Genomic DNA, 72,089 nt, shown 5'->3' on the forward strand with positions numbered 1-72,089 from the left:
TCCCCCTCTGAGTTAGATTTCTCAAACAAACGATGTGGAGCGCCTAGTGCTAAGATTTGTTAGTGTTAGTGTTAGTCGTGATTTTAGCCCATTATGCCCATCCTAGAGAGGCTTATCACCACCGTTAGTGTCCATATTGTGTCCTAGGTGTGAAACTTTCTCAGGTGACCCAATATTGTGTTTAGTGAATCAGAGATTTTGCAAGAATGTTGACTGTGAAATCACAGTGATGTCCTCGAAGATGTCAGTATCAGACCCTATGGCATGCAAAAGGAACAATGATTACCATACAGACATCCTTACTGTGAGGACATATTTTTTTTATTTTTTTTAAACGTAATAATAAATCACCAGAACATATTCCCCTAAATTCTATGAATTATGTTTTCATCAATGAGATCCGTGGCACATTCTTCCAAACTTACTTTCTTATTTGTTGAAACTAAAAATATGGCACCCTTCATTTACATATCCATATGAAAAAAAACTTAAAATGAATGGTAAAATTAGCAATTTTGGGATTATGAGCAAGCTTGATTCTTATACACCAACATTGCTCCACTAACAGCAACACATTTTCTTTTTCTTACAATGAATTTGATAAATGCAACACTAGAGGTCTCCCTAATCTTTCACTACATTTCTATATTATTTTCTTCCCTTATATGAACGTCTTCTGCCTTTTGTTGGCTTTTTTTGTGGATTGAAAGCATTGGAGTGATTCTGAGGAGTTAAGTAGCCATAAATTAAGTAAGTATATATATATATATATATATATATATATATGTTTTTTTGGGAGGGGGTCTTTTTATCATGTAGGATGATTTTGTGGTAAGTAAGATGAGAACCAACAAAACTCACTAGTTCAAAGACAAGGTTATTTAAAATAAAGTCGCTAGACACTGATAACTGTTGACAACTGGAAGGTACAAATATTCTGCAAAAAGTAGGTAAAAAATATATACTACACTTGAGCAAATTGACCAAAAACTATTCCATTTGGTGTCTGGTCCATTTGTTTTCAGACAATGAATTTGGAGGGCTTTTCCCATTCGGATATGAAATTCGTTGTCACTAACCCTCATTCAACCTCTTACACTCTCTTAATGTCTACCTACCTTCTCTGCCAACCACTTCTGTGTAACCGTCTCCTTTTCCACAGCTCCGCTTCTTGTCTTGCCTCATCTTGTTCTTCAGTCTTCTTTCTTTTGTCTTCTTTCTTGGTCCGCTCCATTGCCATACCTTCAGTGCATTCATGGCATGTTTAGTAGTTTGAGGCTTACCTCATGTGGGTTTGAATCCACGCGGTATTGTACTGATGCCTTTAGTATTATTATTATTATTTACTGTTTTATATAGCGCCATCAAATTCCGTAGCGCTGTACAATATAAATAATTGTCACACTCACGCATCATACACCATTCTATAAAACCAATAAAACGCCCTTAGCTTACTTCTGAATGACTGCAGTCCCCATGAGTGTAAAGAAGCCAGGTTTGATGACGCCAATTAATGAAAAGTGCACCACCACAAGAAATACACAACACCTGACACAATGTAACACCAGGAGAAGGCCAGGGGTAGGTGGCAAAGAAAATTTGGATAGCAATACAAATCATGTTTTGCTGATTCCTGAATAACAAAAGAAAAGCATGCATGTGAGAGAAGTTTTATAGCGTTTTGCACATCTATATGTCAACACTGTATGTGACTTTAAGAAAAGCATTTAATCTGTAAACTACATCTTTGAAACCAGAAGAGTTAAAAAAAAAAAAAAAAAATGTCATATGCAATTCATTTTTCCATAGTTACGGCTGAGAAAATGGAAAATACTTTTCTAGTTTTTATTGTATCCATGTTTTGTACTTCTTAGAAAGTACATAAATATTTAGAATGGGGAAAAAAAGGGCAGCGAGTTATTTATTTCCATTGAAATTGTTTATTGCCATTTTGTCTCCATTACTCCTACCACTGGTGAGTGATGGGTTGTGCGTGTCAGCCACGGGCTCCAGTGATGTTGATATATAGATGACTCCCATATTAATACAAATCCTCTGGGTTTTTTTTTAAAACTAAACCTATCTGTATTTGTACACATATCAGTAACTTAGAAAAGACCAAACATAAAATAAAATGCTCGTTGTAATCTTTGAGTTCAATACAGGAGGTCCAACTTTTGACCCCGGGTGCGCTAAGATTGATAGGCTTGGATCCTATTAAAACAATGATGAAAATTGATAATGATTATTGTGTTATGAGGCAAGATGAGGGTAACAGAAAATCACCTTCTAGAGTTTTAAATTGTGGGTCATCACTTTAGATGCCTTTGCCACAGAAATAGCAGTCAGGTGACAAATCAGAAATTTAACTCTTACAAGGGTTATTATACATTTTACATTCTCAATAAACCTATACGATAATTTTTACAGATTAAAATAGCCTGTACATGGATTCAGTATATGCAGTGCCTTGAAAAAGTATTTGTCACATTTAAATGCTTCAGAGCATCCAACTAATTTTAATATGACAGATACAACGAGAATTCATTTCATTTATTCAGCGGCGTACCTAAAGCATAACTGTTATCATTATATACTGAGGCACGCACTGACGGTGGTACAGCATAACACCTATCACTATACATTGAGCCATACATTGACATTAATGCAGCATAACCCCTATCACTATATACTAAGCCAAACATTGATGTGGTGTAGGCTTACCACTTCAGTGACTGGCTTAGTATGTAGTAGACATGCACCGAAATGAAAATTCTGGACCAAAACTGAAAATTCAGCATTCACTTGGCCAAAACCAAAAATGACCCCTCACACCTTTAAAAACACAAAAAACACTTCTATTAAAAGTAAGTAGCACACCAAAATTAGACAAAAAAACCCCAATTTATATATATATATATATATATATATATATATATAAATTGGGGGTATATACACAATTACATAAGTTATGGTGGGTAAAGGTGATGGAAAACCCTTCCACTTAAAATTAAGGGAGTAGTAGAAGCATATTTAAAACATCTACAGACACCAGACAAGCCAGAATGCTTGTTTTTCCATCAGAAATCTCTTGGTTCTGTCACAACCACAAGGGATTCTGGGTAGGCGCATGCAAATAAGGTAAACAATAATCACCTTTTGCCTCTATATCAACTTTATACGTCTGGCTCAATGTATAGGGATAGGGATTATGCTGTACCACCATCAATATGTGTCTCAGTATATAGTGATAGGTGTTATGCTGTACCCCTGTCAATGTTTGCCTCAGTATATAGTGATAGGTGTGTATATATATATATATATATATATATATATACTTACACCCGTAAGTGGAAATGCCCAAATTGGGCCCAATTAGTCATTTCCCTTCCCCCAGTGTCGTGTGACTCGTTAGTGTTACAAGGTCTCAGGTGTGAATGGGGAGCAGGTGTGTTCAATTTGGTGTTATCGCTCTCGCACTCTCTCATACTGATCACTGGAAGTTCAATGTGGCACCTCATGGCAAAGAACTCCCCGAGGATCTGAAAAAAAGAATTGTTGCTCTACATAAGGATGGCCGAGGCTATGTAAAGATTACCAAGACCCTGAAGCTGAGCTGCAGCACGGTGGACAAGACCATACAGCGGTTTCACAGGACAGGTTCCACTCAGAACAGGCCTCGCCATGGTCGACCAAAGAACTTGAATGCACGTGATCAGCGTCATATCCAGAGGTTGTCTTTGGGAAATAGACGTATGAGTGCTGCCAGCATTGAAGCGGTGGGGGGTCAGCCTGTCAGTACTCAGACCATACGCCGCGCACTGCATAAAATTGGTCTGCATGGCTGTCGCCCCAGAAGGACCCCAAACACACCTCCAAGACGACCACTCCCTTGGTAAAGAAGCTGAGGGTAAAGGTGATGGACTGGCCAAGCATGTCTCCAGACCTCAACCGTATTGAGCATCTATCAAATGGAACGTGGGGGAGCGCAAGGTCGTCAGGTCGTCATGGAGGAGTGGAAGAGGACTCCAGTGGCAACCTCTGAAGATCTGGTGAACTCCATGCCGAAGAGGGTTAAGGCAGTGCTGGAAAATAACGGTGGCCACACAAAATATTGACACTTTGAGCCCAATTTGGACATTTCCACTTAGGGGTGTACTCACTTGTTGCCAAGGTTTAGATATTAATGGCTGTGTGTTGAGTTATTTTGATGGGAAGACCAAATTTACACTGTTATACAGGCTGTACACTCACTACTTTACATTGTAGCAGAGTGTCATTTCTTCAGTGTTGTCACACGAAAGGTTATAATAAACTATTTATAAAAAAGTGAGGGGTGTACTTTGTTTTGCCTATTTGTATTTTTAGAGATAAAGTAGCATGTCTGTCAGATAAAGAGTTAATGGAACATGTAGAGCAAACAGTATTGAAGTGTCAATAATCATTTAGTGTTTGGATGGGATCCACTCAGAGGAGCATTCTATTTTCCTGCTTGGAAGGTCATCACACAGCCTTAATTGTAACAGTTTCTTTGGACCATTCAACATCAATAAATATAAATACACTTTTGCAATGAAAATGGAAAAAAAGGATTTGATGTTTTAGAACAAAACAGAAAATCATTTAATGTGTGAGCAGCTTTTCAACTCTTCCACATCCATCATTTGTCTCTTCTCAGTCTCTTGGTTTAAATGATGTGAAACATAAAACATAAGAAAAGCAATAACATTACTTAAGAAAAAGGCAGTGAACCCATTAATCTTAAAGTCAAAGAAAGGAAATGAAATATAATGCATTCAAGGAAAATGTAACTTTTACACTCAATTTAAAAGATCAGTAACATTGACCTGGAGTTTTTTTTTCCCCCCGAATCCCCCAATATGTAATTGGCCTCTTTCTCGCCCCGCAGTTCCCTGGCTTGTAGGAGATTAGCCAGCTAAGCCCTAAGAGAGCATGCCCGGAAAGTTCTCCCATTCATTTTTGTGAAACGGTGTTTTTATTTTTCCTCTTTCAGCTTCCTATTCGGATACATATTGAAATGTTTACAAAGAATGGCACACTGGACTGTCCCTTTAACATGATTATACTGCAGTATTGTTTAACGTTATTAATAAAAGTAAAAATGTTATTAAAATCCCAGCACTTTGAAAGGTAACTTTTAATGTCTACTATTTTTGTTTCAATTTTATTTTTGGACATCATCTATTCTTATGAGAAAAGTCATGAATTGTACCCAGTACTGTACCGAGCAGAGGAACACATTAAAAGTTCATTATCTCAAATTTCAATGTTGCCATGGTTTTTCAAGGTTCAATGGTAAGTGAACTAAATCCATCTGGCAGCTGCTACTTATATTCCAAACAGCAGAATTTCATTTTTCAGTTTACTGAAAAAGAGGAGTAAGGAGTTAATTGACATGTATTAAACAGAATGGCGGCGCTGCGGCTAGCCGGAGATTAGCTACACAGTGCTAATATTATAATGAAAAATACAATAAATTGTCATAGCTGACCACCCCAGTCATCAGACAGAACTAATGTTAAGGTGAAAAACACCAACTGAGTTTATTACAGCACAGCTATTCATACACACAAAGATAATTAGATCAGGATCATAATCCCATTATTGCCAGACAGCCTGGCGCCTCCATACAGTTCTATGGCCAACAGTGCCCACCCGCCCCCACTATTTTGGGGTGATCCAGAGCGAGCGGCTTCAATCCCGGGGTACCAATGGAGAAAACAATGGAGGATGTTGTTCCAGGTACTTGATCCGACGTTGGGACTCTGAGCGGCAGCATCGGAAATGTGTCCGAGTTCCACAGCCATGGTCCTAAAGATGGTTAATAAAACCAGGGTTCCCAAAATGAGCTCCCTCTCCGTAACTGCCTCCAAGTGTTGCCCACCACAAGCATAGCGTTACCCCGGTTCCATAGATTTGCGGTTAGGTCCCGCTCAGGTGCATAGAGCGTTTCAGTAACAGAATAGAGTTAAAGGCTTTTTTAACGCGATATTGTTGTGTCAAGCGGTTCGGCTGGCTTAGCAGCTTAACTAGCAAATTATTTATTAAGCAGTTCCAGAGTAATACCAGCACATATAACTTCATATCACTGCTGTTGCCCAAAAGTATTTCCAGGACATCTGTATTTAATGAACAAACACCATTTTCCCATTTGGCACAACAAATATCTATCACAATAAAAAAGCCTCTATTTGGCACCATTTCTGGTTCTATTCAATTGCTTGTAAGCCTCCCAGCAAAACGTGTCAGGTTTTCTTTCACTGTAGAAGCACTGTCTCGCAAGAATCATCCTACACTTTTTATACATAACCAGTTGTATTTATTACATTTTATTGTATTTCATTATGAATTATTTTCAGCGCGGACACCACTCATACCACATTCTATAGTCTTTTACTTAGCCAACCCCCGTGTTGTACCCACCCTATACACCCTGATGGTCGCAAAAAAAACTTTTTCTTCTCTTATAAAATTGTCCGTAGGTAGACACCATGCACGCCAAAAGAACAGACTTTGCTCACATAATAAGTATAGGAGCATCACAATTAGCCAATTTCCAAATCTGGTCATTCTGCCCCATGTGCTATTTCGGGTATCTTTGAAGCAATTTACCCCATCAAACCATATATTTTAGAAAACTAGACACCCCAAGGTATTGCAAACACTGGTATTTTAACCCTTTCCATACATTAATTCTACCACCAGTCTTCGGTTTCTATTACAACAGCCTATCAATACCTGCCTTTGTGTCACATGACCAGTGTTCAAAAATCCTGAACGTGACAATATTTTACATTTTGAAAGAATTAAGCGTTTAGACATTCAGTAGTACCGGGAATGATCTCCTAATGCCACATTTATTTAAAAAAAATTATTAACTTTTATTTACCCCTTTTGTCCAGAGAACACCATTTTTGCATGTTTTTTGCTGTAAAAGATTAGTGGGTCCCTATCATGGAAATTACTAGGATGAATTTAGGATGAGAAATGATCATCCAGCCAAGACAGTTTACAGCTTATGCATTAACCTGCATACAATAGAGCTTTTCTAGATTTTTGGGAAAGTGGTTATAGTATACAATATATACATATGAGGAAGTCAGGAACAGAGACAGTTTTAAAAAATGAACGTGTGATTTATTATATAGGAGGTTCCATTAATCCATATAGCATAAATATGGTTGGTCACAATTCCAGTTAATATATGTAAATTTTTACATTATTCATTACACAGTAAAAAGGACTACAAACATTTCAGCGATACACTAGAAAACTCAAACTTCCCAGTGCAAGAATAAATTCTGCAGCACCTTCCAAAACATTAGTCTAAAAGCCTAGCCGCAGGAGTAAAAGGTATTACTAGTAAAAACAAAACAAAGACAAAACTAGACAAACAACATTAAAGATTTGATGCAGGATTAAAATACTAATATATTTAAGTGTCCTGGTTTAAAAATTAATAAATACAAAAAAAATAAACAATATAAAAATATACACCACGTGAGAGACAGACGAACAATGCTGGACGAGTTAAAACTCGTCCTCGTATGTATGCAGATATGTCTTTAATGAAAGGATCTCTGTGTAGCTGCGGTTGGTCTTCCGATAGAAATCCAGGCCAGTAAGCTGTTCAATGTCACGGACACGTGCTGTGTGCATCTTTAAAAGATTTTCCACCCACTTGGCCTCATCATCTGAACTCTACAAAGAGGGGAAAAAAATGGTGTGTGAGTTCAGAGCCAGATGGTGAACATGTGGGAAAGCAATGTTTCTGCAACGTAGAAGCGTACAGTAAACTAGAACAAGTCTAATGGAACATCTTATTTACATGAAAATCTCCAAACAGAATACTTTTTGAGATTAAGATCTAAGCATGGCTTGTAGGGGTCTTCATCTGTATAAATGACTGTTTTGGGTACGGGTGTAGAATCTACGTGGACACAGTATTGCCAGCTCGGTTCTGAATGCATCGCAGTATAATAAAGGATGGTTATAATGGTCTCATCCATCAGAATCCCACTTAATTCTCTTCTTTAACATACGTAATAATGACCCACAAAGAGCTTGCTCAAATGAATTGTAAATAAAACTAGGTTTAACTTATTGTGAGTTTGGTCTAAGGCTCTCTCATTCACTCGGGGTGGGCACGATTCTTTCATCACTTGAATAAACCACCTACAGTAAAAATATCTGCTCAATCACTAACCTTGATCTATATATTGATACTTTTATAAAAAAGTACAAGATTAAAAGGACTGGGGGGGTATGAAATATCAATCGCCATAGCAACCAATGGAGTTGCACAATTAGAACCTTTTTTCGCTATCGTGATTAGACCACTTTTCCAACTTTTTGCTTAACAGCCATTATTTTTCTAACAAGTATGCTTTTTAAAGCAGGTAATTACACTACGAGAAGCTGAATGGACTCTCTCTTAAAGAGGACATCCACATTTTCATATCATGCTTTTGTAATCAATGTGGTTTATTCACTAAAAAGTTTTGTTTCATCTCCTTCACTTCGTTATACAATATATGAAGGTCCGACCCCTGGTCAGATCTACGTAATGTACAGTTAAACCAGCACAGTTTCCTTTCACATTGAATTATGCCTTACGCAGGGCCAGCTCAGTCCTTCACACTGTTCGCCCTAAACCCTAATATCTGTATAACAAGTTTTACTCGCTACGCCAGATATGGTGTTAAATCTACATTTTCCTGTTACGGTACTAATAATATATTGCTTTCACATTATGTAGGCCACGTAATACCTATTAACACCTTGCATGACTAGGGAACGTCAAATATTGGCAATATGCTGGTGAAAATGCGCTCGTCCCCATATTAAACATGATCTAACCATCAGGGATTAGTTGCTATGGTGATAAAACCACTTTCTACCTCAGAACTATTTTGATATTTTCTTATTCTATATGGGAATAAGAAAATATTAATCCTATGTTTAATCAGAAATTATATAAAATGTGGCAGAGAACCAAAATTGTAAGGTAATTGGCGTGTGTTGCGTGTTCAGTTTAGGTGCAGAAGTTTTAGACACAAAAAGACAAAAACAGAGGACACCGTAGGAAAACACAAAAAGTGGGACTAAAAACATTGAACAGTATAAACAAATGGAAGTCTCTGAAAGGTTCCCATGAGAGCATTACATGCGGCACATCTGGTCAATATCAGAAGGGTGAATGTTAAAACACAGAACACGAAACAGAGGACCCCAACCAGTGCTGTAGGCTTTGATTACTGAGCATACAACAAGACCTTTATCTTAATTATTTGCAGTTTCAAAATATCAGATAAAAGCAAGGGCAACCAAACTGCAGCTTCCCAGCTGTGTAGCAATCCCGGCTGGCTCGGGAATGGATTTTTTTTTCTTTTTTCTTTTAGAACAGCTGGAAACCACAAGATGACCAGCCCTGACCCGAAGATTAACTAAAGACAATGTTCATGGATAGCAATAAAGAGGAGTTAATATACTGACCATCCCCTTTGACCTGACTTTAGAGGAGCTCTGGGGCCCGTGCCTGGGAGACTATAAAGAAAACAAAAAAGCACACAGTTTTCTACTTGCCATTTTGTCCTCGCATTGGAAGGTACACATGGAGCATGCAAACCGCGCAGCCGGGTCGGAATATTATTACAAGCCATCGCTTTGTGTTTGGCCATTGTGAATACAGGGGCGACACCTCTAGGAATATCGCTGATGAAGCTTTAGCAGGTATTGACTTTGCGGAGACAAGGTTTGCAATTTGATATGCAAAAAGGAAGTAAATTTCGTATCTACCATGGCCATGTCATTTAATACATTTTATAATTATCTCTATTTTTTCCTACTATGTTGAGGCTACTTGTCTCGTCTTTTTTACCAAGTGGCTCATTCATGCGAATGAATGAAAAATAGAAAAGGCAGTCATGTTAGACAGCACACATGATATAAAATAGGTATAAAGGCTTATGAGTTTAATTTCCTTTTATATCTACAGCAAAGTCAGAAAGCCAGTCCATAAGGTGCCAAAATATTCACGACCAGGCAGCGCAGAGATATTTAGATCGGAATTTAGTGCCTCCTCTGTAATGTGATAAAACAATTGACCTGGACAAGCAGGATATTGGTTTTTCGGTAACATATTCCCCAAAGCAAGCATTAAATAATGCAAAGTGCCAGATTACAGCTTGCTTTATCATATGACCGAGGAGGGACCTAATGACAAAACCGTGAACAAGAGACTACAGCTCTGGTCTATCAATCCTGGACAACAAAGGGTTAATTGCTGAAGACTAGCTATGGCTGTGCTTCAGTTGACACATTATACATTTAACACAGAGAGACAAGAACTTTGCGAGTGTGTACTTTAGCACAAAGGAATACAAAAACACGACAAAGGAGAGGAACAGAAAAAAGCATGAAACACAGAGAAAGTGTGTGCATTTGCTCGGTTTTGTACCGATGGACGTTATATGTAAGTTACTGAATTAGTCGGAATAGGTCTTTTTAGGACATGCAGCATTAGTAAATTCACATACTATTGGTAAAACAGCAAATTAGGTGCCAAGGAAACCGGTGAATGACCAAATCTAAGAACTTCTAAATCCCCCAACCCCGAGACTCTTTACATATCAACCCTTTAATAGATTTTCACATATATCCTCATTGCAGTGACTCACTAATGGTGGCAACTAATGGTTCCATTAGCATTCATCATAAAAACTATAACCAGTCGAAGAGGTAAAGTGATCTATTCACTAAAGGGATAGTTGTGGTTTCAACTTCTTGTCACTACGAATGACTAAGGTCTACCTCAATAAGCTTCTGCTGCAGGGAGAGCTTCACTGGCCCTGTATAATGTATATTTAAGTCAGTGAGAGTTCTTCAAAAGTACCCTTACACATTAAACTATGCATTACACGGGGCCAGCTGAGACCTTCTTGCTGAAGAAGCTTGACATTGTTGACCCTTCATAATGAATAGTGTAGCTAGATTTTTATATGAAACTAAAATCACACTTACATATGGGAGAATCTGTGTGATCGTGCACATTAACCCATGAGACTGCACTAAGAAAACACTAAGACTATAGGTCAATGTCTAATCCCATGGATGCGGGAACTTGTTTCTTTAGACAGAAGCTAATCACTGTATTTACAAAGAAATCTTTGCGTCAAAAAAAAAAAAAAACCCAAAACAAAAAACAACCCATCCCTAGTCCGAGAACTGCTGATGAGCTTTTCATGGATAAGTTAAAGCGTTTGGACATGCTTAGTCATGACTTCATTAGATCTAAAATCTCAATCTTAGAAAACGATCACAGAGCAGCAATGCCACAAGTATGCCATTAAGTGTGGTAAGCAGTTTCTTAACCCCAAAATGCTTGATAATGTTTATTACTAATTTAATTATTTTAGGAGAGGTCAAGTCAACTCCTGACCAAAATGTGCAGTCAACGCAAAACGTTTGATCTTACAGCATGTATATGAATATCTTATTCTTACTATAGGCAGATATATCAATAATAAAAGTTTCTTAACTCAGTGGCATTTTGTCTGTCAATTATAAATCACCTAAATGCCTGTTTACTTATAAATTACATAACTAATTTATAATATATTTATTGTTTTAAATATTCTTGCATCTCTATTACAATGTTGCAATAGAATGTACCTATAGAATAACCAGATTGTATATACTTATCAACAAGAACATATATATATTCACATAGTGGGTTAGGTAGTCTTATCATCAAATCAATAAATGGAATGTTTCTGCCAATTAGACTTTTCCTTGGGCGCTCCAGCCATAAGTCCAATTTTTATATTATATATAAAACACATAATTTTACTCTATGGTGCAATTGCGATCTGAAATTAATTATTAAAAACAAAAAACGATCCAAAGTTTACTATACATGCAGCACGTTAGAAATGTGTGTACGCAAACCTGCCTGTATTATATCAGTCTCCGTTTGTGTGCAAAGTTTAACAATGTTTTAATATACAGCAGAGGGAAGCCATGCGGGCATCAGGTAATGTATATGTTAATTTATTACTGGCGCACAAGGCGTGAGCATTCGCTGAAGGTGGTTATTATCAGATGCATCGAAATCTTATATAAAATTGTTAGTTGTTGATAAGACTCCAGATACATTAAGTTGCGAAAATACTGACTGCAAACCAAGAAACGGTTTTAAATAAAACCCGCTAACCTTAAAATCAAGGTTTTGTATATTATGTAAAGTTGATCTTACTTATGTGTTGGACATAAGACACACTGTGACCAAAAGTATGTGGACACCTGACCATCAAACCTGTATGAGCTTGCTGGACATCGTATTCCAAAACCATGGGCATTAATACGGAAGCCATAACTCCATTGCGGCTACAACAGCTTCCACTCTTCCGGAAAGCCTACCTACATGATGTTTCTGCGGGAATTTGTGCCCATTCAGACAGACAAAAGAGCATTTGTGAGGTCAGGCACTGATGTTGGACGAGAAGGCCCGGCTCGCAAACAGTATTCAATTCCCAAAGGTGTTTAAAGTCCCAAAGCGGGATTTACGTCAGGGCTCTGTGCAGGTCACTTAAGTTCCTCCACGCCAAACTCATAAAACTCATGTCTTTATGGACCTTGCTTTGTGCACAGGGATACAGTCATGCTGGCACAGAAAATGGCCTTCCTCTAATTGGTGCCACAATGTCAGACGCACACAATGGTCTAAAGCGTCTTTGTATGCTGTAGCGTTAACTAAGGGGTCAAACCATGGAAAACAGTCCCACGCCATTATCCCTCCACCAGCAAAAACTTTACAGGAGGCAATACGCATTCTGGTAGGTAGCATTCCCCTGACATTTGCCAAATCCAGATTCGTCCATCAGTCTTTCACCGTGATTCACTTTCCACTGCTCCAGATTCCAGTGGCAGTGTGCTTTACACCGCACCCGCCTTCACTTGGCACTGTGCACAGCGATGTTCGGCTTGTGTGCCACGGACACCTCATTTCATGAAGCACAGTGCTTGTGATAATGTTGCCTCCAGAGGTAGTTTGGAACTCTGCAGTGATGCTACAGGAGGACCACATACCTTTGGTCATGTGGTGTAATATAAATAGAATGATTTCCTGGTGGATTTCAAAACTATCTTTATAGACACCATTACTAACTGAACATGAAATCACTGATTAAATGCAATTTTAGAGGTTTAAACTTACGTTGCAGCTTTCATCGTTATCTGGCCTGTGTGGAATTATAAAGGACAGTACAGAAAGTTGGCCATCACACTTGTCAGCTGGCTGAGTAAAATCAAGACAGCTGGTTATGATACAGTAGTAATGAGTCGGGACTGGTATAGATCCGTCAACAAAGCTGAAACGACAAAAATTTATATATAAATATTAGGGCAAGTAATGTGTTACTAAAAAAAAGTGAGTATTTAAACCTACAAGGGTTAGGCATATCCTGAATCGAAGACAAGGCCAAGGACTAATTAAGAACTGATCAGGAAAAATCGTATAAGAACCAACTGTGATAACGGACGGACTTGACGAAATTATTTTAGATCCTGTACAAATAAATGTCTACAAAACAGATTACAAATGAAGAGGAAGAAGAATGAGACAGACCAAACTGTTGCTATACATTGTGTAACCTATAGTAGGAATAGTGGCATAATCTGGCCTAGGGTACAAGGTTTGGGGGAGTTGGCGGTTTGCCAATATACACTTTTTTCCCCCTAAACAGATGCACATAAGTATGTGTTCCGGGTCACTAAAAATAAAAAGAGTTTTTGCCTTCATTTGGATCATTGGATCAACATCAGCGATATAATAGATAGGAAGAACACGATTTAATTATGCCGTTATAGAACATACTATATTCGTAAAATACTAAGGTAACAGATGTCTAAGGGAGGATAACTATGAATAAAAAAATATGACATTTAGATTAAAACGACTGCCATTTGAAACAGACCAGGCCACATTAGACTTTTACACATGGAATAAAACATGTCTCACATTTTAATTTTTTCTGGGGAGTCATATAAACCATCGTAGTCGTAGTCAAAGATAGGCCCACACATCACATTGACTCTATTTCTCTCGGAAGCAAGTCGTTTCACCAGGACTCTCTGGAAATAGTTCCATATCCCTGTAAAAAGAAACGCAGCGTCACCTTTAACTTGTATACATACTGTACAACAAAAGCACAGAAAGAAAAATACTATTCTAAACAAAGCAGGTATCTTACTAACAAGACAAAATACGAATGAGCCAAAGCCTAAACGAGTTTTATTTTAATTAGAAAGACTTTGTAATCAGCAGGCCTGCGGCGCACAGAACAGCTTGTAACGTATACGAGGCCCTTTGAGGGATCTTTGGCCCTCCAGCTCCAGCGAAGTGCAGTATAATGTAAATACCCAACACCATTTTATCCGTGTATTCTCTAGCTGCACATATACAGACATGTTAGCGTATGTACGCTAGTGCTCTTCTCTCATACTCACTTTTAAATGCCGGGTACACTGGAATGACGTTTGTTATGAGAAATGCATCATATTTGGCTTCAGCAGAAGAACTTAGTTCTAAAAAGAGAATAAAAAGCAGAAGGGGGGGGGACGACAAAAAATGTTTTAGGTCTCGAAAATAAAATTCCATTACCGACTACAGAATAAATTACTGTTTACTTCATATATCTTTGTACTTTATTTAGAAACATTACAGGCCAATATATGGTATTCCTAAACAAGGGTAATATAATATGACTGGGTCAGTAAGGCTGGCACTCGATTCACGCTAACGTCTATTCCTTCGTAGCTCACAACAACACAAGCACTCCTTGCTGAATTAGCCCGAATCACTGTGATGCCAGAAGTATCAGGTCAGTCTTTATTACTGAAGCACTCCTTATAAGTGTATTTGACTTAGGTGAATTATTACTATTCTGGTATATGAATTCACACTACATCAAAATAGTATGACTGCCCCAATAACAGATCTAAGCGCTAGAGTAGTAAAAGGAAGTCAATGTGACATGCAAGTCTTTTTACATTTTAGAATGTTTTTGTCCTACATTTTCTTATTTTAAATTCCGATTTTTTAAAAAATGTATTTATTTTTTTAAGTAGACCGACTTAGCTGCATATTTTAACGAATGGGCAAAAACAAGAAAAAAAAAAAGATTCAAGAGACTTCAAATTTTCTTCTCATCACATTTGCTTAATGCTTATCACAGCACATCCCAAACATAAAGCAGATTTTGTATTTTCCTATCACAAACTTTTTGACTTTTGCACAATATTATTTAATCTGTAGCCTTTTACATAGAACTTAGAAAGAGATAACTTCCAAGGTTAAAGTTTGCACTGTACAGACTGTGACCAGACAGACGCCAAGGGGGAAACAAGTGTGAATCGCAATTTCGGGACTTGCCAATGCAATGTGGAAAACATCAAAACAAAAGCCACGTGGACAAGGTCTTGAAGACAAGGTTTTAAACTCACGTGGGGGGAAAAGGAATCCGTAGGACATCTGCTTATCTGCTTTGTAGGCTGCGCAGCTCTGACAATTTCCCGGAGAAACGCGTGGGTCAAGTCTTACACAATTAACCAAGTGCTCCGGGATGCCAGATAGATCTGCCTGTTTTCCAAATAATAATAATAAAAAATAATGCAATCAGGCATCAAACATCCAAACGATACAATGACAATGTGTCCTAAATGATATGCACTTCATTGATAGTGAATAATACTTTTCTTTTCTGGTTTCATGCTTAATAGTTCAATTACTTGTTACATCAGAAAACGTATTTCATTGTGTCAATGCTACGTAAGGCTTAACAATACTATTTTAAATATTGCAATCCCATTCAGTTTAGGCATATAGCTGGGGGTAGATGAAAAGGGGCAAATGTATATGGGTGACCCAGCAGCAGCCCCTTCCCCATGCATGCGCAAAGTATGGAAGTGCATATGATGGATGGAGGGTGCTTTAAAGACACGAGTCACACAAAAAATAAAGAAAAAAAGTTCATACCTGCTTTGAAACTGTGTAAGAAGTCCAGAGGGGCATTAAAAATACTTCACTGTAACCACTTTCAAAATCACTGTGATGCAAAACGCTGTACTTTGTCTTGTACAACACTGCAGGTCTTCCATACAAGAGATTTTTATCTGCAGGGGCACCATAAAATCTACATTCAGTAACGTGTTACATACTCTTGTGTGATCCAAATTATAAAGCATAAGCAGCAACGGGTACAGTGGTTAAAGGGTATTAGATTATGCAATAGACATACAAGTGGAGGTCATGTTAGAAGCCCAGGCCATGATCTGAAGGGGAACCTCATTCCAGATTTCCCAAATACTTATTCTCTCATATTAATCACGTCTAAAAACAACCGAGAACTCAATGCAGAGAATCCGCTTCATATAAGGACATCTAGAATGTAACTTTCTTCACATTGTTACACGGGCTCTCATTTGGACAGTCTAGTTCCTTTACGTGCAGCTTCAGTCATAGCATGGGGTGGAATCGCGTAAAATGGTGCGATCCATCTACATACAGGGGTTTCAATCCCGCTAGATCAGAGCAGGACAGCATCAGGACGGAGGCAGCTCAGATTAATCAGAATAGCAGCTAGCGATAACGCAACACAGAAAGCGGTACCGAGGAAAGCGGATGTAAGACAAAGTCCTATTATTCCTTTCACAAAAATTAATATATATTGAAACATGAGGTTTAAAGTAGCAGACTGTTAATGATTACAGAATTTGAAGACAATGTGTCCAGTTGAATGAGAAGTCATGCATTCATTTTGCATTTTATAGGGGCCGTTTAAAACAAAATGGAAGTGTCATGTAAACGATACATTAATATCCAGCAGACTGCGCTGATGCTGTTAACGGGAAGTGTTGCATTCTGTACATACATATATTGCTCAGTGATATGATTTAACCCTGTGATTTATCTACACTCCCTGAATGAGTTAGTGAAATGTGTCGGTCATAAACAAACTTGTTATATGTGAACAGGTTATTTTTTAAATGTACTATATGGCAGAACCTAACATTTTCTTTTCAATAAAAATTGGCTCTTACTAGCACAGGGGAACTACTATAGTACTAGGGTCCTAATGATCAGCTACATATTAGGGGCCCTGGGTATTCGCTTAGGATTTTACATCCCTCTATTCCACTTGAATTCATTGTGTGCGAGCAATGCTAGAAGAGAGATCCACCAGCAAAACTCTCATGTAAGCAAATGAGGTTCAGGCAGGGATAGTAAACAGATATACGCCATGACTATTGCGCAAGCATCTGGCTTCCCTACTCTCTATGTACAAAGTTACTATACTGCCCAAAGCCTGACTCACAATCAAGCAGCATTACAGGCACATGGACGGCAACCCTAAAACAGAACATGTATTCACATACTGTACATGACAGTAAGACCGTCCCAGAGGAGCACATTAGAAAACTGGTCAAGACAAATCAGACATACATATAACAGACACATATAACACAGATCAGATTGTAATGCAAGTACACTTCAATAAAGGGTTAATTAGTGGTGCATCATTAATCCTTAAAAGATTGAATTAGAGAGCGAGAGAAAAAAAAAAAAAAATCGACATTGGGTTAACTATTTGACGATCAGTTTGCACTTTTGCCTAAACTGCCTCGCCTCTGTTTAGATTTTAGTCACAAATTAATTTCAGCTATTTGAAGGTGCTGCTCTACCTACCTTGCAGAATTTAGCACTTTTGTATCTAATTGAAGCATTAGTTCTGTTGACCGAACATACATTTTGAAATGAATTATTTAACCATAGAAATTTTGACAGAAATTTTGAGTGTTCTTATTTTTCATGACACAAAAGCAGGGACTAAAAGGCTGTGGCAACACAAACTGAAAGGGCTTCTTTTTATGCAATTAGAAAAATTACAAACTTGCTAAAGTTTATTTGCTTAAAATACTAGGGGGTACACGTCAATAGTTTGCCTAAGTGGAACAGCACCTTTAAAAGCAGGAGAGGAACACAACGATATTAGCTATTAGCAACACACCACAAAAGCCGTGGACAGTCACCCTGACCTATTCTGATGGCCATAACTCATGATTCTGTCCTCTAATTAATCTGCTTTTAATGAGTTATTTCGTTGTTAAGAGCTGGGAAGCCAATAAAAGGTTTGTTTTCAAAGGCTCACCAGCTCTGCTTGCGAGTGAACCTGGTTGCTCGGCCTCTGAAGACTTATCTTGCTTGCTTTCCAATGAAGGATTAGTTGAGGCTGCCTCTTCCGAGCTACCACTTAACCATTCTAACATCAAGGACACTTTAATCTCATCCTCAGCGTGCAATTCTTTTGCAGGTCAGCCATCGAAGAGAAGAGAAAACAAACAGACAGAAACAATAAAAAGCATCAAGGCATTAAAGTGCCATTCCCACCGATAGTTTATTCACTAATGACTAACTGGAACCAAAAGCAATTGTTTAGGTGATGTTCTTGCTAATGGAATACGGGGATACAGTATGTACAGCGTCCAGCTCAAAACATCAATCAAGTCACTGAAAACCACATTAATTCTACGTCAATAATGAATACACAAACCTGCATTTCTTGAAGGCAACTCCTTAATTTCATTGCTAAGTTCGTCAACTGCCAAGTCTGTTAACACAAACAGATACAAGAATTACTGCGACCACCGGAGAGAATTTAGGAGACAAACAATGCCAAAAACAAAAAAACAGAGATTGACATCTAACAGCCACTCATGCCATCAATCAACAGTGTTAAAGACGCAAAACGTTGTTATTCCCTGATTGGGATTTCTCAGCTTTCTGAAAACCTATCCCTATAATCAAGACTCATCTGATGAGAGACAAAACGGGGTAAAAAGAACACCTCGTAAAACATTACTATAATAACGCGTTAAACATAAGGGCTGCCGTGATATGTCTGCAGAAAATTATTATTATCTTTTATTTATATAGCGCCAACAGTTTACGCAGCGCTTAATACAATACATAGAAGGGGTATGACAAGACAAGAACTGACAGACCAAAGACAAACCGATACATTAGGTGGAGAGAGCCCGGCTCGCAAGCTTACAATCTTGAGAAAATCTATACACTACAAGAGTCACGCTACGGGACGACTTGTAAAAACATTCAAAAGGGAGAAAAAACATCTACATTATTCCACATATTCCAACTAGTTTATATAGCTGATTCTATTACTCTTTGTGCCGTGTCTGTAATTTCTGGAAATTATAAGTCCTAAACCAAAAATGGGCCAACATCCCTTTACCGCAAACCATAATTTAACACTAATCATATGAGCGATGACAATGCTACTTTATATCTTTTCAATGTCCCCATTTTCCTACTAAAACGACTGCTCTATGTTTGTTTTGTGTTAATTTACTTAAAATAGCCATTTTGTTTAGTGACGTGAATGTTTTTTCTTCTTCAAACACTCCTTCCTAAAATAAGAACCTGTAGCCAAACAACAGGGGAGAAGTGAATCTGGAAAACATGGCTGACGGGGACAGAGGGGGCAATAACCTTTGGATTTTAGAAATGGCATTGAGTGGTAAAAATGTTTTTTAGCGAATAACTAAGTAAGATGATAATAATTTTAGTTTTCATAGTTTAGAGATGTCTCAGACAACATTGAGGTGTTTGTGGAGAAATTATTCCATTTAACGAAGCGTGTAAGCACAGGAGAACTGCTATATTTCATAAAAAGCTTTGGAAAAGTACTCAAAAATATAAGAAGGGAGCAGGTATGGTGAGATTGGCAATGCACCGACATCCCTGCGTCTGTGCCACTACTCTTATCTCTTTATGACTTATCAAATAGTCCTAAGTGAAGCACAGACTAGAAATAGATAGAAGAGAGTCCAGAGCTCCAATGTCCCTTTTTTGTAACTCATGCATGCTTTGGCTGGAGGAAAGTGTTGCCGCTAAAGTTAATTACAAGGTAAAGCTCAACTATTGTATGCGTTAAAGTGTAAAAAGCTTGCAGCGTCCCTTTAAAGATTCTATACTTGGAACCTAAACCTTTTCTGCATAGATGCAATGACCACAGCAAGGAGACCGTGGTACTAAATATATACGTTCATGAAAAAGACACAAAACAAAAAACAGATACAATCTACGTACAACTGGGAAAATAAGCGAAAGAGGAAGGGATGACCTTTTATTTTAATGCTTACAGAACTGTATCAAGTGAAAGCAATAATACCATCCTTGTTCTCAGGATTTAGAAATTCGTTTTATATAAATTAAGGGAACATCTGCCTTATGTGGTAGAAGATAAACTATATGGATATAAAGTTAAGTTCAAAGTTTTTAAAGACAATGTAAAATGTTTATATCATAAACCGTGGTTTTAAAACGACAAGTCTGCTACAACCCAGCCATGTTAATTATGTGGAAATACCATCTGCTAAATATTACTGTATGTTTTACATGACTAAATATAACAAATTAACAGTAATAAGGTAACGCTTTATAAACCTGGAACAACCATGTGTTTATAAGTCACACAGAAACATTTATATCAAAAACTTACCATCTGCTACTTTGGGATAAAGACGTTTATTCAGCTCCTCGGCTTTATTCTTCCCACATAATAAAAAAACAAAAACAAGATACCTTCGCATAAAGCAAACATTACGCTACTGAACAGAACACAGTTTGTGTAAATAGTACATTAAAAAGCCAGATGAGAAAGTAGAAACGATTGGCAGATACCTATCAGAGAACAATACTCAAGACAATTTCTCTAGATCTAAAGATCAGCAAAATGTAATTCAAATAATGCTGAAAACACCGCTAGAGCATATCTATATCAGCTGTCACTGAGCAAGCAAATTAGAAGTTGTGTAAGAAATTTATCTTGTTACGTTAAGTCATGATGAGCACTGCGGTTTCAATGTGGAGAAACTCCAGTTCCAGATTACAAGAAAGCTATCCATACATTTCTCAACAGATGTGCAATCACTTCTTAAGATGAAAGGACAGTCGTTAAAATATAGAGCTATCTAATTATGGCGCCGCTTACCTTGTCATCACACAAGCATCCCAGCTCTTCATTTACGGTGGATGGAATCAGGGTTATGGGCAGAGGTTTGGAGATGTCCTCGGGCATTGTTGGCTTATAGGAGGCAACTCGTAAAAGGTGGTTTAAGCTCCCGTGAGTTCCGTTGTTAGGAGCAGGTTTTAAGCCAAGGATATCTGTTCAAAGACAAGAAACTGTGAGCTTACAGTTGATAACCTATATAACCCCAAACAGATATTAAAAATGACACATAGGTAAAACGCAGCATTATATTATACAGTAACATTGTATACTTCGACTCTGGCAGATTGCTGGTGATTTATTATCTGGTTAGAAAATTGTAAGTTTCACTGTGAATTGAGCGTCACTCAACAAAAGTCATGCCATACTAAGGTTACTATTTTACAGACACCTTAAGGCAAGTGACAGAGATATACACATGGAAGCTGCATGGTAAAGGAGTGGTGGGGAGTTCAATATAAGATGACCCCAAAATAAGGTAACAAATATATCATGTCAGGACGCATGGCTCCTGCTTTTGTCTAGCTCTGTTATAGTATTATAGCTGTGGCCGGTAGTGTTCAAAGCAGAGGCTGGCATGTTTCCCTCTCACAGACAGACATCTCTAAGGTAAAGTTAAGGTCTTGTTACATACACTTGTATCAGTCTAAGTTTGCAGAAATATGTTACAGAACCCGATACATGGAGCTGAATATATATATATATATATATATATATATATATATATATATATATATACTGAAATGGATTTAGAACACTTGATCCAATTGTGACAATATTTAGTTATGCATACAATAAAGGGCACAGGGGATGACTTACCACACATGACATTGTACAGCTCAATATTCTCAAATGGCGGCACCTTCGTCTTATACTTAAACGTTGGCCCATGTCCTATAAAGACGGTCTTTAAAGAAAATAATAATCCTGTTAGACGCTGTAAAACCTGTTGGTATTATTAACAATTTCTCATATGGGGGTTATGTACAAAGAGTGGCGCTTAGTATGCAAATTTGCTCTTTTTATACACGCCTCTATTACCATTTATTTTGCATGCATATGGCTACTTTATAGGTTTCTTTTGCCTTTTTGTGCCAACTGCACCAAATTATTCTTAGCAGCACTTTTTATACATAACACCTATTGTCATTACCATCCAGTACCTGCATACCGCTGATTTTATTGTCATAACCATGGTCACCTTGGAAAGTACATTTATTGCCTGGTTTCTTGTGGACATCCATTGGTTTTCTGAATAAAGAGATCAGAAGGGCAGTTAACACAAAAACAAACATTAAGGGGAAAAAAAGCAGGGGTAAAAAGGACAGATAAACCAAGATTGATGCAGTATCAAAGAATAGGATCTCATATCTCCCAAGCATCCATGCATATGGGACCCAAAACCCTCTAATCTCTTTCCAATCCCAATGTCCCTTTAAACTAGCGTTCTACATTACTGTCACCAAAAAAAAGAAGACGTAAAGCCCTATAAAAGCCCAGCCACTAACCATACACCTTAAAACTAAAGTGCCCCTCCTTGGTAATGGGCTATTGCCTTTGTATTATACGAAGCACAGTTTGAGAAACCATGCTGTAGAAGTTGTACAGTGTTTTGTTAAGTGGCTTTCTCATTAAAACAAAAACAAAAAAAAAAAGCTTTAAAAAATCACAGCAAACCCCACTGAGCCTACCTTGCAACGTGCCACGTTCGGTCTACCAGAAGATGAATGTCCTCAATCCTTCGGTTATTTGCATAGTGCAAACGTTTGGGAAGGTGCTGCTTCAGGTAAGGCTTAAAGTGTTGGTCGGGCTTCTTACACTAAGAAATGAATGATTATATTAGACGACTATATTAAAGTGTGGGGGGGGACAAACAAAAAACAAACCATAGAAAAATATATACTGTACATATATGATTCGCAAAAGAGTTGTGGGACCAGGGGCCACAGAAGTTGTATTACTATCTCTACAGCAGGGGTTGAACCAAAAGTAAACCATTTATTTGGAATGAAAAACCACATATACGTACCGTGAGATTTGCAACAACTGCCTTGGGATCATCTAGAAATAAAAATGGGAAAACATGAAAGGTTTTACAATTTGTTGATGATAGAATGTAATAAAAACTGTAAAATAAAAGGAACAAAGCCCATGACACACTACAAATCGCTTGTGTGCGCCAAACAATCATTGTTTTGAGGAGATTAAAATAAGCTATGCTGTCCAATGATGAAAACAACGTCAATGCAGGTGGGCAACAATGGAGGAGACCAATCAGCCTAAGCCATAGGAGTGTGTAAAGCAACATGGCATGCTCGCTGCAGAAATATTTCCTCATATAATTATATACACATGCAAAAAATATCTATATATTTTTTTACCAAAATCACAATGTTTTTTCAGTATATGCAACCGTGGGAAATGCTTAATGGCATAGACTGAAGAAAACCGTGTTCAATTTTCAATGCACTGAACCATCTAAATCGTGCATTGAAAATGGAATGACTTACCACTAGGACTATTTCTTCTCATCCAGACATGACAGTACACATGCTTTTCTCTGGAAATCAGGCTGCATTTATGAGCATCGTATCTGCCTGATAATTTAGTCTTCTTTTTGTTTCCTACTGCTTTAGAGCAGCAGTGACCTGGAAGAGGAAGTGCTTTCTTATATATATATCTGCCTCTCCAGGTTCATCCTGTCCTATAGTTAGTTGAAGGGTGTGTACTGTCATGTGCATCTCTGGGAACTCTCCGGGTTTCTCCTGGAGACTCCGGGGGAAGCGCTGCTTCTCCTGTTCCTCAGCGAAAAACTCCAAGTTGGGGGAAAGGCGTTGTGACACGCCCCACTCCCGCCCACTTCCCCTCCAACCACACCGGTTTTCCAGCAACGTCAGTGGGAATGCCCACCAACATCAGTGGGAATGCCCACCAACATCAGTGGGAATGCCCACCAACATCAGTGGGAATGCCCACCAACATCAGTGGGACCGCCTACTGCATCCCGATTAAAGAGGCCGCCGGGTAGCTAGAGCATGAAAGTTCCCAGGTATGGTCAAGTGACATAGATGGACTTGGAATTTTATTCCTACTAACAAATGAGATGTTATGAAGCTTTTGTGATGGACAATAATGTGAAGGTGCTGGGTGTTATCAGCCTACGAGTACTTTGCTTTGACGAGAAAGGTCTTCCTCGAGTTTACAGAATGCAAAGCATTAAATACTTTAGCGATCATTTATGATAATGATTGTATCTGTAAAGGTGCTACATGGGTTGAGAGCTACGTAGATCGACCTCGACAAACACCGCATAGTCACAAAAGTTGGGCCTATGGAAAATAGTTTAACGTTTTGCATTCAAGCGGTTAGGTTATGCACGACTCGCACTGTACCCACGGATCGCACTTTTACATAAAAACTACAGATATTCATTTCACAAATGAGTTTCCTCTTTTGAATAGAAATGCGATTGTTCCCTTGCCAAGCAAACTCTGAACGGAATACTAGGAGCTGCCTGGCACTTTGTGGTACAGACTGGGACTTTTCAGATTAACAAATGCTTCAAGCTGAATGGCTTCATTAGCATATCCCAGGAAGCAGAGGAAATAAAACAATATGAGGGTGTGATTCCCTTCATTAACAAGTGAAAGCTTTTTCTTCCTTTACCAGGAACTTGAAAATCAAACAGAACCCCCCAAAAAAATGTTTTGGTAATCATCAATACGAAGCATTTGCTACAAAAACAGAGGAGTAAGATGGAACTGGTATTCCCATCCATCACTTGATCTGTATCTTGAGCGAGTCTCTTGGGGAGCTTGGCCCCTACTAAAGCCGAACAATGCAACATTTTTGGTGCTACGCTCTCCAATATTAGCCGTAAAGTCTTCTGAAAGTGACAGGACTTTTACATGCGGTTTAATGAGCCATGTAAATATTCCTTTTTGCACATAAGGCAGACTAAATCTCCAACTGGTGAGCCCAGCTCAGGTCATGTCCAAAATATTTCCCCTTTGTCCAAGCCGTGCCACTATTGAATGACATCACAGGCATATGTATAGGACATATACATCCCTTGTCACAGGCATATGTGTAGACATATACATACCTTGTGGTTTACAGGTTTCTGTCATAGTACAGACGTAAGTTTACATGCCTACCCAGAACACTATGCATGATCTATGTGTGGCGTACGGCTCTAATGTATATACTCATACATTATTATAATAAAAAACAGATTGTTGCCAATTATTTTCAGGTCTGTAAACTGCGGATACAATGAAACCACTTACATTCATAGTGTCACCAATGTTCTAGCACCATAGCATTCCATTTAAAAAAAAAATAAATAAAAAAAAAATATATGGATTAACAAGGAATTACTATTTTAAAGCTTGCAGCTCCTTACGTTTGCCATTGCTCTTGGGTCGCATACGTCCTAATGAACCCGGCAATAAATAAAAGTCATCCATGTTTATATAGGTATTCAGAAATTCAGTCTTTTCACAGCTAGCTTCCTCCATACCTGTAAATGAAACATAAAACAATTTAAAAGCCGCCAGGAAAGGTTTAAATCTGAATAATCATAACTTCTTTCAGTGGGATATATAACTGATCGCATTTCAGGGCGCCCAGCCAGGATAAAAATGTGATGTTTATCCAAATCACTGGAAAAAACCAAGGGATATTTTACAAGCATCAGCACCACGAAGGCGAAGAAATCATATATAAAGGATACATACTAAAGCAGGTGGTGACACATTTGCATTAATCCAAAAAGAACTGGCCAGTCACGCAGGGAAGAAATTGTGAAAAACCCTGGTCTTCACTGAACACGAATTAGTTAGATATGGTTAATCATTATTCATTTATTTATACAGCTTCATCACATTTTGTAGGTTTAAGCAATAGGTGCATGAAAGAACCATTGGATTTACAGAAGCAAAAGGTGAGGAGAGGGCCTGCTCCAGCTACTTTACAATCCCTATTAACCCTAGGCCACTTTGAAAGATCATTCAGACTGCATATTAGGCTGGGTTGAAGTGGAAAACTTTGTAATGGGGATTTTAATGTTCCCTAAAATATTTTAAAAAAAAAATAAAAAAAAAATAAATAAAAAAAATTATAGCCAATAATGTTTCCAATGAAATCACACTCTAAAAATCTGCATTATACCCGATAAATATTAGAGCGCCACCACTCTGCGCATGAAGGACCCTACTGTACCCATGCAGCTATAATTGTACTATTTATTAACAACAGGCCGGTAAACCGTACGCCGCCCCCCCCCTTCAAGGCCAGCTAGATTATTATTATCTGCCCTACACAAGAATAGGATCATACCAGAGGCAGAAAAAAGGAAAAGAATTTCAGGTGCCAGAACCAAACTGTAACTTTCAAAGAAAGAATATAAAAAGTAACAATTCCCAACAGAGCCTGTGCTTGAACATTATCAGTAAACGGCCTGGGACTGTTCCCAACACAGGTCAGGGTCACCTCCATGGTTCTATAAAGCAGCATATCATGTCACAAAAAATAAATTAATTAAAAAAAACATTAAAAAAATAAAAAGCTAGCGCAAAACCCACAAAAACTAAATAGACTAGGGAAAAATAAATTCTGACTTTCTTTTAGTACAGTCAAAAAATGTCCTTCAACGCCATGTTTTTCTAAGAAGCAGATGATTTTATATAATTTGAAATGAGGGACTAGTATTAAAGTGGAGAGTGGGATTAAGTACAAGAACATTAGAAAAACAGCAGTGCAAGTACAGTTTGTTCACATGCGCGATTACAAAACAACTTCTTAACAATGAGGCCACAAGTGAAAAGATTGCAAGAAGCAATGCAATAATAACCCTTAGAAAATGCCGGCTAGTTAATTAAAAAAATAATAATCAAAACAAAAGCACTGAAGGAAAAGGAATTCTGAAGCGGTTTATCTCCCCAGCTGGACGTCTAGATACACAGTTGGAAGGCGGAAAACATTTCCTCCGGCACAAAAAGTAAACTCGCGATATACTTTAAAAGGGACATAAAGTGTTCACTAAAAGCTGATGTGGCAGGTGACTTTCTATTAGTTAGACTAGTATTTATTAACAGCCTTCACTACTAAGAATAAGTAAAGAAATCACATGATGATTACCATGATCTCCAACAAAGATAATGTTGACACATCTATGTAGCTTCATTTGTTTCAAGCCATCCATTAACATGCCTACAAGTCTGTCGATGTCCGTTAGGTAATCGTCCAACTACAACAAAAGAAAAACGTAGGTAAGGAAGAGGTAATTCTGTTACGGGTAGGTGAACAGCTCATAACAGGAATGAAAACTTCAAGTGATCTCAAAAATCTGAGGTTACAATCAGTCCCAAAAAACGGCTAATCCTCATGGGTGTGCGTTCAATTTCAAGAGGTTGGGCAGAGGGTAGACCATGCCACTAGCATACATTTTTATTGTGTATTATAGGTACCTGTGACCAAATTAGACTTCCCAAGTATTGCTATTTACATAATTAAAACAAGGCTATAAAGAAATTTGCAATGTGTAACACACCCCACCCCACCATAATATACAAACCTCTGGGCTCTTAGGTCCATGTTTATGCCCTGCTTGATCTGGCTGCTCCGAGTAAAGCGCATAAACATATGGTCTGAAACGTAAACGATAAAAAATGTTAACATTTTATTTTCTTGCTTCAATGTATTCTTTTTTATCCCCCTAATAAAAAAATGTATGGTCTTCTTATAGGAAATGGAATCTTTTGTTTAAATTGAGAACCATTTGAGCCAGCACAGAATTTATTTTTTTTTTTTTAAAGTTACATACTAAGTTTTGTGGCCCCCTTTTTTGCCATACATACAAACACAATAAATGTAATGTTATAGTTTCTATGAAAACAGTGTATTCAAATTACAGCAACCTCAAGATAAAAAGTAAAATTTAAAAAGAGCAGGAAAGGTTACATATACATAATCCTACAAGCCAAAATAAATAGATATGCAAATAAGTAGTATTCTATTTTTTCATAGCCGTCCAGCTTACCTTTCAGTGTCGGGTAAACTGAGCCATTTTAATACAGTTAAAACTCTTCGTTCTTGAACAATAGCCCTAAAATATAAGGGGGAAAATCATGCGAAATGGACCACAGGTTGTCTGTACAATGTAACACTATACTCTCCATAAATATCTACGCAAACCACTGGTTGTAATGGATTATTGACAATAGTTGGAATAATTAGAAAATATTTTATATCAATGTAAATTTTTGTAGCTCATAACTTATATTATTTGAGTAATGTTCTTAAGAACATAATGCACTGAAAATCCCCAGAAACATAATAAAGATATGGGATCACAGTGACGCTGTCGTTATTTTCGTTAGCCATTTGTCCAGGGTTCGGAGCGTAACAGATCAGATGGGAAAGATGGCAGACACACATAATAAACTCTGATCTCACATTTGTATGTATTATAATTCCTGTAAATATTAAATCCAAACAATAATCTAGATCATTTGTTAATTGTTACAAAAAAAAATGCTAAAGTATATATATATATATATACACACACACACACATACACACGCATGTGTTTTATTGTTTTTTTTTGTCTTTACTGCAATCACCTAGAAGAGAACATTGTGCTCAGGCTGCAACTTAAAACTACTGTATTTTTAGTTGACAACAAGATCTGCCTATAAAAACTTACATTGGCCAGAAGAAAGTAGCTGCCTTCACCCCTTGTTCTGCTGAAGTAATCCAAATCTAAAAGAAGGAAAAAAAAATTCTTTACTTCTTTAATGCGCGGGTTTCAGACATTGTGATTTTACAGCTAAAGGTATTCTCCAGCGTTAGTTTATAGCATACGGAAGCTTCTCATCCGCTAGACACGTGCGAAAGCACATATACTCCAGGTGTGTAGATGACTTATTGTATAGTGGTTCTCATTCTCTAACATTTTCATCTTAAGTTTTTAATTTTATTCTGGGGTTTTTATATAGTGAAATATGGGAGAAAATGTACATATTTTGGCTTCTGTATAAATAAAAGAAATCAATGCACTTAGCAGTAAACTTACAGGCTGGCCTCCCCACCATCTGTGATTAAATTTTTCACGAGAGCGAAGGCTGAAATTGGCATCAAAAACAGGATCGTACATTGAATTCCCGACAATTCCATGTGATTCTGGATAAAGCCCCTGTACACAGGTATAGATATGGAGTTATAATCATGCATTGTTAATTTTTATAGCTACATAAAACATACGTATTACAGTTCAATATTATTGTAAATGTGTACTCATGTCTCATTAGGTTATTTTTTTCACCTATTAGTTAACATTGAATGGACAGGACCAGAATTACAAACTAGATGACTATTTTGCTAGAGCAGACGCTCCTCACCAGAGTGCATGCCACTGGAGACAGCATCTAGTCTGTCCAAATGCTTTTCTATGAGAGCTGAAGCAAGAAGAAATGTTCTCTTCCAGCTACCATTTCATAAATGTACTTTCCCTTAAAGGGACATTCCAGCAATCATATTAATCATATTAACTTATGACAGGAGCATATGATAGAAACATACAATAGATTTCCTACAACAGCTTCCTATCAACAACTACAACACAAATTCCAAACAAGATGTGTAAAGGATGACAATTTGTCTCATTTTTCTTTATCAAAACAGAATTGTCCAAACAACGTAAGTTTTGCAGCGAAGATATATTACCGTTGCTAAAGTGTACAAATTTGGGAATGTTTTTGTTGGATAAACTGGTCTCATGTATGGAGAGTGCGTTCCACATGTTCCTATTTGGATAAAACACAAAAAACAAATGAAAAAAATAATTTTAAAAGACTATTTTACAAATAGGACTCTATTATATCAATAGTTTGAGAAAGTATTTTGCCGCAGGAAGAGGTTACTAGAAAGAAAAAAAAAGAAAGAAAAGAAAGAAAGAAAAAGGGGGTATTTTAACACGAAGGTCTCTTGTGACAAAAGGTCCTACTTGGGAGTTAAAATACTTTGCAGTAACTAATACACCAATACCATGGTGTTAAAAAGGACATTTGTTTGAATGCTGGTCAAACTTACTAAGTTTATCAATGTTTGGCATTTTTTTATGTCCTTCCTTCATGTATGAAGCACGAAACCCATCAACAGAAAATATAATAAGAGGCGGACGAACAAACCTAAGGGGGAAAAAATGAATGAATGAATTTAAAATTAACATATTAAAAGATAAAAAGCAGATCAGTGAGAAAATAAAAATCAAATACAGACACAGGTGTTTATTCCTATATGCCAAGGTTGGGAAAGTTCCTTGACTACCAACTACTACTTGCTGGTACTTTTTTGTGCCATGTGTATGAGTGTATTATTGCACAGCTGGCTCACAAAATATCATAAGAAAAATACATTGGATACTCGTCATCTGATGGTGCCTCTTACTATCTCCTAACATTGCACATGGCCCAGGTGGACATTAAGCGTCCCCACTCTACAGCTAATGGTAACCCACTATTAAAGTGCTCTGTGAGCCACCGTGTTGATAATCATGTCTATACAAGACAATTGGTAACCGTGAGCCACGCAGACAAATGAGACGTTGCGATGCTTAATGAGGGTTTAGATGCCTTATAGGTTTTGTTTTTTATTGGACTGAGCATGTATTGATCATGGCAAAAATCTCAGGTAGTCATAACAAGGACCTCTAAATTCCGCTAGGAACAGAATATATGCCTGAATGTTTGCCCAACTCTGGGGTATACTCACGAAAGTGCACAATAGTTGAACATTTCCCCTCCATTATGGAGGCCAACTCCAGTGGGTTTCCTCTTAAAGAAGAGCTGAGATGGCCCTGTGCCATGGATAAATTGGAGCATTCTCCCTATATTATTAACAAGTAACACATCTGAAATGTTCTACTCCCCTCCAAACTGCCACGTTAGTGAATACACCCCTGTCCATTGTAGTCTTTTCATTTGATATTTTCAGTGGTCCTTGAGTAAAAAGTGGTGGAAGCGCAGCATAAATAGTAAAAATAAAAGATTATCCTACAGTAGAAATCATTGCCTAAACAACCACAGCACAGTCAAAGAGAGGCATTGTAATTGGTTTCAGGTAATACTCACTGCCAGACACACACAACAGATCATTATAGAAACACCTACATAACATTCAAAATAAAAAGTATTTTCGGAAATAAGCAGATATTCATTACCCTAACGGACATTCTGGGTACTTAATTTCTTCACATTCATCATCCACCCAGTGCGTGCTACCTAAAAAGGATAAAATAAATATATTATATAAAACGTTTACTCACAACAGAAGATTACAAAATACCATAAACCAGATTTAAACAAATGTGAGGAACTAGTATTAGCTTCATGGGACTTTCATTAGAAACTTACTAGAATTTATCATACGTTTTGGAATTGTGACATAAGATAGAAGAAATGAGAGAGAATTGTAGGAGAGGATATTGTTGCAGTTATGATGTGTAGCTGCTGATTCTGATTGGCCCGATTATATAAAGCGGGGGTGCGACCTATAAATCGGGATTTAGCGCAGAGATGCGCAATTCGTATCGCCCGACGCCCAAGACATGCAGCTCCGTGCGCCGGCAGCCCCCCCCATTTAGCCCTGCTGCGGGCTCCTCTCTGGCAGCCGATTGACATCTTCTCCATGCGCGTAGACAACCTCAGCTGCTGCCCAGTACTTTATAGCCTTTTTTTAAGCACCCCTTAACGATGCACTATGATTTAAGGTTAATGTGGCGCGTTGAATCCCAGCGATCCATTACGGCTCTGCCTGAGAAGGTGGTATCCCCTTGTACTGTTTTTCCCGTAGGTTTGCCGTGCGCTATGAGCTAGACTTGGGCAAACATACTCCTATCTAGCGTTTCACGAGCTTTCAAGAGGCAATACATTTACTTATAAGGTGGACCACCAGACTACCGAATACAGCATCTCCTATTGGATCAATACAATAAGAGACAACAAAATTGGTTTACAGCAAAATTAACCTTTGCATACGACTTGATAGTTTGGGCAGCAATCGCCTTTGGCCAGACAGTCATCAGAGCAGTGACAAGCGTTGTCCTCATTTCGTACCTCTCCACATCTATCTCTTGTGCAGCTCCATGAACGGCCTGCATTTAAAGTAAAAATAAAACAAACAAACAAAAAAGAATTACTATGTTACAGAACGCCAGCAGATAACATTAGCGAGGCCCTAAATAAACAAGAGTGATTTCATTATATTGTAGGTTAAATACAGAAGTCTGCGACCCGTTTATCTCAAAGTTTAGTTTTGTTCCGGAATGCAGGTTGTCAGGAATCGGGAGGATAGACTGTATGTTTCGGTTAATAGGTGCAGCGTGTGTGTAAACTTGGAGACACAAGTGAGAAGAAGTGATAATGCCTGAAGAGAGAGACGTCATGAGAAGAGCTAAGAAGGTAGCTAGGAGAGTGAGGACAAGAGCAGACGTATGAGGGCAGTGTTAACGGCTCAGTAGAGAACCGGTCAGGAGTTTCAATTTTGATCCGGAGGGTATGGGCAGCCGGTGGAGGAATTGGCACGGTGGGGAAACAGATGGCGCGCGACACAATGAGGATCAGCCTGGTAGAAGTGTCCAGAACGGACTGGATAAAAGGCGGGAGGCATGTTGGCAGAGAGTGGATGTAATCAGGATACCACAGGGACATGACTTGGTGTTTTAGTTGCATCTTGTGATCAATTTGAGGGATAAAGGATAGAGACAGAGTCATCAATATCCTCAAGGTAGATTGTGGCACGTTATCTAGTTAAATACATTTAGTACAAATTTATTTGAAAATACTGATATAGATTAACCCATCAACATTAAAGTTTTTTTTTAGTCTATTGTTTTAGTGATGTTGATGTAATGTTGTTCATGCGCCTAGGTTGCGGCTGTAAAACAAGCACATCTTAAATGCGAATAGAACGCCAAAGAAGCAAGATACGAACAGAGAAGAGGAATAATATGAGAAATATAATTTACCAACACAGAATACTGTAAATGATTATTCTTATGCTAGAATTTCTCTACGGATCTTATGAATTTTATTTGTAGAAGTTTTAGTTTATTTTCCCTCTCAATAATAAAATGACCTTACAGAAACCTCCCTTTCAGTACCTGCCCTTCACACGCGAGCACAAAAAGAAAACTGTTTCACCGCGTCTGCTGGAAAATTGAGAATTTTGCATACATTTTAATTGGTCAACACAGAGAGGTTTCAAAACACGTGTCAGCATTACATAGTGTTCCTTCGTACAGGAACAATGCGTATATTATTCCACACCAAGAGCGAAGTGCAGAATATTTACATCAATAGACGGCCTGTGCTCTCTAGTTACAGCTGCAGCAGAACTCCCACCCCGACGGGTCCTGTAGTCCCGGGAAAGATAGAGGGCTTCAGTTCGCCCGGCCCTGGTGTAGATCTACAAAAGGGGCGCTCGTTGCAGAGTGGAAACGCTAAGATGTACGGTTAGAAAAGGCAGGCGCAGCGTATGTATGCATGTATATAGTAAACGTAAAAACATACAGGAATACATACGTTGTTCTAAAACGGCCGTTTACACGCCGGGAACGCGAGGACCTTGGGAAGGCGGAGGGTATAAAACCAGCAGTGTTCTGCATGAAGTCTGACGGCACAACAGCATAAGTGGCGAAGCCGCAAGTAAGTTTAGCAAGGTCTACCCTAACAAATCTCCTTATGTCCCATTAGCCTCTTACACACGCTCAAACAAGCTCAACAGTGTTTGGTTAAGCAACGAGTTCATATTGTGCCCTGTGTTCGCAAAATCATCATAAAAAAAAGTGACATTCATTGGGAATAACATGTATTTATTAAGTGGTTTCTGTAATTAGAGAGAGTGGTGACCCAGACCAGATTAAATCCAACCACCTCCCACATTCAGAATCTCTAAACCACACTTACGCCTGGCTTTAATTAACCCTTTCACCCCAAGACACCTCCCAGGAGACCCTTTGATAAAGTTATTTCAACTACAAATCAGCAGTTTTAATTGTATATTTGTAAGAGATTAGTGAAGAAGACATGAGACACGTAGATAAGGCTTATGAGGGGGCTGCAACACCGAACGGCCTCACAGCAGTTAACGAGAAGGATCCCTTGGTACTTATCATTAGCGCATACAATCCATGCATACATATAAAGGTTTGTTTGCAGCACACAAGAAACTAGTGTGATGCAATGTAACACGGAACAAAGGACATCAAGACAGAGAATGTGTGAAAGTGTGTGGGGTGTTTGGTTTAATCAGTCTAATGGAGGAGTTTGCAGAGTCTCCCCATAGATATCTGCAGCCTCTAAAAAGGATGGCAATTTTACTCTCTTGCTTTTCATGTAAATAAGCGTTTGATTATCAGTCACCATTCATCCTAATCGGTTTGGAAAGCAATGAGCGGCTATACATTGCTTTATTTAGGGGCATAGATGAGAGCATAACAGACTTTGATGGGGAGGGGGACCCTACCCTCTGATAAATTAATTTGTCCCGAGACTACACGCACCTGCGCGTACCAGACTCCAGACACATATCCTAGGGGGTTAAAGTGGTTATACCGGGCAGCACGCTGAAGAATCGGATCCCTTCTTTCTTTGCACCGCTTCTTAACATATCTGAAAATCAACTGTATTTCATTCAAGAAACACCCCTGAAAACTCCACTCATGTCCAAAATATTCATTCCTTTAACCCCCCAAAGAAATACCAAATTCCCACATAGATTTCTTAAAGCTACCAAAACGTTGCTTTTTTGCTTTGCAATCAAAGTGAATATTCAGAATATATATATATATATTAAAAGGGGTAATTGTTCTAATTTTGGCCAAGCTCATTAGCAAAAGATGGTGCAACAAACACATAAATGTCCCGTCCCGACTTTCTCACCCACCCTTACAGAAGTTGCCTGAAACAGTCACTAACCAGTTTAGAGATAACTTAATAGGGAGGAATAAATAGTTTTTTTTAGGGTTTTGTCTTGTGTATAGGTTTATCTTTCAAAAGATTGATTTTATGTCATAGGAAATAACATGTTATACTTTAAAGTACAATATCATCATTATGTGTTCGATTGTTCTGTATAAACTCCCTTTATGATGTAAACCATCACTCACAAATAAGATAAGAGACATGGAATAATAACTCCCCCCCCCCCACATGAAACAGAATACTTGGCTGGTGTGAAGATTGTATGAGTTTATCTTTTGTTTTAACCAATTTGGTTAAATGTGATTCAATTTAATCAAGGTCCTCAATATCAGTTAAATAAGCTTCGAATGTTACAATCACATTTCTACAGATCATTAATACAAGGCAGATATTCTCTCCTGTCCAATCCGGCTTGTGCAGCTGTATCACGCACCATTATGTTTTATTTAAATATTAAATCTATTCATACTACAGTCTGCCGTGGCTTGTCCTTTGATGGAAATGGTTAAGCAGCCTGTTATGAGTGTCTGTACAATGATGCTCCACTTCATCTAAAAAGGAATAACGCAATATATTCCGCAGCAAGGTCGTCGGCATAAACGGGGGTCTCTGCGGGTGCCGCAGTCGATGTCACGTACCTGTCTTCAGACAATGCTCATCAAAGTCCGCACAGCAGCTGATGTAACTCTTGCATAGGTTGTCACAACGGCAGAAAGGGGCTTGAGCTTCTTCCAGTTCAAAGCATCTTCCTTTACATGACCCCGATGTACTAATCCACGGCGAATCCGATAGGACTGCGGAGCAAGAAAGAGACAATTTCAAGACTTTAAATAACTGTCTAATACGGAAGCTTGTGGTTAACATTGCAAACACACAAGAAGCATTAAGACACATTAAAAGTACAATTGTATTTATACGTTCAGTTACGTTTTAACAACTTTCTTCCATTTAACGTCCTTCAAGTTTTTGGTGTTCTCTAAATTGATTAAATAAGAAAGATGTCAAGAAAGAGATAACGAGCAGACATTCGCATGCCACGTGAAACCCACGGCCACATAAACGCTAATCAGGAGGTATCGGGTGCTTGCTTTTCTCGGAGAACCATTGAAGTTCTTCTGCGTTTTAAGGTATAGAAATGTATCTGAAGAATTATTGGAAAAGGCAACATTTTATTTCGAAATACAATATGAAAAATGTGATGCCTCCAACCTGTCAGCGCAGCCACCACTAATATCAGCCGAGCTTGTCTCTCGGGTCTGTGATTGAACACGTGTGTCCCTGTCAGGTTTTCATTCATCAGCACATGCCTGACCCCTCAGTAAAACTGCCACTTACATGCCCCACTTCCCACCATCATCATCATTTATCTAAAATAAGTTTATTCATAATTTCTGTGTAGAAAACAGTTGTTGCACATAAGCAGATATCATGGCTGCTGCTTTTGCACCATCCCGTGCATCCCACTTGCTTGTGATGGAGTCACCGACGTACCGGTAGTCTAGGAGCGTATTCCACGAGGTCTTTTTGGCCACCAGCAGCCCCCTCACAGTAGCTCTACTAGGCAATACGGGGTCTGTCAGCATTCGGACCGTATACACGCTATTGACTGCTGCCCCTCCTGTTCATTTTAAATGGGTTACTAGTGCACCCGTGCAGTAAAAGAACTACATTCAGTAGAAATAGACAGGGGTGGATACAGAAGTGAATTAACTTCAATTGCAAAAGAACATACGCACCAATTTGCGTGCAAGAAAATGTGAGTCCATCCAAAATATACGCGACAACGTCCAGAACTATTCGCCGGAAGAACTTAAAGCAGAGGCACCAATCCTGACAGATGCTTCGGTGTTTCAATAAATATATACTATCATGAACATCAGGCAAATACTTAAAAACTATCTTGAACAAACAAAAAAGTTCTCCCACAGCACAAGTGCATTTATAAATACATTTACCCAGAATTTGCAGATTCTGAAAACCAATGTAAAGACTGAGGCAGAACAGGTTTAGTTTCTTCACCTTTTGGATGTTGGTAGGTATGGTATAGAGCCAAAGAAGGACAGTTTTATTTAAGGGGGGTTTGGTTGGGGGCTTTACGGAGACTTATTGTGTGATACTAAATCATTGATCTTTATATAACTAAGCAAGGCATTTAGAAAAATAATTTTAGTGGAATGTAGGTTTATAAATTGTGAGGTTTCTATTGTGACTCTTAGGACCATAGAACACGGATACACCCATACCCGGCTGGGACCTTACAAGAGGAAAAGGAATAAAAGGATTGGAGTCACAAAGAGGGTCATTTGGAAGATCATTTCTACCACAAAACTGAAATTCCTAAAATTTTATTTGAAATAACTCAGATTCGAGTCCAGAAACAAGACAATCCATTCCAAAAACTTCTAGAGCATTCCAAACATTGTAGGTACTCGGGTATACTGCAGTGCATAATACTGAAGCAAAAAAAAAAAAATTACAAAAAACAAAAACGATGCTAATAAAAACTGATGAACGGATGCGTATATTCTTTTTTAAAGCGTGGCATTAAACACAAAATAGCCTCTCTTCATCACGGTTATGAAGGCTCTTGGGGCAGAGTTCCTGCACACTAACGTTATGTCGGCTTCCAGATGCAGGAGATGGTAGAGAAGAATCGATGTGCGACGCTCACACGCGCCACTCACCTCGCATGGCCTTGGTCGCCTGTGCCCCCCCCGACCTTCTTTCTCTCTCATGCACATATAGGTTTTATTGCTACACCAAACTAGGAAACAGGGATGCCCGGGACATATATGTTAGAACTATATTGTGACACATACGGTATATCAACACAAAGAAAGTGTGAGTAGGAAACAGCGTAGTCAAGCAAGAAAACATTTGGATTATGTATACACCGAGTTTGGTGGAGCTGTACGGAACATTCCATCGGCTGCTATGGAGACAAATCCAGTCTAATTAAACCACATTTATCACTTAGCACCAGAACTGCCCTTTATAAATATGGCTTAACAAACAGAGTCTTGCCCTCTTTACAAGGCTTCAAAAGAGCAGAGGAGACTGCAAACAGCTATTGGGAACAAGACGCATCGCTTAAGTTGAAGCCGTCCATCTCGATGGATTCTTAGCTTGAGCCGTAAAAGGTCAATTCACTAAAAAGGAGAAAGCTGAAGGGTTAAGTAAACGCGATACTTTATCTCTTCTCGAATATCAACTGGTCTATTTACTAAGAGTCAAGTTGAAGCCGGAGATGAAGATACTCAAGATCCAGTAGAGTTTGTCAGCGGTGGAGGAATCCAATAATCTACAGCGATGCAAAACAAAAACCGCTGCTTAGCAATTTATTTCTTCTACTTGGTACACGGACATCAGACCACCTCCTTGCTGTTGAATTCTGCTCAGGATAGCCGTATGCCTACCCTATGCTTTAAATCCCCACAACGTATTAACCCCGAACACTTCATCTGTTGGACCAACCGGTCAAAATAATTCACATTATGCTGTTTTCACATGGTTTCCTTATCTTATTTCACCGGCACCCACGCATTACATACTGTTCTTTCAAAGGCAGACTTTAGACCTATAGTACAACATAGTAAAACTGTACTATTTTCCTTTGATAGCTTGCCCCAAAACTAGGTTAGTTGACCAAAATACAACAACATGTAAATATAAGCGTCTTGATTTTGCAAAAAACATGAAAAAAACATGAAATTTTCAAATTTTAACTTTGTGAGGCCCATGTCTCATTTGGGACAGGTTGGCAGCCCCACAAGGTATATATATTTTGAGAGAAGACAAACCAGGGTATTTCACCAGGAGCATTTGGAAACATTTCATAATATAATAAGTGAACCATAATATTACTTTTTGTTGCTTTTCTCACCAACCTTTCCATGGTTTTGGGGATTCTTTGCACAAATTTATATAACTGCAGAAAACCCCCCAACAAAGTGTATTCAGCGGCATCTCCAGACGACCCCACATGTGCAGGTTTTTGTACAATTGTTTCAAATCTACAGAACACTCTAAACGACATGCTTACTTCACTGAGCGACAGCCCACAGAATAGGGAAGGGTGCACACAAAGTAAAGGGTTAAATGGCAGACACTATACAGTTTAATAAATATTTTTTTTTTATTTGCAGGTTGCTGGCTGTTGCATAATATCTGTGACAGCAGGGATCAGACCATTTTTGTTTTTAGTGTGCTAGCCAGCTGATCTAACTTTTGTTATTTATTATCTTATTTATATAGCGCCAACAATTTACACAGCGCTATACATACATACATTTAAGAGGTATGACAACACGAGAATTGACAGACTAAGACAAACCGATACATTAGGTGGAGAGGCTCGGCTCGCAAGCTTACAATCTTAAGGGAATGAGGGGACAAACATAAGGCACAGAGAAAAGGTGAGCGGTAGCTTGGTGGTTGTATCGATGACAGGGAAGTCATGGTGCAGCTTCTATGAAGAAGTGAGTTTTGAGAAGTTTCTTGAATGTTGGGAGGGTGAATGCTGAAGGTTCGGTGGAAGTAGATTCCGGAGATAAGGGGGCAGCCCGAGTGAAATCTTGTAGACAGGAAAAGGAAGAGGTGATAAGCAAGGAGGAGAGCATTAACCCATGAGAAGAACATAAGGCTCAAGTAAGAGAGTATTCGTTTACGAGGGAAGAGATGTATGGAGGAGCAGTGTTATGGAGGGCCTTATATGTTAGTACCAGAATTTTAAATTTAATTCTAAAAAGGTAATAGAGCCAGTGGAGGGTTTCACAGAGTGGGGAAGCAGAAGAGAAGCCGGGTGCAAGGAAGATAAGCCTAGCAGCAGCATTTAAGACAGACTCCAGAGGAGAGAGAGTCGAGACCAGAAGAGTGTTGCAGTAGTGAAGATGGGAAATGATAAGTGAATGAACCAGAGTTCTTGTGGATTCTTGGGTGAGGAATGGGCGGACGCAAGGGACGAGGGACTGAATGTGAGGGATGAAGGAGAGGTTTGAGTCAAGGATGACCCCAAGGCATTGGGCCTGGTTAGCAAGAGAGATAGTCGTGTTAATGGTGAAAGAGAATTCAGGTAGTGGAGTGGAGATGGAAGGAGGGAAGATAACGAGTTCAGTTTTATAAAGACTACCGGTTTTTATATATAATTATTTTTTCATGGCATGGTAGCAGGCAGCCATTGTTCTATCCAACGATCACTGCAATTTAGGCAATAATGGTTTGGTTTTTCTAAACTTTTGAGGCTGCTAATCAGTCCCTGACCTATCAGCAGGACTCATTCCCCCACGAATGCAGCATGGCGTTCATTGTAAGGCGGGTATTCATATATGAGATCTGGCGTGTTGACATCATCACGCAAGGCTTCTGGCTAGAGGAGAATGAATGAATGAATGATGGTTGCCGAGGACTGCTTCAAGTGTGCGGCAGTCCCCTGAACCGGGAGCCCACAAGTAGTAGTGCGCACAGGTTAATCCTCAAACCACAATTACCCTTTTCTTCTGTAGCTGCTGTGCCCAGCCTCCTCTGTGGCACTAATTGAAGCTGCCAATCAGCGTCAGGAAAGTGCTTAATAGGAGTGGAGTGGTTTCTATGCATATTAATGGGGGTCTTGTTACACCCTTCCGATGACATCTTGTTAGTCCAGGTTCTTTTGTAACCTCCTGGATGAGTCGTTGATGCGCTTTTGGATGAATTTTGGTAGACCAGCCACTCTTGAGAAGGTTCCTCACTGTTCCAAGTTTTCTCTATTTGTAGAGAATGGGTCTCACCATGTGCTGCTTTTTTCAGACCTTTTAGCCGACCTTACATTGTTGGACAGGTTCTAGTTAATTGATGTTTAGATTCAACAGGGCTGGCAGTAAACATGCCTGGGTGCGTCTAGTGAAATTGAACCACATCATCAATTACATTTGGTTAATCGTTTTTTCAGTAACGAGGCAGTTAGCTTTTCCTTCTATCCATGAAATAAATCGGTTAAAATGGCATTTTGTGTTTAATTTGCTTATTTTTATATTAAAATTAGTTTGATGATCTGAAACGTGTGACAAAATTCTAAGACATCGGGAAGGGGTGAAAACATTTTCACAGCACTGTACATAATAGGTAGCGTGTCCCTTTAACACAATATTCTCCCTTCAGCTTTTCCGGCGCTTTTTTTACATTTATCGTATAATGTGTATTCAAGCCTGTTCCAAGCTCACCTGAACTTAGTGACATTATAATAATGGATATGATAGCCAAAGTAAAGTTTGGCTCCCACTGAGTATAGCGTCCAGTATATCGTGTCCTCATCACCAGCAAGCGTTCAAGGAGGTCTGATGAGACCCCGGAACAAAAAGCACTCCCACCGATTTGAGGAGCAGCTCTGCCACTGCTCCTTAAAAGTGGTTTTTAATGTATTTTTCCTACAGGTTTAATGTATGCATGTTGAAGGTCTTGCAAAGTACTGGCTAGTTAGTATTTTGAAACATTAGACGATGTATTTGGATACTATAAATCAGTTAACAGTACGCGTCTAGGCATGCGCTGCTAGCTCTAATTACACAACATTTACTAAATATACTCAATCATTACATAAAAGCAAGGAGCCAAACGCATATAGTGGCATAATTTACTATCGCTGGCATGATCCCATGCAATTACCTTTGATTTTCTGACACCAAAATGAAACCACCTCAGAGCTGCCCTGAAGCCATTATTGTCCACGATGTTTATGACTGGAATAGGAAACCACAAAACCAAGAGGGTATGGAACATTTGCTTAACCCCGTTCTTTTAAACAAGCTCCGTGTCTGTTCCTGACAATTATCTAATTTATAAGGACATGAAACGTTCTGAGCAAATAACCAACATAACCATTAAAGGCACAGTCAACAAAAACAAGTTTCATACCGTTTTACAGCCCCTGCTTTTCAGCACCGTCCGCTTCCAGACCCCAGGGAGACTTTTCCATTTTAGCTGCACAGGAACAGGCAATAACCCCCGGGGTCTGCAGCTGTAGCAAGAAACCCAAACCGCCTTCAGCTAACGCAACACTTTCACTGGGATGCTCGAGTGTACCCTTTTGACACCAAGTCACATCGTTTGGTGTCGGTGTCTTAAGTTTAGATATGACGAGCGGAAGGAAAGCTGTAATTTGAAAGTTTATTCACTAAGCCTGGAGTTTTTAGCCCAGTCGCACATTTCACCTCACCGGCTTTACCGTAAAATGCCGTCACTAGTGGGTTTCTCCTGCGAGACGGGTGAAGCTGGCCATGCATGATAAAGTTAATGTTGATATTTATTAAATGTCTTCTGACCACATTAACTATGCATTATGCCTAATCGCTCCTTCATAAACACACAATAGGTCAGAAGCCTTCATAATCCACAGAGAAGCTGGTAAATTGATGCATTTAACTTCTATGCAAAGTAAACCCATGGTTGAGTAATTATACCCCTGTAACAAGAACTTTTAACATGCGGAGCGTCCTCAAATCCTGACCTGCCTTCAACTTCTCGGCAACTGGTCCAAAACAATCCAGTGTCATGCGCAGAACAAGGAAAAGCTTTGCTTAACAGCAATTGTAAGTAAACGCAGCATTAGCAATATTCTTCTTAATGTTGGATGCACAGACACCCCCAGAAACTCTTTAACTTGAGGGGAAAAATAAAATTGGTGGGTGCACTTATTTCGTCATGTGCTAGGGCTTATTTACTTAGCATAATAGAAATTGCAACTAAGAGATAAAATATGTAAAACCTCCAAAAAGCTAAATATAAATGTTAGGTTTGTCAATATATGTTTAAAAAAACATGTTTTAGGGTAATAGTGAGTCGTACATACAAGGTAGACACCCTTTCTAAATTAGGACAAATTAAATTCTAAACACACACACTATAATATATATATTATATACATATACACACACACACACACACACACACACAATTATATAGGTTCCTGTTTTTTGCAACACAACATTGTGTGTGAACTTTACCTACAGATTCCCTCTTGGAACATGATGGATTCAATCAAAGCAGCAAAAAGAACTTTGGAATTGTGAAGTGTATGTGAAGCAAGGAAAGTTAAACAAAATCCTGGCAAGGGAATGCGGGTTTCTGATGGTTTGTCAACAGTTTCTCCATTCACCCTCCCGCTAACCGTGTTCCTTATCCCAAGGCAATTATTTTGTTTCTCGGTTACAGTGATGGAGTATAACTGACACTAACCTGAGCATGACAAGGTCATTGAATCCCCTTACTACAAGAATTAAACACAGTCTTCATCAATTAACCCATTCACGGCAAGCACAGAGAAATACTGCACCCTTTAGACTGTTAATGCCTTGCCTCATAATACCCAACACAAGGTAACATGACGGATGCGTATGTCGAATCTAGAATACAGCTATACACTGAAGAAACAAAAGCTCAGTCAGGGCCATCAGGAGTCTGCCAACATGCAGCAGGTCCAGAATGAATGGTTTATTAATCAATGCCAGCTTTACTGCCCCCGTAAAAGCACTTCATATATTTTGTCAGCTGTAAGTGGAGTTAATGAAATGAGCCGAGCTTATTATTAACATCGATACCGGCTTTCAAAATAACATTTGCAATATAAAAGTTCTGAACATAGAGCTAATAGTAGAAAATGGTTTGCTTGCCCTAAAATATAAAATGCTAGCCCAATAGATTATAGTATTAATAAAGATACCGCGCACTGACCCATTTAACTTTAGGGACCCATCAGCGGCTTTCAGCACCCCCTTTCTGCAGCATATTACACACAGCAAATATCAGGTTTGTATGTCACGTAGAATGCAAAAAAAGGACTGGCAGCGGGAAAATGAAAATAATCAAAAAACATTAACTTAGGAAAAAAAAATAGCCAACAATGCTTAATTAACTTTTGGCAGCAACTTCATTGCAGCAAATATTCCAGATCTAATAAACACCCACATACTGCACAGAACAAAACAGCCGAGCTGAAGAGGAGTTTCCAACATTACTTTTCTGTTTGCAGACAACTAAGCAAAAATTCATCTGACAGGGCACAGAAGAAAGATAAAAACCCCTTCCATCTAAAAACGGTCATGGCGCTGGTGCTAAAACACCACTTTCTACACATTTTACAGCCGAAGGACGATCTTGACACGGAGATAATAATCCAGTGATGGATTTAGATTTTTTAAGCAGAAAGCCATCACGAGAAAACAAACTGTTTTATTGCAAGAGGTGGAGCAGCCCTCTGCGAAGTTTACAATGGATAAAAGACTTTGTGTCACCTTTGTGACAAGGAAGGTAAACGGGTTTATCACAATGATAATGGTTAAATCGCAGTCAACTAATTAGTAAAATCAGGCCAGTTTAGCACTTGTAAATTGTAGAAACTGAAACCAAGTAACAGGATTTCCCCATCTAATCAATCTCATGCAATTATCTCAACGTTTTTGTATTGTTTTACGGCCAAGGCTCTTCAGAGAAGTTCCAGCTTAATGAATGTTAATCGGCAAGCCAGGCAGAAGTGCTAAAAATTCATTATTCTCACACACCAGCGGGTTTGATGAGCGGGGAAGTGTCTGTCGCAGATTAACACCAATGCTCTCCGGGACATATACAAACACATGGCCAAGCGTTGCATGGCTGCATAAACTGGTTGTAAACACACGAGTGTTTGGGGGCATCCTCTGGAAACTCGCTGCTGATAAGCAGGAAGTTTTAGATTTCACAATACATGCGGCAGACAATGGAGTTCAGGATAAAAGAGCCAGTAATTAGCGTGGCGGAGGCTAGAAGGAAAATAGCTTTATTGTATCAGCTAAGGAATCGAATGCCTACGAAAAAGACATTGTTTCCAACTATATACAATAAAAATGTACCGATAGTGTTAGGCAACCGCGTAATACTAATCGACCCCCTTCTGAAAACATCTAGAACTCAGAAGTCGCTGCACTTGCCAGCATAAAGACACGGTTATAACATTAACGATTAATAAGAACTTACCGGATGGGGGCCCTTCATCCCATTCCTCTGATCTTTTCAAACGATTTGCTGTAAATGCTAAGCAAACATGTACTCCGATGCTAAATGTGACCAACGATAACACCTGGGAAAAGAAAAAGTGTCAGCGTGAACCGTGACGTTTGTATAATTCGCAGACTCAGCAATATTTGGCAGCGGTGACAGGAGTACAGCAACCATATGCACACATTACCCCCAAATAGACAGAATTAGAGGGATCGTTTAAATACTACATTTCCAAAATATACACGTATAAAAAACAATCAGAACAAAAGCGAGTCCCCCCCAAAGCAGCAGAAGCATGTCGTTTAACGGAAACCCACGTTCCTACCTGATACAAAGGGAAGCAGCTTTTCATTGCCATGGTAGTGGAATGTTCCTGAGCTACTAAATAGTTCCTCTCCGGCTACGGTTTGAATGCTTGTGCTCTGTTTGCTCTGGGAGTCGAGTCTATTAGTTGCAAGTAATCCCACCTGGTTAGGTTGACAGGCTCATTTGATTTGTCCGGGGAGGGATTTCATCATGTTTCACTCACAAATCACAGCTCTTAGCCTAAGAGGCAGCAGCAGCAGCATCCTACCCCCTCTCTGCCGGCTCGCTCTCCCCTCGCGCTCAACCAATAACAGTTTACTTTTAGCACGTTCCCAAACGCTCCGGGACGGACCGCCGATGTGCTCTGCGAGCCTTCCAAAGGGTTTTGGGCATAAACCTGCAGTCCGGGCACTTAAAAACTTGCTTTAACCCTGTGAGCGCCAGCAGGGTTTGTGCAACAAAGTGTCCAGCCTGTCAACGTGTTTGGCAGTAAGGAAATGGTTCATCTATAAGGACGCTAATGTGTCTGCGCTGTGTTTGTTAAAGGGACACACAGCATGTCATATATATATATACTTCCATGCATTATATTGTGTGCTGGGATTATAAAGAGGCTCCTGGGGGCACATTTGATTTTAATGATAACGCTTTCTGGGGAGAAAAAAGGTAAGAATGTGTTTTTTTTTTCCATTTAAATTAATGCACAGGATATATTTTTATTCATCGATGGCAAGTCTTTTGGGCAGCAGGCTGTCCCTTTAAACTGTATGTTTATTTAGTGAAATCATGTTTTATTGCATGTATGTGATTATGCCATTCAGGGTTCATCACATACCACCCAGCACCAGGCATTCTGCATACTACAGGAACCATCACCTATATATATTCCATCAATAAATGCATTAAGTTAAACGCCTCTTACATGGCGTAATTGTTGGGGGTAGTTTGAGTGAAATTGAGGGACTTCTTTTATTTTGGTGAAGGTAATCTGTGATCTGAGGCAAACCTCCATGATAAATGGATTTTGTGCCCTTAAGTTCCCTTCTTTGTCCTCATCCAACCTTATAAAAGCTGCAAAAAGCATCACAGGGGAGGAATCATTATGCAAATCCAAAGGACAGATCACTGCTCTCAAGACATACATGTTTAGTGGGGCACACACACACACCCTAAGTTTTTTCCTGCTGTAAAAATTTGGGACAACTATACGCTAAAGTTTGCATTCCCTCACTGCATTAGCCTCTACTTCTTCCGCTGCAAGGCTGTTCCATTTATCTACCACCCTTTCCACAACTTAAAAACACCATTACTGATGTCCTTCTTATGCACAGAAAATCATTGCTCAGGACTAGATTATACACTGGTCTCAATAGGCATGTGGCTAGGGGCCACCAAGCTCTGTAAAATCTGTCTCTAGTACAGGGTATCCTGAACCGGGAGGCAAGCACCTAAGAGCCAGGTCAGGTAAGACGACGTGTTATGTGTGTATTTGTATAAGTATGGCAGTGATGTTTCGCTGTCTTTTAGACAGCAGCTACCATGCCCTGTTCTCCACGGTGAAGAGAGAGGAGCTGGGAGCGCAACACTGGGTCAGGCCGAGGGCAGCGCCTGCGTTAAATATACCGCTGACCTGATTTTAAGGAATTCTACAACCAACCATGTAATGAGTATACGAAACGGTAATTCCTCCCTTTGGGGTGCTAACAGATCCTCTTTACGGTATTTTATCACCAAGCGCTTTAATCATCTAAAGTCCATCCAAGCTCCAAGGAAAAAACAGCTTCCACGGTTCCTTAGAAACAATGCGTGAAACATAACGTTCGCCTGCCAGACTTCTCAAAGATTCCTGCGGTTTTTGGGACACCGGCATGATTATCGATATATAGATCAGCAAACAGGCTTTCACATTTTGGTAAATGCCATTGAATTAATATAAAGTAGGTATGGTTTACAATTACTGTAAATGTAACGAGTCGGAAAATTATTTATGATTGTAAAATATACATTACATTGTTCTACTTTTCATTAGCTAAAAGCATTTTAACTGAACGTTTAGCAATTTGTCGCAGTCAGTCATCTACATCATGGGGCCTGTCCTCCAAAGAAATGCCAAAGAGTCACTTTATTGCCAAGTGCTTAAAGAGACAAGTCAAAGAAGTAGTCAAAGAATACTTTAGTGAGCATTCTTCACAAAGGAAAACTTACCCGAAGTAAAAGCTGCAGCTCTCCTTCTCCGCGGTCTGACGATTCCTGAAGCAGCCAATCAGTGGCAGAAAAGCATTCGCCAGGCCGGTGCTGGAGCTGACTGAGGTAAGCGAGTCACAGAATATGGAGGCAGATAAGAACCATTCGGCCCATTTTGTCTGCCCATTTCCCCTGATGTAAGGGGTTTAAACCCCTATCAGTCTTTGGTCAGATCATATAGTGAGGAAAGCCCTATGCCCTATCTCATACTTATTGAAATTCCCTCACTGTATTAGCCTCCACCACTGCTGCTGGGAGACGATTCCATTTATCTACTACATCTAAGCCTCTGGCCTTCAAGTTTTAGACCGTGACTTCTTGTCCTAACATTGCTCCTCATTTCAAATAAGCTCTTGTCCCGTATTTAAATGTTTCTATTGCATCCCCCCACCTTCTCTTCTTTCCTCCAAGCCGTACATATTAAGATCCTTTAACCTTTCCTGATAATTCCTGTCCTACAAACTCATCAGCCGAACACGTCTCATGCATGGAAGATAGCTGGGGGTGCATATGGAGGAATTTAAGTTACATATGATGTTTTTGACATGATTACAAGCCCCTCGATATATTTTAACCAGGTACACGCGTTATGTAATATTAGCACGGACCTGTTATATCGGTATCTGCACAAATCATTGGCGGAGATCTACCAGCCCCGGACTACAATACGGCTGCAGGAAAAACACAGCTTGCAAATGATTGCTTAAAACGTACAGATCTGATTAATCCGTTAACAGAAACGATTGTTTAATGACCACAAAGAAGCTAAGGAAATATGACTAAAAACAATTAAATAAGCCCTTTCTTCTAAATGGGTTCTAACAACCCTAAACATTTCCCCTTTTTTTCCCTTAAATTATCGTTTTGCATTTTGTTAACGCAATTAACATTTTTGCGCCCTGATAACCTTTCCATCTCTAAAGGTTAAGTGACAGGGACACCTCCCAAAATATCAGGCTAAGTAGTTGACAGAATTCCTTGTTGTGAATACAGAGCAAAATAATGCCCGGGGTCAGACAGTAGTGTTGTGTTTCCCAGGTATATGTAATGTACACAGAGGGCTTTATTCACTAAAGGGATAGCGGACAGAACGGTTTGCAGGAGAGTTTCAGCTCCTTCGCTTCACTATACAGTATGAGGGTTCAGCCCCGGTGAGCTTCCTCTACGGGATGAACTTGGCTCTCGAAAGTATCCTCACCTGTTGAATTATACATTATACAGGGCCAGCTCAGCCCTTTCTAGTCCACAAAGCACTCCCCTTAGTGAATAAACCCCATTGAGCAGCTGACGCATAGCTCCTCAGCAGTTTCTTCATATCAACTCTCAGCCAACATATTAAAAGTAAAGACGCAAGCTTATTTGAATGTACATGTGTTATGTAGTATGTATACCGCAGGGCACCGGGGGATTCAAAGAGAATACAAGGAAAGCAGGAGATGTGCATTTCAATACTTGAGAAGGGAATCACTGTGCCTAAGGGCTTCCACAACCTAAGTGGTATGTCGTGAACATGCAGAGACACCAGAAGTAAATGTAATGACCCCGGGGCTCCAGCGTTATAAGATTGTGGCTGTTCGTTTCCTTTATGATGTGGGTGGTCAAATGAAACGGCAGATCCTGTAGGACTTTCAGCTGTCACAAACTGTGCTCTAGGAAACATGTTTTTTTATGTTTAATAATAATACTTGAATTTAAAATGGAATAAGACTGGCACAGCTGAGGATGGAGAACATTTAAATAACCTGTGCAGCGGCGAATTCCAGCTTGGGGGGGGGGGTCTCACGTTTAGGCTCTCCGTTGCCGTTATAGACCGATGAGGTAGCAATGGCCTACATGCACTGGTTGGATCCCAATGGAAAGTTCTCAGTTTTGGTTCCTACTGAATGTGGACAATATATAGAGATGTTTAATCAAAGGTTAAAAGTTTTATTGGATCCCCGATGTCCTAAAATGGGTGTTTTCCTCATTGGCATGCTCTTTATAGCCGATTCCCATTAGCAGGATTTGCACGTTGGAGTATACATCAGTAGGTCTGACAGTACCTTGAAGTACACAAACTTACTGGTGATGGAGTTGACTGGATAGCATTTAACGTTTTTTTTTTAAGCAGAAGGATCAATATGAATCCCATACGAAGAACTAACTGGGTGGGTCTCTTTACATCATGATGCCTGCCGGTTACCGAGAAGCATATCGTTGAAAAATGCCAGTTCATTTTTCACTTTAGTTTATAACACTTTAGTTGGATTGCAACCAGAATGAACAAGAAATCAATCAAGGAAGTCAATTTATGATAAAATTGCAAACATTCTAAAACTAATCTTTATCCTGGATGCACAACAGATTGCAAAGTAATGTATTTCTTATCACTATTGCTCCCAAAATGTTACCGATTTGTTACCATTCAGTTTGTGAAACATTTTAGGTGTCCAATCGCTGACATTAACATATGGATTAGTAACACAGATTGGAGATGCAGGGATAATAGCCGGTAACTCCCTTGGAAATCACGTACCAGAGGAAGATCTCTGGTCCACTTCATGGTACGCTGCACTGAGACCTTATACATTATTTTAGTTTATTTATTGTACCAGAAGTTTGCCGGCGAGGCCACACACCGTTTCAGTGTTTGGACCTCACTACGCATTATGTTTCTCCTGAAAGGACTGCGTTTGTCCTGCACAACATCTTTGTATCGAGATGAGTTGTAAGAAGACTCGCATATTTACGGTAATAAATGCAGACGATTCAGTTCTTCTGGCAGAATAAACTTGCGCGTTTGCGATTTATAAAGCATTGTGTAGTTGAAATGTTTCAGTTTATTGAATAAACATCTTAAAGAGGAACTTTTGCAGTTTGATGGCATCATGGCAAAACTTGCCCAGGGTTCAAGGATGAACCAAAACAATTTGTACGTCACTGAACAAGATGGGAGTTATAGTCCCCAAGGCCTACAGTCAGGCATCCACAGAACATCCACCTTGGATACTTGCTGCCATTGCCCCACTGCCCCATAATACTCCGGACCTCCCCTTCTAAAAGATGTGCGACCTATGTGTGTTTTAATCAGGTCTAAGAACACCATCCACACATGCTAAGACTTTTTCATATAGGATCTCACATATTTTGTGCAATTTTGTGAAGGGTGTAGCCACGAACAACATTGAGCTTCTGGGACCTGGGTCTACCACAGACATTTATACCTTATCTACGAAAGAATTCCACCGAAGACTGAATTACTAAAGTACAAGCCACAGATAGCTCCTGTAAATGAATTTAGTTATGCTAAGAGCATGGCCATTAGTGCAACAAAAAAGCAAACCTCCCCCTTCTGCAAAATAGACGATTTCTACTGATTTTGAAGTCTATGAGCGAGGATGATATAGTGACTGCTTTTGCTACATTTCATCTTTGTTTATCTCTCTAGCTTGAGATGCTCCAAGATAGCATAGGGATTAACAGTACTTGGCAGGAGCTGCATTACCCACGCCTATTTACAGATATATTTATCCATGTGCGTGCCTTGCTTTGCCTGCTTCATAAATCATATGCAATATAATTGCGGTTAAGATTGTAGAAATGTTTTCTAGTATGGCTTTTATATATCGTTCATATGCTAGGTTAAGATATCCATTTGTACTCTGTTATCACTATCACTTAAATTTAACACATGCTAAACTTGGGGTTAACTTAATAAAACCGAGTGCCGTTATCCATAACTGTTGTGAGTTACGTTTCCCTTGATTTCCATGCGTTTGATGCTTAATTCTATGGGATTCACCAGGATTACGGGTTAATAGGGACCAGTGGGAGTTAACCTAGCATGAAGGCACCAAATTGTCCCGGCAAACTCATTAGTGAATAGCCAGAGGTAAAAGGTTTCATCTCAGGGTTATTCTTCGGCCAACGTACATGCTCCTTTGTGATTACTCTCTGTGCGCCAATAGCCAATCTCATTTATCTCCATTGTGGATAGTATAGTTGAGCCTTCCAGCAGTTGTCGATGTTCTGCTCCTTCTGTTAACTTGCATAATTTTGTCGGATACTTTCTCTCTAAACGTATTGTACTCCAGCAACTGGGAGGCAACCTCACCACCCCTCATCTACACATTTTAAAGGAGGAATCTAAAATGTTTTATAAGTTCACATAGGTCTATGGTTCTCATGGTTTGACTTTACGGTGTGACTTTTGCAATCCTCATTTTGAATCAAATCGCCAAGGGGGTTAAACGTATAATAATGAAGGGTGGGGATAATACATAATAAAAGTAAGTTGCGTGTACAACCTGACCTGCAGCTTTTGGGAGAACGTTGCCTTCTCAGAATGTAGAATTAAGTTAAAAAAAAGCAGGATAGTCTGCATATATCGTAAATTGTAAATGGCACTCATTTTTAATCCAGTCCTGCAAGAACCGCCAATAGACCAGTAACTGAATTCTGAATTATCTCCTTTTTGTACAGTTATGGTCAGCTCTCTTCTCCCATGTCACATGGACCTTTCATCTGTGAGGACCTTCTGTAGCCTCGAGTTCTACACATGTACTTCTAACCTATTGAACTTTATTTCAGTCTGCATTTAGCAGATAGGGATATCTCCCCAAATCCTGAGCCTCCCATATATTTCCTTTTCTTTTGCCATTCTAGGTTCCAGAAACCTCTATAATCTCATACGTATACCCTGCCACTCCTTTTGACTTTGCTCTATGGAATGCATGATCTGTGTGTAACAAACTAATAACATACACAACCACTTTAACTCAAGTTCCCTGCACCTTCTTGATCTAACTGAAACATGGCTAACCTCTTTTAACACTGCCTCTCCTGCTACTCTTTCCTATTGTGGCCTCCACCCCATTCACACTCCCAGACCTGATGACGGGAAGTGTGGTGGTGTAGGCTCCCTACTCACCCCAACTTGCACTTTTCAACCTTAAATTTAAATGATCTGATGTGATATATCTGCACAGACCCCCCTCCTGCCCTTGTCATCCCTCTGACTCTGCACCCTGTCATACACTTCTTCCTCTTCCACATTAAACCTCTTGTTACTGAAGATGAGGTTCATGCTCTATTTCTTTCCTCTTGTTCAACCACGTCCCCTGTATCTGACTTCTTATTTTACCTAATCTCTCTCACATACTCTTGTCGCTACATTAGCTCATATTTTTAACCTCTCACTTTCTACAGTATCTGTCCCATTTTCCTTCAAGCATGTTACCATAACTCCTATCTGGAAAAAATCCCTTTGTGGACAAGACTGAACTGTCCAACTACCGTCCCATCTCTCTACTTCCTCTCACCTCCAAGGTTCATGAAAGAATTATTTAAACCCAACTAAGACACCAATGCCTTACTTCACCCTCTTCAATCTTCTCTCAAATTCCTACCTTACTAAACTTACTAATGACCCACTCAATGCTAAATCCAAGGGCCACTACTCCATGCTAATCCTACTCAACCTTTTTGATGCTTTTGGCACTGTGGACCACCCTCATATCTTAAAAACCTCTCCACGATCTTGGTCTCCATGACACTGGTCTCTCCTGGTTCACATTCTACCTTTCTGACCGTACCTTCGGTGTCTCCCTCTCTGATAACCCTTCTCCTCTCAGTCGGGGTACTCCAAGGCTCAGTTATAGGGCCTCTTCTGTTCTCAATTTACATGCACTTGGCAAAATTATCTCAACCTTTGGCTTTCAATACCATCTGTATGCCAATGACACCCAGATCCTCTCCTGATCTCTCTCTCTCTGTCTTCCATTGTGTAACTAACTGCCTCGCCTCTTTCTCTAACTGGATGTCTGCACATTTCCTAAAACTCAATCGCTCCAAAACCAAACTTCTCGTATTCCCTTTCTCCAATGCGAACATTCCTTGAACAGTTTTCTTCTATGTCAATGGTGCAATCATCTCTCCATACCCCTCACACTTGCTGCCTTGGTGTCACCCTTGACTCAGACCTCGCATTCACCCTCCACATCCAGTCTGTCTCAAAAAACTGCCGTCTCCCTCTTAACACATTTCCCAAACTTTTACCTCTCCTGCAATACATATTCTAGTGTTGCTGGTCCATCTGTAACCGTGGCACTTGTGTAATACCCCCTAACCCCCTGTAGATTGTAAGCTCATATGAGCAGGGCCTTCCTCACCTGTTTCTGTAAGTGAAATTGTATGTTATATACTAAATGTTATGTTCTGTTTACCTATTGTACAATACTATGGAATATGATGGTGCAATATAAAACAATAATAATTTATACTGTCAATACCATATTTTATGTATTGTTTTATCTACGCATCATATTAAAAGTGCATTTTATATTAATTAATTCCAGTCTCTTTTCCCAGTACTTTCAATAAAGCTATCACCAATTTGTCTGCAGTCTTATTGAACTCTTCTATTGTCAATGGCAACGGCCTTTTTTGGTGATTATAGCAGCTCATCTTTTTTTAATTTTCTTCTTTTCCATTCTATCACTGGTGCAGCTCTATACCAAATTTCTCATACACTGGATATGCTAATCCAAGTGTTCATCTAGATACTAAAACGGGTACATTGCAAAAGTTTTAACTTCTGAGAGCTAAGGGGGTTCACTAATTATCAAACATCTAAAACAGTACTGCAGTTCTTCTGAGTAGTACCTCTTTTGATATCATTCACAGCTTTCATCAGGAACTGAAGTTGGGGAAACTTAACCAAGTTTTACAGACAGATACTTTCCATAGACAAAAATGTTATTCAAAAACAGTTTCTTTGAAGAATAATAACCAAGGAATGAGATGTCTTCCCATGGTATGTGTCTAAATGAGCAGGAAAAACTACAATATGCTGATAACTCATCTCTTAAACTTCTGCTATGAATGGTTTGCTTTAAAGAAACTGCCCAAAGCATATTGAATTAGCAAAAATAATTCATATGATTACAAGCCACATAGTGTTTGAGTCATGGTGGTGTACAAAGCAGAGTCTGATAGCAGTTTCACACTAATTACACCTTTAGGGGCAAAAATAGCAGAACTTGTTCAGTCAGGTTAACTTAAATGGCAATATAAACCAACAACACATTTTATGGACATGGCTGACATCCCTGTTCATATATATTTGCCCCCCCCACACACACACAAGCATGCATGAGTAAAGTCTCCTTAAGAATGCCGAATACGGATGAGATGTGATTGCGGATTGCATGTACATGAATTACTATCCTAATATTTTTATATATATATATATTTTTTTTTTTTTAACAACATTATTTGGAAACACTGAGTGAACTGGATCGGAAGTCAGTGAGGACTCATTTGAGCTTTAAATTAAAAAAAAATCTCCTAGTTCGCGGTCAACTTTTAATAAGAAATAATAATATAGCCGTGTTAACCAAAGAGAAAATAGTCTTTTGGAACATTTTGGGGCTAGAAGCTAGTTAAGCTTGTTGGTCTGCTACTTCAACTTTTTGAATATCCCTGCTCCCAATCCAATCTAGCACAGAAACCTTATGTGTGATTGGGCTGGTAATATTAGGGGCCAAAGTGGTCAAAGCCACGTTCAAAATGTGTTCATTTTTCGTTCATGAATAAGAAAATGTTCAAATTACTTGTCAAGAAAACACCTCTGAGATCACAGAAGCTTATGCACATATATTTCTATGTTGGTCCAACTAAAATGTATTAATTTTCCAAAAGACTATTTTCACTTTGGTTAACACGGCTATATTATTATTTCTTATTAAAAGTTGACCGCGAACTAGGAGATTTTTTTTTAATTTAAAGCTCAAATGAGTCCTCACTGACTTCCGATCCAGTTCACTCAGTGTTTCCAAATAATGTTGTTTAAAAATATATATATATATACCGTATTGGCTCGAATATAGGCCGCACTTTTTTCCCCCACTTTAAGTTTTTAAAGTGGGGGTGCGGCCTATATTCGGGGTCTAGCGCCCGACGCCCGGGACATGCAGTCCCGGGCGCCGGGCAGGCAGCGGGGTTAAGATACAGATCCCCCGCAGCGGTGCAGGGGACCTGCATCCTACTCCCCGATACGCTCAGACAGCCTCCCCTGCCAGCACTTCCCACGGGGGGGGGGGGGTGCCGGCACGGGAGGTTATCTAAGCGTTTTACCTCTGCCCACCCCCGACTTACCGGAGCAGACTCCCGGGTGTCTTGCGGGGCCGGCGGGAGACATCTACGCAATACGCGCATGCAACTTCCGGTACCGGAAGTTGCATACGCGTATTGCGTAGATGTCCCTCGCCGGCCCCGCAAGACACCCGGGAGTCTGCTCCGGTAAGTCGAGGAGGGGGGGCAGAGGAGGACAGCGGCAGCGTATCGCGGGGAGGGAGGACAGCGGCAGCGTATCGCGGGGAGGGAGGACAGCGGCAGCGTATCGCGGGGAGGGAGGACAGCGGCAGCGTATCGCGGGGAGGGAGGACAGCGGCAGCGTATCGCGGGGAGGGAGGACAGCGGCAGCGTATCTCGGGGAGGGAGGACAGCGGCAGCGTATCTCGGGGAGGGAGGACAGCGGCAGCGTATCTCGGGGGGGGGACAGAGTGGCAGCATGTTTTTTTTGGTGCTTTTTTAAAGAAAAAAAACTTTTTCTTTAAAGAAGCACCAAACTTTTAGGGTGCGGCCTATATACGGGGGCGGCCTATATCCGAGCCAATACGGTATATAAAAATATTAGGATAGTAATTCATGCACATGCAATCCGCAATCACATCTCATCCGTATTCGGCATTCTTAGCTTGTTAGAACTAACGTTATTTTGAAATTTCAACATAAATTTTGTACTGTTTACCAGAATTGCTGACCTTTAACTGCACTCATAACTGTTTAGTCAAGACCTCTCTGTAGCCTAGCGTGATAGAAGACATTAATTTATAATTATTTCCTGAGGCCTCCGTTTCTTGGTAATAAAATGTAAACTTTCTGTAAATTTCAAAGGCTCTCCAAAAAATAAATATTTCTTTTTGCAATTGTATGCAATAATTTAGCTAGTCGATAGAATGGGATAAATAGTTTCAGAAAGGCATGAACTTTAAATATTCACTATTAAAATGATAATATGCACTATTAAACTGATGCTTTAAATAACCTCAATATACCTGAAAAATGTCTGGCGACTCCATTAAATTTTAAATGGTAGTATAAAGAGCTATATCTCTTTAAACTTTCTTTCTGCAAACATCTCCCTCCTTAAAAATGCCCTTGAAAACTAATCAAGAAAACCCTTTGTTTTAGAATTTACAGGCCTTCACATCCCTCACTGGCCGCACTCTGTTTGCAGACAGATCAGCTTTAATGTTGAAGGCAAATACTTGGATTGTATTGTCTGCGCTTTAACTTACCCCTGGTAATTGACTACAAATACTCCTTATACGCTACAGCAGAAATGAACACAATAAAACATGTTATCACGGGGAATACAATTCGGTATAAAGTAACCAGGGCTCGATAAACCCCAGGCCGCCATGGCAACAAGAAATTACCTCCTGACACAAGGCTTTTGTAGGACATGGGGAATGGCATTGGAGAGGGAGAAAATAAATCGGCTGGGGCAGCCGAGGGGCCCAACAACTGGAAGCGCTCCTATCCATAGCTTGAAGGGAGTTCTAAAACCAAAAGCTGGTTACTTTTACTGCCGTGTCTCCAATTTAGGATTCGTTTTGGTAGAGACAACTACCTGAATATATCAATGCGTCCTGAACTCCCTAAACATATTATAACTGTGATTAAAGCAATAAAACACATTTTTCAGTGTCTTTTTGTATTGATTATGGGTTATTACTCTGCATTTATTCACATACTGGCTGCTTACTGACTGACAGGCTGGGGAGAGTGCGCTACATGCTTCCTTTATGTCTTAATAAAGTAAACACATTTAGCATCTTTATTTAATGAACGCTGAATAGATTTTTATTTGTATTAATCAATTTTATTTGGCAAATCAATATTTATCAGTTTACATGATTTACCAATACTTGAATGTATTCACTTATCAGTTTATTACACAGGTCCATGCTCTTACTAACGTATAATTTAAAAACAAGGATTAATATAGTATTTGCCAAATATTTAAGGTATTGATCAATATTTTTAAATTCTATTAGACATGTTTATTAACTTTATAATGGAACATAATTCTGATTACATACATGTCGGATATTTTTTGGCTAGCTCCTAGAGCCAAACCGGCTTCTCACGGGCACGGCCGGCCCCTATGCCTTTAGAGACCGGCCCTGCAATGAACCTCTCAGTAGGAAGCGAGCATTTTTTTTAGCTTAATCTCTTGAGAACGAGTGTTATTATTTTAACACAAATAAGGTTTGCTTAGCTATTTTCGCAAAAGAAAAAATACTGCAGTTAAAGGGTATTTATTTATTTATATGCAAGTCTCTTGCTGTACAATGTTTTGTGTTATTGGCTTTCCCCCCTTTGCCTCCCTCCTTAAAATCTCTAACCTTTCGTCCTCCTCTTTTATCTACCAGTATATTAATGTTTACCTTAAAAATATTTTTACAGAAAGAATAGAATATTGTAACATCAGTTGTAATATTTTTAAAATACTGCCAAGAAACATTTACCGTAACAATAGGACTATTATGAGACGTATAGCCTGTACATTCAAGCAAGAGATCCATTTCCATGCTAATGTATGACAAATAAGTCATAATATTGCTTTAACCGGGTGCAAAGGGTGTGAAGTATGCCAGTGCACGCAAAATGGTATACCAAGTCCCCTAAAATAGTACGTGGCCTGAACCTTTTAAATGCCTTAAATGCCTAGCTCACAGGGAAAATACAAAAATAAATTAAACATGTCATATATATATATATATATATATATATATATATTTACATAATAGAGGGAATCTGTCACGCTTGCTGTAAATTCATGACTGTATAAAGCTTGTTTTTAATTCTTTTGAAGAAACAGCTAAATATATCTTTAAATAACAATACATGTAAAGGGAACCTGCGACCATCATATGTACTTGTTATGCATATCCTACCCCTTGTAAATGCACGGGAGGGGGGGATTCAGCAGAACCCCCCACAAATCTGCATTTCCCTGCCAAAACTGGTGTGGAAACAGCTTGAGGCCTGCAGCTTCTCCTAAAGGTAAGTACTCTTATTTTCCCCCATACAGGTTAAAGGATGCATGCAAGAGTACTTACTAAATACATTAATATGCATTCTTCGTGGGTGGGCTGGATGGGATGCATTTAAAAGGAAAGGATGAGTTGATTTTGGACTGAGAGCAGGACTGAAATGTCTCCATAATGGAGGGAGCGATGGAACCGGAGGGAAATCTGCATGAAATGCCATTACTATGGCTTTGATGAAGACAGGTGTGATGTCAAGAGTTTGAAAATAAAGATCATAAAGAAAATACAAATAGCACAAACTCCCTTTTTCAGTGGCTTTCGATGTGTGGGGCTCAATTAGATGCGACATTTCCTCTTTAAAGAGAAATTCTCATGCTTAAAACTGAAATTAAATCTAGCACCGACAAACCATTTTACTTAATGTCTCATGTTTTAGTTATTCTGATCCTGGGACATAAAGGAAAGTGGGCACAAAGCGCCAATTTCCCTTTATGTTCAAGGATCTCTCAGTAATGATTGCTTTTAAATGCTATTTTCAGCACAAGCAGGAAGATAGAGAACATCTTTCAAGACTCTGCATCGTTCATCTCCAAGTCACAGATATTCTATAGCACGGCAGCAATTTAAAATATGAAGTGGCAGCAAAACGGCAGTTCTCATTTACAGCACAACATAAAATAACATGCTATTTTAATATCAATACGTCAATGGAAATTGAAAAAAGCACGGTATATGTTGGGGATAATAATTAACACTTGGAAAACCTGGCAAACTACCCAGCATATCGGTAAGAAAACGATGCTCGGTTATCAGGGCACCGGTGGAGATTACCAAGCAGCCCTGGTACCTTAAATTTGTTTTTGCACATTGCAGGGCCTGATCTTTCCAGCTAGATCCAAAGAGCGGCATTTAATTATACATACGGGAATAAGAGAGGTAGGGGACCTGAAAGATAGTAGCACACCTTCGTTATGCAGGCTTGGGTGGCCACTAGCATTATCACATCCCGACCCAATGCACAGCGCTACGGAATATGATGGCGCCATATAAAACAGTAAATAATAATAAGTTAGAATCGAAATAACATAATTTTAGCAATCATCTCAGCAGTGCCTATACAAGCTGCAGTGTTGAAGAGAACCAAGGGAACAGACCTGAGTAGCTTTGCATAGTCTTTCAGATAGAAGCCCTCTGCATGACACCGGGAAACGGAGGGCACATTTTATTTAAGTAAAAATCCCCCTAAAACATATTGACAATGACCGTTACTCTAAAGCACAATAAAACGTTCATGCATCATTAATATTGTTTGTCCAGCTTCATTAGCTGCCCCTAAAGCCCTTTGGAGTGCAACATTTAGCAAAGCGTTGACTTGTTTTCTCAAACAGGAAAAGGTTAGTTTCCATACATTAACAGGAAAAGTCCTATTTTGTTATTTGTGTGGGTTAAAGGGCAAGGGTGCACGCACAGTGTGTGTGAGTGAGTGTGTTTGTGTGTATTAGCGATCCTTCAAGGCGTGAGATACTGTGTAGATACTCTATTGTAATGCACATGCCGAGACCGAAACTACCGGACAAAACCTAAACACAAGAATGGCTGCTTGGTGGACACCAAACCTGGAGCACAAACACTAATTGTCGCTGCAATTACTGGAAGCTTCCTGCTCCCAACACAGCGGTGTCAGTCACCTATTGATTTAATGACGGAGGCCATATACAGTTTAAGTACACCATGACTGATAACAAATGAACTGATAGCACTGTTTGCACAAACCATTAGAAATCGGAGCTCAGGGGAGGAGATGATCCCCTCACTTCTCACACCACTGATTTTATTCTTTAACATTAGCTTGAACAGTTTTAAATTAACACTTGAAAAGAGCACATTGGGCACTACAAAGAAGAGGCAGTTTAAGTTTCCCTTTATCACCCTTATTTTCCAATCAGCATTTGGGACTTTTAATGCATTAAGTGACAAAGGCCATTTTACAGCTACTTGAGCTGTTCACACTTCAGAGAGGAGATTCTCGCATTTACTAAAGGAAACAAGGGCTGCAAGTGGAATAGAGTCCCCTTTACCTTACTATACATCAGTATAACGTTACAATGTTTCCACTATAAAGTCAAAATGTTTCTTATAAACAAAGCAATGTCAACTGAAATCTATACACCAATAGAGGCAATCAAAAAAAATCAAAGTAATTGAAGAAGTTAAAGTTCACTCTTTTATCTTATAACGGTAATACAATAAACGCGCATGTAAGAAAATAATTTTTTCATTGAGAAATACGTAAAAATTGTTCCGCAACATTATCTTAAAACATAAAAATAAATAAATAATCATCACATCAAAAGATAACCCTCATAAAGGATAACTGGTTCTGATCTGTTTGCATTTGTTATAATTGCCTGCATTCAACAATCTCTACTATAGCTTATTAAATGGATCCATCTACTGTCAGTGAAAATCTGTTTCTGGCAAACCTTTAGATAAATATGGCTTGTATACGTTTTATCAAATCGTTCAAATTGTTCATGATGCAACAGGTTTTATGAAAAGCAGATTAAAAACAGATTTCTTTACAATAAGGTAGGACTTTTCTGCTTTCTGCTTCTATCAGGACCCCCCCCCCAAATACACTGAGATTGAAGATAACGAATGGAGCCTACCTACCACTTTCCTCCAAATATCCATGAATTTAAGGCTTTTCGATCCAGTCTAATCGTTAAAAAAAAGACTAGTGCTCTTCAGGCTGGAGAAGACAGGACTGCTTGAAGGTTGGACGTAGACCAATGATCCCGGCAAAGCTTGTTTCCTCTATGTAGTTACCCAATGCTAATGAAACTGGGTGGGAGAGGGGGGTTAGCTGTCCTTGAAGACAATTGTTCTATTGGCAGATGTTCTTTAAACAAAAGGGCTGCTCCCTTGCTAGAGTTTACTTTCACATGTGACTGTCAAGGAAAGTGGCATCTATTTGGATTATCTTGCATTATAATTACCTTTTACCATCCATTTAAGTAAATTATGTATTGCTTCATAATTATGTTGTTTGCATGCCACTTTATATGGGTGGAATTATTACCAAACAGTCAAGTACTGAATAACCCTTAATAATCTGTCGGCAAAGTATTATGTCCAAATGCTCAATGGGAATTTATTTTCAGAAAAAAAGAGAAGGCTCTTTACCAAATAAAACGTAGTTAATTAAGCTATTGGTCCGAGTATCTTATCAGTTTAGTTGGGAAACTAAATAAATACATACGGTAAGAAAAGGCTCAAGAAGAATGAAGAAGGAAACTTTGAGGGGAGTCAGGTGGTGGAGATGGATTACGAAACCAATAATAGGTGATGGAGTGCAAGGAAGCCAGGAGTGATAAGAAAAGGTTTAGGTCATTAATATGTCGATGTGGAGTTTAGGAGTCGAACAACATGTGGTGATAAACACTGAGGCAGTATGGGGTGAGGAAAGCAGAGACAGAATGTGGTGATGTAAAATGAAGAAGGCTCAGGAGCGGGCAGGTGGGAAAGGACACGACGGCTGTGATAGATTTAAAAGATCAGACTTTGGAAGAGGCCAGAAATGATGAAGAATGAGAATTTCTAAATGTCTAAAGGAAATGGAAAGGAAATCCATGATTCTATTGGGTTTCAAAGATAAGTAGTCAAAGCCAAAGTAGAGAAGATTAATACACAAAGTCAAATACAATGCCTAAACTAGAGCTTGCAAAATAAAAGAAAACTGGAATATCACAGTACGTGAATAAATAGCTAAAATAGCTCAATAGTGATTTAGGAAGCCGTGTCAGCTGAGCTTCTATCTAGGATTTTGAAAGGCAGGGGATACTGAAGGAGGTGGAATCATGTAATTAATATAGGGAAGAGAAGACGCACACTACTCCAGGAGTGTGTTTTCTGTTTCATGGAGTGTGTTTTATGTAATCTACAGTATTGCTACTCATTTCACATTTTCCATCCCAAAGTTAAAATGAGAAAACTGGTTGTCATGACAGTACTTAATAATGTTCTTCATTGGCGAATCCGACAAGTGCAAAACTGGTGGAGAGTTAACTGCCAGGAAGATGTTGAAAGTATAAATTGTACGCTTGCACTTTTATCTGCATTGTTTTGTAACACCAGATATAAGCGAGACGTGTGAGCAAGATGCCTACTTGGAATCCAAGATATTGAATCTAAGAGAGCAACACCGAGCGACGTTGCTAGTATGTAGGGTAAGGGGTTCAGCATGTCCAGAGCTAGTGTCCTTAAACCTTTACCCCTACTTTCCCTCTTGCAAATTAACCAGCTCTTTGCTCTAGATACCTCCTCCACCTCCTCTCCACCTCAGCCAGTGCTTTCCCAGTAAGGAGTGGACAGATTGTTGGGAAGGGCTTGTGATAACCCAGCTTTCATAGTCCACATTGGCACTAATGACAGTTAGTGCTGATGTGGTAGGTAGGTGCTCCTTAAAAACAGATTTCAGGGAACTGGGTGACAAACTTAGTGAAATTATCTCCAAGGTAATATTTTCAGAAATACACTACACCGGGGGGCAGCTGGACCTTAGAAAATAAATGTGTAGCTGCAAAAAGGATGTAAGGAGGAGGAATTTAGGTGTTTAGAGAACTGGACAGCCTTTGCAGCCTGTTCTTGGGGAGAAGATGGTTAGAGGGTTAGAGATTTTAAACGAAAGGGTTGTAGGCGGTACCCTAAAGATAGCAGTAAAGGGGTAGATCCAGGTTCATATCTGCTGTTAAATTATTGCTATTCTGAAGAAAATTTATAAAAATAAATGCACCAGCCCAAACATCATTTTTACTTTCTATTCACCATCAGCTTTGTCAGTCTTGAAACAAAAGGTGTTAAATTTGACACTGACACCACCAGGCAGACTATAAATCCATTGTCATCTACCACAAAGACTTTTGTGTTCGTTAAACAACAAGCTGTTTAAATAGTAATAAAGTTTCAAGGAAGGCTATTGCTGTACTACAGAGAAAACAGAGATAATCTAACATACATTTAAAATACGGTCATTTAAAAAATTTTTTTTTTTATATATATATATATGTTATGGAAATATTTCTAAAAAAATAAACTTCTTTAAGATGCCTGTGATAAGTGTGACCTTACTACCAGCAAATGTAACTCATGCAATTCTGATACCATATATATATATATAAAAAAAAGTGACCGGAAACCCTCATGACAGTCTCCTTCAGGCTATTTTTAGCACTGCATTTGGGGGCATTGTGATGATGTTTGGGCAAATCCAGTCAAGCATATATATGCACGTATACACATGTCTGCAAATCTTTGTTACAATAACGGTAATGATAGCATCACAGTTCACATTTTTTGCAAAATACCTTAACATTAAGGAGTGGTCGGCAATTATCTGATGCTGTAAGTGTCAAGAAAAGACATATGTAACATTGGATATGTATGCATGCAAATTGCATGTGCTGGCTGTCACATCAGTATAATTAGCTAAGATCACACTTGCGATGTTTGCTGTGCCCCATACATACTCACAACGTAAGTGCCATCTCTGCTGGATATTATAGACTTGTACCTTTTTGGATGTTCTGCAGGGCTTCACCTGGGCACAATTGGTTATTCTTGTGCAAGAAGCAGATAGAACCAAGGCCAAATCAATCGGTTCCACTCCAGCTACTGTTTGTTAAAACTATCATAATGAAATTAATGGTTACTCTCCATTAAATGATAGCCTCCCATAAATTATAGACCAGGGAAACTTAGGAGAGCATAGTGGATTGGTATGAATAAATATTTTCATTTACGTAGTACTAAACGTTGTACCTAGCGCATTACAGAATGTTTAAGTAGAAGTACAATTAGCGTAGTCATGTAATATATACCCTAGTCATACAGCCACAGTGGGGTATAATAGGTATGACTACAGTAGGAAAGGAGGTCCCTGTAGAGAACAGCTTACATTCATTAAGTCTCTTTTATAAACCTTTATTAAACAAAAGTGCTGAAAACACAAAAGAAATACTGCTACAAAATACAAGCATATGACACATTAATCATTCATAGACCAAAGGTGAAATGCTTTAAAAACCAGAAGAGACCAGTTATAAGGGATCAAAACTAGTTTTAAACTTCTTTCACTTGGCATAAGTGTGTTTTATTTTTCCACCTGTGATGTTTTATTGCACAACATATTACACTAAAGGCACACTCTGCATTTTATGCATTATAGTGCCCCGTTATGTGCTCCCTCTTGCAAATGCATGTAAGAATTCTATAGAATTCCACTAGATATCTGTGTCATGCCCTCCTTACTGCCTCCACCGCATTGTTTTTTCCCTACTGGTCAGTTGTGGAAGTGCTGGGTTCCTTCCCTTCTGTTCGGCGTACATTCCATTTTATTATTAAATACCGTATTGGCTCGGATATAGGCCGCCCCCGTATATAGGCCGCACCCTAAAAGTTTGGTGCTTTTTTAAAGAAAAAGTTTTTTTTCTTTAAAAAAGCACCAAAAAAAACATGCTGCCACTGTCCTCCCTCCCCGAGATATGCTGCCGCTGTCCTCCCTCCCCGCGATACGCTGCCGCTGTCCTCCCTCCCCGCGATACGCTGCCGCTGTCCTCCCTCCCCGCGATACGCTGCCGCTGTCCTCCCTCCCCGCGATACGCTGCCGCTGTCCTCCCTCCCCGCGATACGCTGCCGCTGTCCTCCCTCCCCGCGATACGCTGCCGCTGTCCTCCCTCCCCGCGATACGTTGCCGCTGTCCTCCCTCCCCGCGATCCGCTGCCCTCCCTCCCCGAGATCCGCTGCCCTCCCTCCCCGAGATCCGCTGCCCTCCCTCCCCGAGATCCGCTGCCCTCCCTCCCCGAGATCCGCTGCCCTCCCTCCCCGAGATCCGCTGCCGCTGTCCTCCTCTGCCCCCCCTCCTCGACTTACCGGAGCAGACTCCCGGGTGTCTTCAGGGCCGGCGAGGGACATCTACGCAATACGCGTATGCAACTTCCGGTACCGTTACCGGAAGTTGCATTTGCGTATTGCGTAAATGTCTCCCGCCGGCCCCGCAAGACACCCGGGAGTCTGCTCCGGTAAGTCGGGGGTGGGCAGACGTAAAACGCTTAGATAACCTCCCGTGCCGGCACCCCCCCCCCGTGGGAAGTGCTGGCAGGGGAGGCTGTCTGAGCGTATCGGGGAGAAGGATGCAGGTCCCCTGCACCGCTGCGGGGGATCTGTATCTTAACCCCGCTGCCTGCCCGGCGCCCGGGACTGCATGTCCCGGGCGTCGGGCGCTAGACCCCGAATATAGGCCGCACCCCCACTTTAAAAACTTAAAGTGGGGGAAAAAAGTGCGGCCTATATTCGAGCCAATACGGTAATTATCAGCTGTTCTCAATTAGGTACGCTGGGCTTTCTAATTCACTAGTTCCTTGTTGTCTTGTTCACTATTGGATACTAGCTACTGATATTCATATTTACTAGTCTCAGATTACTGGATTTGACCTTTGGCTCTGATACCGAACGCTGCTGGTTTCTGTAACCCTTGACCTTTGCTTAGGATTGACAGTTCTGATTATTGTAAAACTTTCTGGATATTGATAACTTGGCCGTCACCGAAACACATCCTCTTAACAACTACTGACATGCCTGGCACTTCATGAGGTTTCTATCTAAAATTCCAAATTACCCCCCAACCAACCTGACAATCCTATGCATGGGAGAGATCACTGTACTAGAGAGATGTTGCTGTCAATTCATGCCTGAAGTACAATGCGTGTGAAAATAACACACACAAAAATCCTACTGCAAACTTTGCTAAAGGCGGGCAGTAACATTTGTCCATGGAAAGAGTTAAAATACCAGCATTTAAAATACTCTGGGGTGTCTAGTTTTCAAAAATATATGGTTTGACGGAGTAAAGTGAATTGGCTGGCTTCACAAGTGAAATGTGCATCTACCACAGCATGAGTGGTATAACTGCGGAACACATTTGGGTGTTTGATATTATATCAGAACCTGTCAAAAGTCAGATTTTTTCTTCAATTTTCACCATATATACACTCACTGGCCACCTTATTAGGTACACAGTGCTATTACCGGGTTGGACCTCCTTTTGCCTTCAGAACTGCCTTCATCCTTCATGGCATACTTTCTACAAGATGCTGGTCATTCCTCAGAGATTTTGGTCCATATGGACATGATGGCATCACGCAGTTGCTGCAGATTTGTCGGCTGCATATCCATGATGCAAATCTCCCGTTCCAGCACATCCCAAAGGTAACTGTGAAGGCCATTGGAGTTCAGTGAACTCATCGGCATGTTCAAGAAACCAGTTTGAGATGATGTGAGCTTTGTGACATTATCCTGCTGGAAGTAGCCATAAGAAGATGGGTACACTGTGGTCATAAAAGAATGGACATGGTCAGCAACAATACTCAGGCAGGCTGTCACGTTTAAACAATGCTCAATTTGTACTAAGGGGCCCAAAGTGTGCCAAGAAAATGTCCCCTACATCATTATACCACCACCACCAACCTGAACCGTTGATACAAGGCAGGATGGATCCATGCCTTTTCTGTTGTTTATGCCAAAGTCTGACCCTGCCATCTGAATGTTCCAGCTGTAATCGAGACTCATCAGTCCAGGCAACGTTCTTCCAGTCTTCCATTGTCCAGTTTTGGTGTAACGAGTGGTTATTTGAGTTACTATTGCCTTTCTGTCATCTCGATTCAGTCTACTCATTCTCCTCTGACCTCTGACATCAGCAAGACATTTTCGTCCACACAACTGCCGCTCACTGGATATTTTCTCTTTTTCGGACCATTCTCTGTAGAGATGGTTGTGCGTGGAAATTCCAGCAGTTTCTGAAATACTCAGAACAGCCCGTCTGGTACCAACAACCATGCCACGTTCAAAGTCACTTAAATCCCATTTTTCCCCATTCTGATGCTTGGTTTGAACGTCTGCAAGTTGTCTTGACCAGGTCTACATGCCCAAATGCATTGAGCTGCTGCCATGGGATTGGCCGATTAGCTATTTGTGTTAAGAAACAATTGAACAGGTGTACCTAATAAAGTGGCCAACATTACTCAACCTATGGGCATGATGTCATACTATATAGAGGGTAACACTATACTCGACCCAGGATATAATGTAGATTACAGGATATGTTGCTAATTCCAAACAGACCTACAGGTTCTATTGATCTAGTTTATCATGCTGTTTTGTTTTCACATATTAGTAGGATACCATAACTGTAACTGGCACTGCCCAAAAAAAATTACTAGTGACTAGACTTGTGCATTCGGATTCGTAAAAACTTTACTGTTGACCAATTCTGTAAATTTTGTGCATTATCTCAGATAACGAGGATGGCCTCCAAAAGGAATGACAAAGCCTTCCTTGCCTGCTGTAGCTTAGTCAAGTCTCACATTTTCTGGAAAGGTTGCCCTGTGAATGAGAAGAAGTTACTTTTGTTGGGGTCAGACATGCTTAAACAAGCTATGATTAGCATTTTCGCAATGTTTCTGGAAAATGTGGTTAAGGTTCAAAGTGGGTACACCTGTTAAGCATTCAGAGTCCAATAAGTATAACAGGTGCTACTTATTAAGTATTAGCAAATGCAAACTCCCCAAGAAATAATCAAAGCCAGGTTGCAAGAAATTGAACCATGGCAATGCCCGCAATATCTATACGGAAAAAAAACTACTTCGGATAACTCTTTACAAATCTCATCCAAAATCCCAATTTATGGTAGAGAGGTGCAAAGAGGAAAAGAAAAATCAAAGTTATCCGTGGACCTCGAGCTACTAGAATGATCTGCAGCATTCTGCGCTACTGCTGTGGAGTCAGAACAAGATTCCCCAAAATTAACAAACAGTTGCTTGAATTGAAAACAATTGTTGCCTCACTCAGCTGCCCTAAAATCTGATATAACCCCAACAACCAGACAGGTAAAACAAGGATCCCAAGTGTAGCATGTAACAGTGTAAACCATTAAGCTGAACACATTTCCCATAACTTATCATGCCTTCTTTTCATCCTTTAACTGGTCAAGCGAGGATTCTTAATATTTTAGGGCAGTAAGTAAGACAACATTAGTTGCTTTTTTCAAGCCACTGTTTGTTATTTTTGGTGATCCCACAGCAGTGGTGAGTAGTATTTTTAAAACTAGTAGGGATTTTTACTTCAGTGCTAGGGAGATTTAGGTACTTTATTGAGAGGTGTTTCCAAATAACAAAAAAACATTTCATCTGAATGGTCAGGAAATTAAACTAATTTTCCCCAAACCATTCCTACAAAGCTGGAATGTTCCCTTCATCGTACCTAGACATTTTGGACAATGCTCTGCTTCCTACTTTGTGGTAACAGTTTTTTTCCCAGTCTGACTGCGCCCCAGCACACAAAGCAAGGTCCATTAAGATATAGTTGGATGAGTTTGGCGTAGAAGTTGACTGCTACTGCTGAGCTGGAATACTTTTGAGGTTTAAAAATGTTATTGTTTTATATTTATTTTAATTGAAATTGGATATGTCTTTCTACCTGGACCTTTTGTCTGAGAATATTATGGATGCTGCACATCTGAAATGTAAGCTATTTTTATTGAATATATGTGTTTACTACATTTATATTGATTTATACTATCGACTACATTTAGGGGACAAGAAGACAATCACCACTGTTATTGAACAGCCTATATACCTTTACCTATATGTGAGTACACTACTAAACAGCACCAATTTATGAAACTCTAAAATACTACGTTATGTACTTTTTCATATTTATACAAACTTCTGAAGAATGACTCCATCATTTATCAGTAGTTGGCGTTATTCATTCTTCTTGGGGAATATCACTAAGCACGCAAATCATTATTTTTTGTTGTTTTTATTCTGTGTTTCTGTGAAAGGGGAGTCTCATAGATTCACAGTCCAGCTGGTTTTCAATTAAGTTCAAAGTATTTCTTTTTTTTCTTACTAAAAAATGGCTACTAAATACATTAGTCCCTTTTACCATTTCTAATGTCATTAACCCTGTTGCTGTACATTTTAATTTAGATTTATCCTTTAATGTATCATTCTTTAAGTTTTTTGTTGTAAATACATCTCCTGGACCGGCATCTATGCCGGTGAATCCCATCTCCCTGCTTATTGTTGACTACAAGATCATAGCTAAGATATTAGCTAACAGGCTGCAGTCGGTCATTGAGTAATTGATAAAAAATATTTTTGTTGGGGGGCTTTTATTTTTTTACATTTTTTGGAACTGGAAGCTTCCCCTGATGGTGACATCAGCGGACAATTATTTTTACATGTTACCATTTTTTTTAAAACTATTTTTATTATTATTTTATTATTTTTTTCCATTTTGTTTACTAATCACATAGTGATTAGAAAGCTGGGCTCCATTGACTTCCATGGTTGAATGCAGTACCTGTATTCAACCTGCAAGTGGAGCCAGAGTTCTCAGGAGAGTCTGGAGAGACTCTCTTCAAAACTTTTTCAGCTCTAATATTTTTTGAAAGGACGTGCCGCCATCTTGCGAGTGGCAAAATCACTCGCAGTGGTAGTTGTCACTGCTCTCCAGAGCAGTCACAGCGCGTTCTGGGGTGAGTGTTTTTTTTTTAAACTATTTATAAGAATGCAGAGGCAAAAGGTATTCCTAATGTCCCATTAATAGAAGTAAGATAAGGAGGAACCGTCACTTTATATATTATCACAGGGTCAGCTTCAGGTAGTATAATGGCAATAATGTCAGTGAGCTTTATGTGTGATGCCCACAATGAATTGGCCACCGCCACATGATGCAATGCATGCAAATGTGCCCACTGCATTATGTGAATGTGGTCATGCACAGTTCATTCACTGGCCATACTAACAGCACAAACATATAAAGTTAAAACCTTGAAGGAATGTAAAAATCCATCTAGTTGTTTGTTATCAAGTTGTCTATCACAATAGAAATTGGGTGTGAAAGTAATTTAGCTGCAGATTTTGCAAAATGTCTTAAAACAACAGCAACAGATTAAAAAAAACATAGCTGCACATTCAGTAGATGGAAGGTTCAATTTTGGAACAGCAGATCCAAATACCAGCCCTACTCGGCAAATTATACATGAACTGTGTGTGCTCTTCCCTATTAAATTATGTCACGGTGACCATGTAGTCGCAAGGATAGTTTAAGTTACATAACGCAGTCTTCACCAAGGAGAAGCACAAAATGTATATTTTCAGGTTTTATTTTTAAATGTAAAAATGTGAAACTACTACAGAAATATTTATGATGCACTTGACCAGCAAACGTAATAGTTTTCTGTGTGGAGAATCTAAATAAATTACACGACTGTTCCTTCAAAGTGCAGCTTTGAAAAATGAGAAGGTGTCACACGTATACCAAACACATTAATTATTTTTCATTTTTACAGGGTCAACATATTTGAAGCATGGCACAAAGTGGTTACATAGAAATGGCATTTTTAAAGAGACGCAGGTGTGGAGGTCCCTTTTTTTCCTGGAGCTTACAACCTTAAATATAATATACATACATCTCTAAACATACCTTCTTTCTTGGCTACCAAATATGTCTCCTAGTAAAGCACATCTAGTCTATATTACAACAATGGGCATCTTGCAACACATAAAACAACTTACCTGGCCATTGTTGCTATTGTAATATCTTATAATCATGATGACCTCACTGTAGTGTATTTACCCTATGGATGGATAAATCATTTCTCACTGTATGACACAACTGCTTTTTGGAGGGACACATGCCTCAAATCTGGGAGTTCAGAATGTTACCAGTAGTCCATCAACCCATTTTCTTCTTTAATATTTTTTTATATTTCATTATTATTGTTAATTAGAAACTGTGTTTATAAATTCAATTGATAAATAAAATACATTATTCTGCTACTATACTGTATATTATTCCATTACATACATTGCTACCAACAGGTCACAAGATTACGTCCTTCTTTGGCCAATGGAAATGTTGTATTGCATAAAATGCTTTGGTTTTCTAAATATATGTCAATAAGTATCTAGCGTAGGTGTACCATATATTTGTAGTTTTCAGTTCACTTATACTACCCTTTTAACCTCTTCCATCTCTGCCATATTGTTTTTCTCTATTTCACTCTACCTATATAACTTTTCCAACCATCCTTCACCTCTCTAGTCACATTCTATTCCCTCACCTTATCTGATGTTTATATAATGCAGGGTGTTATAATTCTGGTTCACTTGCCCTGCAACATCTGCAGGATATTTTCCTGGAAATGTATACATGCTGTAAGGTGTAGATGCACATCAGGAATTATTGTTGCTTTATTGCGCCATTTTAAAGCT

General features: G+C 39.3%; 1 protein-coding gene across 4 annotated transcripts; it reads right to left on the reverse strand.

The window, feature by feature from the left end:
* Positions 1-7,136: 7,136 nt before the first annotated feature.
* On the reverse strand, positions 7,137-45,631 carry ENPP2 (ectonucleotide pyrophosphatase/phosphodiesterase 2). Of its 4 annotated transcripts, XM_053466625.1 has the most exons (28): positions 45,426-45,631; positions 45,077-45,179; positions 35,734-35,889; positions 32,140-32,265; positions 31,333-31,393; positions 30,204-30,301; positions 29,838-29,917; positions 29,188-29,307; positions 28,819-28,874; positions 28,153-28,218; positions 27,688-27,760; positions 27,252-27,360; positions 25,516-25,632; positions 23,140-23,171; positions 22,802-22,929; positions 22,274-22,361; positions 21,930-22,017; positions 21,093-21,265; positions 20,601-20,649; positions 18,633-18,689; positions 18,231-18,383; positions 16,058-16,194; positions 15,526-15,661; positions 14,530-14,607; positions 14,042-14,174; positions 13,238-13,391; positions 9,517-9,567; positions 7,137-7,722 (listed from the first exon to the last, which is right to left on the reverse strand). In XM_053466625.1, exons 1-28 carry the CDS (start codon positions 45,456-45,458, stop codon positions 7,552-7,554), a joined length of 2,826 nt encoding a protein of 941 aa, XP_053322600.1. In that variant the 5' UTR covers positions 45,459-45,631; the 3' UTR covers positions 7,137-7,551. The 4 variants fall into 4 exon arrangements, with proteins under 4 accessions (XP_053322600.1, XP_053322602.1, XP_053322601.1 ...); XM_053466627.1 differs by lacking the exon at positions 18,231-18,383 and having other exon boundaries at positions 45,426-45,621; XM_053466626.1 differs by lacking the exon at positions 9,517-9,567 and having other exon boundaries at positions 45,426-45,616.
* Positions 45,632-72,089: the final 26,458 nt, after the last annotated feature.

Source organism: Spea bombifrons, chromosome 5, assembly GCF_027358695.1.
Source record: "Spea bombifrons isolate aSpeBom1 chromosome 5, aSpeBom1.2.pri, whole genome shotgun sequence".
Classification (NCBI taxonomy): Eukaryota; Metazoa; Chordata; class Amphibia; order Anura; family Pelobatidae; genus Spea; species Spea bombifrons.

Bases quoted from the DNA above. Each gene is read 5' to 3' on its own strand.
- ENPP2 (XM_053466625.1), bottom strand. From the start codon at position 45,458: ATGGCAATGAAAAGCTGCTTCCCTTTGTATCAG. The intron at 45,180-45,425 runs GTAGGAACGTGG...TTCTTTTCCCAG, and splicing joins GCTGCTTCCCTTTGTATCAG to GTGTTATCGTTGGTCACATT. The intron at 32,266-35,733 runs GTACGTGACATC...CTTTAAATGCAG, and splicing joins TGAGCATTGTCTGAAGACAG to GCCGTTCATGGAGCTGCACA.